Source organism: Amborella trichopoda, chromosome 3 (assembly GCF_054954075.1).
Source record: "Amborella trichopoda isolate Santa Cruz 75 chromosome 3, AtrichopodaSantaCruz75HAP2 v2.0, whole genome shotgun sequence".
Taxonomy (NCBI): Eukaryota; Viridiplantae; Streptophyta; class Magnoliopsida; order Amborellales; family Amborellaceae; genus Amborella; species Amborella trichopoda.
Genome location: NC_142338.1, coordinates 14,438,881 through 14,510,969, shown reverse-complemented (window position 1 = coordinate 14,510,969; position 72,089 = coordinate 14,438,881). Strand labels below are relative to the sequence as shown.

Here is a 72,089-nt window from a genome sequence, read left to right as displayed (position 1 = left end):
AAAAGAATTTATTGTACACATTTATCTTGAGAGATTAATAAATTTCAGGAAAAAAAAGAGATGGGACAAAAATTGTAAGAGATTAATATGGGGGGAAGAGAGAAGATAGAGAGAAGAACGTAGGTTGCTAGGAGTTACATGAGAGAGGAGGTGGGAGAGAGAGAGAGAGAGAGAGAGAGAGAGAAAGAGAGAGAATTAATAAATAATTATGCAGTTTTGGATATGAGTTATATTTTATAGTTGTTTTCTTTTTTTGCTGGAAGTAAATGTGAGAAATTAATATGAGGGAGGAGAGAGAAGAGAGAAGAGAGAGAGAGAAATGTGAGGGGGAGACAATATGGGGGAGGAGAGAGAGAGAGAAACATGGGGGCTAGGAGTTATATGAGAGAGAGAAAAATGATTAATAAATAATTAAGCGATTTTATATACGAGTTATCTGTTATATTGTTTTTTTGCTAGGAGTTAATCTGAGAGATTAACATGGAGGAGGAGAGAGAAGCGAGAGAGAGAGAGAGACATGGGGAGCTTGGAATTAGGTGAATATAACATGGAAGAGAGAGATAGAGAGAGAAAGAGGAGAGAGAAACATGGGGTAAAGAGGAGTTACTTGAATGGGGATAGAGAAAAAGAGAGAAAGGTAGATAAGAAAATAAATGATATGAACTATCTTATAGATTAATAAATAAGTGAGCAGTTAAGATATGAGTTATCTTGAGAGATTAATAAATAAGTGAGCCGTTTCGAAGAAAAAAAAGATGTGGCAAAAATAGAGAGAGAGAGAGAGAGAGAAAGAGACGGAGATTTAATAGGAAAGGACACGTGTCACGATAATAAGGTCGGTGCGTTTCTCACTTTATATATATTAGATAGACTAGAAGAGTGGAAGCTCTATATATATGTGCATATAGCCTCGTGGAAGAATTTGCCCAAGCTAGGGAGTGCCCTAAACGGTGTAAGCTCGGAAATTTTGGGATTAGGATTTAGGACAACTTAATATCCACCTTCTTTTCTGAAAATATTAAAACTAGTTATATGCATGTGTGTTGCACATGATATTTAATACTAATCGTCGAAATATACTTATCATTGACAAACATTTTCTATAAAATACAGTTTTAGAGAGTTACTTGAATGTGGAGAGAAAGATAGATAAGAAAACAAAGGATATGAGTTATCTTATAGATTAATAAATAAGTGGACAATTAAAATATGATTTGTATTGATAAAGTAATAAATAAGTGGGCAGTTTTGGAGAAAAGAGAGAGAGAGATAGAAAGATAGATTTAATTGAAAAGGACATGTAATAGGGCAGTGCTTCTCTCGCTTTATATAATACTAGAAGAGAGGAAGCTCCACATATACGTGCATGCAGCGTTGTAGAAGAGTTTACCCAAGCTAGGGAGTGCCATAAAAAGGTACAACTTTGGTAATTTTGGGATTAGGATTTAGAACGATTTACTATCTGCCTTCTTTTCCCGAAATAGCAAACTTAGTAATATGCACGTGACATTTAATACTAATCACCGAAATATACTTATCATTGAGAAACAATTTCTATAAAACATAGTCGTAGAGGGAGATAATTCAATGAACATATCTTCACAATTGAATATTTTGTTAAATAACTATAAATTTGATATCAAATATTACCTTAATATAATATTAATTAACATGGATCTATTTGACATACAATTAAAATAAAAAAGATTATTTAAATAAATAATTTAAATTATATAACAAGAATAGTTATAGGAATTTATGTAGGGTCTTACTAATGCTAATATCTAATATATTAGTTCACAACATGTGGTTTTACTGATGTTGATATCCAATATATTAGTACATTAAGGCATACTTCACATGCAATACCCTTAACTGTACATCACAGCAGGTTAATTTTCTTTATCATCCTGTTGATATACTTCAATTGGATTTGGATGAAATAATGCAGGTATGAAGTAACTATAACTACAATGAGCAATGATCCAAAGCAACAGTTGTATTATAGTATAATGCAACGACACTTCTAGAAAACCATGTTTGTGGGATTTATATGACCCAAATTTTGCACACACATTCTCTTCAGCTCAATAATCAATCGCAAAAAAAAAATATTTCAATTTGAACCCTAGATATGTTCAAAATGAGTCCTTTCCAAAAACGAATCTAGACCATTCATTTTGTGAATTTCAAGATCTTAGCCTTTATAAACTCAAATCATTTTTTGTCTTCTTTAATATTGTTTATCTAATGATAATAAATCCATCTAAAAAAAGTGGAAATGAAAAAATTCTTCTAAGGCTTAGATCTAAGCATCTCACCAAAATGAACGGCCTATGTTAATTGGGCTAAAAAAATACTTTCTAGGTTGTGTTTTCAATTTTTTCTTTGTTTTGTAATTTTTCATTAGAAGGAAAAGAGTGTATATTTGAACAACATTTGAATCAAACAAACGGCCATAAGATGGTTTTTTAAGGTTATTGCATCATATTACTATACAACGGTTGCTGAAATCATTGCCCAACTATAATTATATCAATCATACAATATTAATCATAGTATATTATCGTATAATGTAAAATATATGATGTTTGTTAAAATGTTATACGTAAAATGAGATGTCGATTCGAATATTACTATGAGAAATAATACACTGATGCGTTTGTTTTTCTAAAAGATATCTTTTGGAAAGTTGAGTGTTTTGTTCTGGAAAGCTTAAAAAAGTTTTGGGTATTGTGTTTGATAATCTGTTGGAATGTTAAGAAAGTTTTAGGCACTGTGTTTGATAACATATGCATATTAACCATATAAATATAAATATATAGCATATATAACATAATATAATATATAATATTACATATGTATATTTGCATCATATATAACATATAATATAATATTTATTATAATATAATATAAGATATTTATATATTATATATAAATATATATTATATAATCTTATAATATACAATATTATATATAATCTATATCTATTATATAATATAAATTATATTAATAAAATAAATATAAATATATAATATAATATAGTATAATATTATAATTTATAATATTATACTATGTAATATTATGTTATAGTAATATTACAATATTTATATCGTTATTTTGGACTGAAAATTATGAGTGTTCTACTTATTTTCTTAAATTAATGTGTATGCCGTTATTTTGGCTTGGAAATTCTGAATATTATATTTATAACGTATGGCTTCCCAATCCTCTCGTAGGAGAAAGAATAACTACTCCATTTGTATGTTCTACATTTCTCAAAATAGAGACAACATTGGTAAGAACAATTACATGCGATTTGTGTCACAAATGAAATACTTTTTGGGATATGTATCTCAATAGCTTACAATATTGAAACACAACTGCCGGATTTTTGTGGCCATTAAAGACATTATGAGAGCTTGTAACTAATATTATAGTATAGTAGAACATAAACTCAGTGGGATGTGTGGTCCTTTGTGGACCATGATAGGCAAATGATGTTTGTCGACATTCCAAAATTTGCTTGATTTGCTAGGTCAATCGGGTTGGAAAACCCATGTTACCTAAGCATAAAATTAAACCGATGAGGGTTTGATAGGTCATTCTTTGATGAGGCCAGAGTTGCTCAGATGAGTGAGCCGAGGTATTATGTGACTCTTGTGTGTGATAGTTGACTATTAGAGATGATGGCCAAAGCCTCATCATTGAATCATCATACGACATATAGATATGATAGCCGTATCAGGAAACGAACCACTTTTCAGGGTGAAACGTGTACATACGAGAGATTACCTCTATACATCATAGCAATATGGTTGCATTAGGTTAGTGGTTCGTCACTAGGGGAGAACCTCTCATCCATAAACTGGGATTATGTCCTCTTACCTATTGTCCGACTTTGGTGGCTCAATCATGAACCCTTGTAGTGGTCTGTGGGTCATGGGAAACGCTGGGTCCATTTGAGAAAGCAAGTGTGGATCATAGTTCGCAATAGAAGATGGAGTGCTCTAGCATTTTTATAATTCTTATGCCTCGTTGGATCTGATTCCCATCAAAATTATTTAGTTCCAATTATTTTAATGATATATGATTTTAGATTGATTATTTGAATTTTTGTGAATCTCTTAATATTTCACATTTATTAATTGGATTATGAATTCAGATATATTCATTTTTCAGTATTTAAATATTCAAAAAGTATATAAAGTTTTTTCTTGTGTCTTTCTTATTCCCATAGCATTGTGTTGATTTTATTTATTGAATAAAAAAGTTCTAATCAGTGGTAGTACGTGAGAACCGGTTTTATTTGTTTATTTTTAAAGAACTTTATTGTACTTTGACCATTGGAAGTGCCCTAGTCGATGAGAAAAAAAAACTTAAAAACTATATTTACCGTGCTAGATCACCTTGTCCAACTATCAACAACAATATTACAACCATCGAACAATCAATATTGATTAAGATGTTAGAAGTTCAACCAAGACTAATTGCACAAGGGGAGTGTGTTCTCTTTTATTGCTGATGTGGAAATGTCACTCGAGAAACAGAGATTTTTGTGAGTGACTATTATATTTGTGCACTAACTTTTTACATCATGAATATGACACCGAGGCAAAGCCCAGATCTATGGATTATAAAGCTAAAAAACAGATTGACCTGGTGAACAATAGTCAAAGCCCAGATCTACGTTCTCTTGTCAAGGTCTTCTTGTTCCTGCAACGCATTGTTATTCCACAATCCAAGCTAGTGCAACTACAATGTCATCTCCAAGAAACACAAATAAACTTCATATAAGTTGCAATGATATTTAATTTGAGACAAACATATCCGACTTATATGACTAAAAATGCATAGAAATATGTACAAACCCAGTGTATATACTGTTATAGCATTGTATCCACATGGTTAATAGTGGGCAGCAATGACTACTAATGCCATTCCAATATTATATGCGTCAGGGTTTACATTCTCCTATACTACTTTGGGTATGAATAGTCTCGTGACTATATAAGAGCCATAATTATAAAGAAAAATTTACATCCGTGTGAGGCTCTAAATAATCAAATTAGGGCACACCTCAAAAATTTCACTAGAAACGATTGTTTTGATGTCCAAATATCCTCATATCGATCATCTTGACCTCAAGATGAATGGATATGAGGAAAAAATGGATTTTTTTTTTTGATAAGTAAAAAAACAAATAGATTTCAAGTTTTAAAAATAGTGCATCTTGTAATGTATGTTTTAACTGTCAATTTTTAAGATTTTCAAGTTTTCATAAATCTGCTCGATCAACAATATTTTTTATGCTTTAAATTTATATTTAGAGATGTTTTAAAGTTATCTCAAAGATTTTCAATATTGAAACCACATTTCTCAACGCTATTTGAACGTGCACTCAACCCTATTTAATTTCATCTAGATTGATAGATATGGATATCATACTTCACATGCACTCATATGTTGCATATCAAGTGTAGTCACTAAAACGAATCAAATGCATGCTCATTTTGGTAAGCAAAGTTTTTCAAGTTTCTCCAAATGTGCAGCCTCAATTTAGAAAGGAAAAAGTACAACATCTATATGATGTGAATGGTGAAATGGTGCACAAAAACCTCTTAACAGTTAACAGTCGATATTAGAAACAAATAAATGAATAAACACAAATTCATTTATTTTTTTACATATTGTACTAAATTAAAATTTGAAGTATTTACACTTCTCAATTAGGTCGGTCTATTAAAAAACATACTATTGAAGATGCTAGAAGGAAAACTAGTACATATACATTGTTAATACTATTATACAACATTCTATATACACTGTGAACAATGTATATGCACGGGTTACACTATTAATATACACTGTGAACAATGTATATGCACGGGTTACACTATTAATAGTATTTCTTGGTATGTTAGCACTTGTATTGGAGCTGTAAAAAAGAAAGCCCATATACATACACTGTTAATAGTGTTACACAATGAGCAAGCTTTTTATGCTTCCCCTACAGCATAAAACTTACATGCTTCCCCTTACCCAACCCTCCATTCTCAATGGAGGGCTAAGATTGCCCAATCACAATGTCATGTCTCTACACTATTTTATTTTTATTTTTTGTTCTATAAACTAGTTTGACACCAAATTTTAGACTTCCAATCCTTTGATAAACTTGCACTAGTGAAAAAAAAAAAAAAAAAATATTTTCAATAAAATAAAATGACCAAAATACCCTTGGAAAGTTCAAGCGGTATTTTGGTCATTATATTTTATCGAAAGCTTATTTTTAATATTTTTTATAGGTGCGCCCCAATGAGAAGATGGCACGTATCAAATTTCATATCCATACAATTTGTATAAAAAAAGAAACTAAAAATAAAATACTTTGAGACGTCGAATCTAAGATCAAACGGTGAGTGGCTCTCTTGATCAAAATTGGATGGCTGGATCGTAGGGGAAGCATAGGTCTTCTATGTTGTAGAGGAAGTATAGAAATATTTCCCTTATAACAATAGTCTATATACATCGTTAACAATGTAACACACTGCTAACAATGTTTCTTGTTATGTTAAAACAAGTATCGATCCAAGTTAGACTATCTATCCACCCTGACTCCTACATAAAACCTGGGGTAACTTAGACATTCGCGAAACAATGTCATGTGCTTTCCCTAATCTAATATAAGTGTCAAAATATCTCCACTAATGCAATAGGTACAAGGCCTAGATGCTTAATATTTGCTTCATAACTAAACACAAAATTAGACAAGGTGCAATTCCATAACAGAGTTGAAACTACAAAAAGTTTACTTAATGTCATCTAGCAATAGATTCAAAACATAGATATTCTCCAATGCACCAAAAATATATACTAATTTTATTCCCACAATTCACATCAAAGTAAACCAAAACTCATGTTTCCACATAATTTGTGCAGAGAGAGAGAGGGTTTTCAGAAATTAGTTATCATAAATTAGCAAAAATAAAATAAAAATAAAATTGCATGAGTATCTTTCTTTGATTAATTCAATCACAAAAATTTCGTTTAATATGACTTTTGCATAGATCTTACACAAAAACTAAGTTAACAACGCCCATCATGCATCCACCATTTCCTACTAAAGAAGTTGAACATGTATAGAGAGAGAGATAGAGAAAGAGAGAGAATTGATGATTGTTGTATGTTCAAATCTAAAAAGTAAGTAGAACCCAAATTTCAGAAAGCCATGTAAAAATATTTTAAAAAATAGTATAAAATGGATAAGTGTTATCTACTTAAAAAACCAATAGAGACGGTTAGAGAAACCCAATTATAAAAAGCCCTAAATACCTGGTGGGTTTAGCAGTCATGCAAGAGAGAGAGAGAGGGTTTTTTAATAGAGAGAGAGAGAGAGAGTGATGGTTATCTTGCTAGTAGTTCAAGAACGAGAGAGAGAGAGCTTAGTTGCGAGCTTGATCTTTATTGATCTAATGTCGGTACATAATAAAGGAAAAATCCAAAGTCTTGCCTAAATCCCCATATGACATATTTCATGTGAGAATGATGTCATTATTCATAATTCTATTCTTTTTCCAAATATACCCGTTGTTAATTTTCAAAAATATTATCGTTCTTAAAATTCCCAAATAATTATGGGCAAAATTGGATTTTTATTGTTTTCTTAACATTATTAATGTATTTGTTTATTTATTTATTTCTTAACAATATTGACAATATCCATATATTTATTTATGGAAAAAGTTTATTTAAGGTTGCAATCTTATACTATAGAAGTAAGATGCACCTAAAAAACTCAATAAAAAAGAGTGTTATGAAGTTAGAAAATCTTCCAATTGATCATCTTGACTTTAAGCTATATATAAAGAAAAATAGAATTTCAAGTATTAAAAATAATGCATCTTAGAACAAGTTATCTGAATTGTCTATTTTCAAGATTTCCAAGTGTTTATATTTTTATACCAAACCTATAGTATTGTATTCTTTGTTATTTCTATTATTTATTTTCTTGGGTGTGGTTTGTGTACGGTTGCGATCTTAAACCGTCAAATTAAGGTGTTCTTTCATATTTTCTCGTAAGATGCAATTTTTGAGTAAAAAATTATTAGGATGACGTGAAAATGTGTTTTCATCTCTACTTATAGAATTTTAAACTCCAAAATTGGTTCAAATCAAGCATATCAATAAATGCATGAAAATCTTGAAAATGCATGGTCCAGATAATATGTTGCAAGATGCACTATTTTTTGGATCTTTCTGTTCTCCAAATCAATACATCTCGATGTCAAGATGATCAATTAGATATGTTTCCAACATCAAAACAACCGTTTTTTAGCGATTCTTTAGGTGCACCTCAATTCTACATTTAAGGTGTTAGCCTTCTATAAACTTTTTCAATTTGTCTTTTTGCCTTCTTCACATTTCAAATATTTTATAAGAAATGAAATATTTGTATAGAAGGGCGTACAATACGCTTTTGCTGGAGCAACTTTACATTAGAAAAAAGTTTATGTAAAGGCAAGGCTCAAATTAGAGCCTACCTCAAAACTTTCACTATGAGAAGTTGTTTTGATGCTCATATATCCTCAAAATTATCGTCTCGACATCAAGATGTATAGACATGAGGAAAAAATGGATTTCAAATTTTGGAAATAGTGCATCTTGTAACATATTTTTAGACCGTCAATTTTAAGATTTTCAAGTTATCATAGATCTGATAGATCTACACTATATTTTAAGCTTTAAATTTTATAATTAAAGATGAAAATTTATTTTAAGGCTATTACAAAGATTTCCAATATTGTAACCACATTTCTCGACACTATTTCAAGGTACGATTTACTTTGATTGTTTAATATATAAACCACACTCTTACATTTATTATCTCAAGCAAATGGAAATTTTTTATTTATTTGTTTCTTATCTTCTTTAGAATAATCATACTATTGTTTTTTAAAAAAGGAAAAAAACAGATTTTGAGTAGCTAAACATTGAAATTTTGACAGCCCATAAATGTTTTTTGATAAAAGTTATAAATTTTATTAAAGGACACTAAAATGAAATTACATAATTAGAGACAATTGCCTCAGATGAAACATTGTCTTCCGATAGACATGCACAAAAGAAAAGGAGAAAGGATTAGATAAATCCAAGATCTACACAGTTCTAAACTCCCTAGGCTGCTTCCGTTACCCTTTGCACCATGTTATGGCATTGAGGGAATCACCTTCAATAACACAAAAATGACCTAAATTTCTTGCCACCAAAATTTGTAAACCATAAGTAAACCCAGAAGTTCCGCCTGTTTTATGCCCAAGGCTATCATAAGTAAAAAGAATATTACCACACCACCTAAACAAACTAACCCAGGGTTTCTTTGAGAACAATTAGTATATAAACATAGGGCTTTTATTGGGTAATTTAGTGCGAAAGACAGGCCCTAACCATTTTTTCATGTAATGAAGAGTTAGCCTCTTGAAAGGGAAAATTGTTACATACGGGCTGGACCGCATTTCTCCATATGCAGTCCAAAAAGTGTAAAGCATCCATCTTTAAGATGGATGCAAGTAGGTGTTTCATCTAAAAACAATAAAAATTAACTATCCAAATGTTTTCTTACTAGAATTATTATATTTAGTTTTTAAAATTTATTTATTTTTTTATATTCATAATCTCATTATATGTCCTTAAAAATTCAGTTGTGCTCGCATTTCTACATATGCGGGCTTGGTCGCATAAAATCGGGCATGAAATAAAGTATTAGTGAGTGGTGTTAGTGGTGGAAATAACAATGGGCAGTTTTGGTCATTTAAAAAAGGGAAAAAGTTTATATAGAGTGGAGGCTCTAAACAATCAAATTTGAGCTTACCTCAAAATTTTTTTTAGAAGAGGTTATTTTGATGCTCAAATATCCTCATCTGCATATCAAGATGCATTGACATGAGAAAAAAATAGATTTCAAATTTTTAAAATCGTGTATTTTGTAACGTATTTTTGGACCGTCAATTTTTAAAATTTTTAAGTTTTCATAGATCTCTCGATTTACATTTTTTCTGAAGCTTTAAATCATATAAATAAAAATAAAAATATATTTTAACGCTATCAAAAATATTTCCGGTATAAAATCATATTTGTAGATACTATTTGAAGTTAGGCTCTAATTTGATTGTTTAGAGCCTAGGCTTTAGACAAACCGCACCCTTTAAGAAACGGTGGACATGTCAACCTTTTCCACTGGCTTGTGGATTCCACATGTCGTGGGTTGTGTTGTTTTCTGGTTTTCCTTTGCTCGCTCTTTTCCTTGGTTTTCAACATCGCTTCTCTCTCCTTTTGTTCTTGTTCGTTAAGAGCAAGCTCCATTTGATTTTTCTTCTTTGTTTTGGTTTTTGGGTTTTGGGTATCTTATTTTAAAACAGAAAGGTGAAGATGGGTGACAGAAATATTGGGGTGGCCATTGATTTCTCGGCATGCAGCAAGAGTGCAATCAGGTGGGCTTCTGAGAATCTAGTGAGAGAAGGAGACCATCTCATACTCATCAATGTTCAAGGGAGCGTTTACTACGAGCAAGGAGAGATGCAGCTGTGGGAGACCACTGGCTCTCGTATGAAAATCTCATCTATAAATGAATCACTGCATTTAATTTGTTTAATCTTTAGTTTTTGGCTTTAAATATTGATTTGTGTTCCAACTATGGTTCCTTATTCTCTGACCTTGATGAGTCTGTATATTTGCCCATCTTTAAATATTGATTTGAGTTCCAATTAGTTGTGGTGGTGGTGGTGTTGTTGATGATGCGATATTGTTAGTTTCATAATCATCATCATAATTGCCATCACTTGGAAATAAAGGGGTTAAATACCAATGAGTTCCTTTTGATGAAATCAATTTTAAAAAGTGACAGTCAGAATGGCCTTTACGCTTAGGTGGTCACTATTAGGGCTTGGTCTGGTTGGCCAACTGGGTCTAAGGTAGACATAGACTCGGGTCCAACTCAGTTGGACCCAGACCTGACCTGGGTCTATATATAAAAAATATAAAAATTTATTTTATATGGCGAAATATATGGAATGTAAGGGCCGTAACCCGGTGCTGGTCCTGCCTACATAGGGTCCCAGGAGGGATGAGCTGGAAACGATCCTAACCTTTGGCTTTTTATGCACAAAGTGGCCGCTCTCAGGACTCGAGCCGCGCCCCGCGGCCTTGCGCAGGCTACCTGAGCCTTTTACCGTCACATCAAGTGACAACCCTTAATATATAGAATGTAAGTTTAGTAATAACAGGAGTAGAAACGAGAAAGTAGTTAAAATTGGTGGTCAAGAATTATCTAAAAAAGAGTAGTTTTTATATATTGGGCTGATAATCCATGAAAATAGAGAGATTGAGAAAGATGTCGCACATAGAATTAAAGCTGAGTGGGCAAAATGGAGATGCACATCCCAAGTTTAATGTGATCTTCCCATACCAATGAAAGCTGAAGGGGAGGTTTCAATGGATAACGGTGAGACCAACTTTGCTTTATGGGATGAAATGTTGGGCGGTCAAGAAACAACATACCTATAGGATAGTGAGTGTAGCTGAGATGAGGATATTGAGATGGATGAGAGGCAACACAGAAAAGGATAGATTTCAAAATGAATATATTTGAGGGAACTTAAATGTAGCTTCAATAGGCGATAAGATGAAAGAAAGTAGACTTAGGTGGGCTGACCATGTGTAGCGTAAACCTAATACAACACTGGTTTGGAGGTGCAACTTGATTCAAATGGAATGCTCTAAAAGGGCAATGGGTAGGCTCAAAAGGACATGGATGGTAGTAGTGAGAACTGAGAAAAGATACAAGGAGTTGTAGTCTTACTGAAGGTGTGGCCCTTGATAGAGCAGAATGTCGGAACAAGGTTTGTGGAGCCGACCCCAAATGGTTGGGATAAGGCTCTGATGATATGATGTTTTGTATATTTTATATTAAATAGTTAATTTATTTATATTATTTGTACATTTTATACTATATAGTTAATTAATTAATAGCATTTTATACTAATAATATACAAATTAAAGGGTTGGGTGGGGTTGACCTAGGCTCAATCGACTCGGATCCAACATGAACATGAACTCAGACCCAGACCCAGACCCGCATGGTCTATGGGTCGACCAAAGTTATATCCCACCCCTGGTGAGGGACTTAGGCTATGACATCTTGAGTTCCAACCCCTGGGTTTCAAGTTAATGTTTAAAAAAAAAAAAAAAGGCTAAAAGGTGAGTGGCCAATTTTTTTTTTTAAAAAAATTGAATTGGTTTTGTTTTATCTATCACATGTCCCCTCATTAGGGATGTGTTGTAACTGCAAAGATGTGAACAAGATAAAAAAAGTAGAATGATGATTACATCTACTGAGGAAATATATTCAATGCTATCAACAATTGATTGTTTGGTTTGTTCTCTTCAAAGCCAACTGCAAAGAACTTCTAGGATTAGTTGGAGGAAGTATTGCAATAGAGAAATCCAGGCATACGAAATTCTTAGTTAATCACTTTATTGAATTTGATATGACTAATGAGAAGCCGGCTCTCAAGGAAATTCATGAGCCACTTGTCATTGAAGTTAAATAGTTTCCAATGACATTAATTTTTAGATGAAACGTTCCTAATTTATGTTATTATGGGCAAACTCCCACCTTGAAAGGAATCGATGATTCAAAAAGCGGACCGCCCAGCGCCTAGATGGTCCGAAAGGCTTGGGCGCATCGCCTAGGCCTAGGCGGCCAATCTAGACGGTCGATCCTTGGGCAGCCACCTAGGTGGTGCGGAACTTGACTAGGCGGGCGCCCAACGCCTAGCCCTGAGCGGCCGCCTAGGGGTGGAAATTGATTTTGGTAGGGGCAATTTTGGTCTTTTGTTTTTTGTTTTTAAAGGCAAACAATTAAGGTTTTAGATTCATTTGAACCCTAAAACTTGTTGGAGCCAATTTTAGAGAGAGAAAGGCCCTAAAAATCTAGTTTTTGGTGAATTTTTTAGGATCGAAGGGTTTCTCAAAGTTATTAAAAATTGATCAAAACATCACCCATTGATATTAGATTTACTTTTTGATGTTTTGCAAAGTTATTAGGGTTTTTTTTTTAAGATTTTGAGTATTTAGAAGCATCTTTGAGGTGGAAGTTTGAAGATTGCGCAATCGAACTCAAAGTAAGTGATTTTTTTTATTGCTTTAGTAATTTGCATTATTTTTGAGATGTCGTCTTTGGGATCTAATAGGAGTGGTGATCCCGGTTGGAAATATGGCTATAACCCATATCCTAATGATAAAAATTGTATAAGATGCAAGTTTTGTGAAAAGGATACAAAAGGGGGCATAAATCGGTTCAAGGAACATCTTGTCGGTATCAGGGGGATGTTGCCCCCATGTAAAAAGACTCTTGATGCTGTTAAAGAGGAAATAAGCAATTTTTTGAACATGGTGAGAATGAAAAAAGATGAGAGATTTTCCAAGATGAGAGATTTGCCTCTATAGCAGAGATTAGGTTTGGGGTTCGGGTCAATTTTGATGATGATAATAGTGATGAGGAAAGGGAGGGGTGTCAAGAGGTTGAGCAATCCATTATTAAAGGAAAGGGGAAGGGAGTTGTAATTGCTTCTGGCTCTGGAACTAAGAAGCCTCGGGTTAGAGGCCCTATGGATAGTTTTTTACCTCGGCCTGACCCTGAGATTGTAGGAGAGAAAACAAAAAAGCAAACCACCATTGAAAATAGAATCAAGAAGGAAGAGAGAGATAGAGTTGCGTATTATCTTGATACATGCTTTTGTGAGGCGGGCATTCCTTTCAATACCGCTCACTTAAGCAGCTTCTATGTTGCGATAGAGGCAGTTGGTCAATTTTGCCCTGGGATGAAACCCCCAACCCCATATGAGCTTTTAGAGCCTCTTTTAAAAAAAACAATGAGTGCCACGAAGGAAGCTGTAGAACTTAAGAAGGATGCATGGGCTCAGTATGGGGTTTCTATTATGACTAATGCTTGGAGTGATAGAAAGAGAAGAAGTCAGATAAATTTGCTTGTGAATTATCCTGCAGGGACTGTCTTTTTGAGGTCTATTGAGGCCTCTGATCATATCCATGATGCCCATTACATATTTCAAGTGATAGATAAGGGAATCAAGGATGTTGGGGAGCATCTTGTTCTACAAGCTATCACAGACAATGTTGTTCCTAATGTTGCTGCATCTAATTTGTTGCGTATAGCTTATCCTAGAATCTTTTGGACACCATGTGCAGAACATTGTATAGACCTTATGCTTGAAGCTCTTGGCGGTTTAACCGAGATATCAGGTGCGGTGAAGAAGGCCAACTTAGTTACAAATTTCATTTATAGCCACCATCTCACCCTCAGCATGATGCGTACCTTTACAAAGAAGAAAGAGATTGTGAGTCCTAGGGTCACGAGATTTGCGACCTGGGGTCACGAGATTTGCGACTTGGTACTTATGCCTAGATAGCATACATTCGAGGAGAGTGCAGTGGAGGCAAATGTTTATCTCATATGAGTGGAGAGCATGCAAGTGGTCTAAGGATCAAGTTGGGAAGAAGGTGAGAGATATTATACTTTTTAAGGCTTTTTGGAGAGGGGTGAAGGGCGCTCTTAAGGTATTTTTTCCTCTTGTCAAAGTCCTTCGCATGGTTGATAGTGACAAGCCTTTTATGGGCTACATATATGATGCTATGGAGAAATGCAAAAGAGAAAGAGCCCAAAATTTCAATGATGAAGAAACCCGCTATAAGCCTGTTTAGGAGATTATTGATGAGAAGTGGGATAGGCAACTACATCGGCCATTGCATACAGCTGGTTGTTATTTGAACCCAACTTTTTTCTATATTGACAAGGATATACAAATAAATGACACAATTATGAATGGATTTAATGAGTGTGTAGATGTGCTAGTCCCTGATCCTGGTATGCAGGATATTATATGCACTGATGAGCTGATAAATTACAAGTGCTCATTAAAGTCTTTTGGAAGTCCAATGGCGATGAGGCAAAGGGCCAAAATTGATCCAGGTATTAATAATATTCTTAAGTTTATCAAGTTCAAGTAATCAAGTAATTCTATTATTTATTTATGATTTTATTCTATATATTTGTAGCCCATTGGTGGAGCCAACATGGGTTTAGTTCTCCAAATTGACAATAGTTGGCCATTCGGATCTTTGACCTAACCACTTCTTCATCCGGTTGTGAGTGCATTTGGAGTACTTTAGAAGGGGTAAGGCCGTAAGGGCAATTTGTATAATTTTATAAAGAATACATGAACCATAGATATTAGATTTTAATAAGTTTCATTTGATTTTCTTCGATTCATACAAAGAAAAAGAATAGGCTTGAATCAAAGAGGCTCGTGACCTAGTCTATGTCAAGTACAATCGATTCTTGAAGGACATGTTTGCTAAGAGAGATAAGAGAGACCCCAGATCAAAAAATATGGACCATGTTATGGAGTGGTTAGTTGATGATGATGAGGTCTATGGGCATGAAGGATTGATATGGGACATGGTCATGGATGTTTCAAGGACATCAGCTGAGCCTCCTAAGGCCACTAGATCTTCTATACAGAGAACAAGGATGGAGGAAGAGGAGGAAGAAGAGGCTGATTCAGAAGAGACGAAGGAGGATGGGGACGACCAATATGTCGAGGAGGGTGACGACTCCGTCCAATATGATGCCAATGCAGCTGACCCAAGATTTTCTGATGATGAATGAATGATGAATGTTGATTGTTGAATAAATATTAAACTTTGAAGTTTGAACTTTGATTGAAGTATTATGTATTGAACTATTGAAGATTCTTTTGAGTCTTCAAGTATTACTTTCATAGTTTCATAATTCAATTTTGTTTTCTTCCTCATGGTGGTGTACTGCAGTACCGGTATTTGATAAACTTGGTTTAATAATTTGGTTGGTTGTAAATTTTAAGTTTTAATTGGATATGGAGTATGAACCGACTTATGGATGATGGTTATGTTTATGGAGTGTGTGCTAAATGCTAATATGTAGTATAATTTGAATTATGTACTGCAATACATATAACTGATACTGACATAACTGCAATGCAGAATCCTTATTTGGATTCAACTGGGCCGCCCAGGTTCTGGGCGCCCGCCTAGGCGCTGGGCAGCCTGGACCCCCCATGCCGCCTAGGACTCGCCTAGGCACTGGGCGGCTTGGACCCCCCAAGCCGCCTAGGACTCGCATAGCGCTTTTTGAAACATTGAAAGGAATATTGTGGAAAGTTGATGGATATTTATGAGGAGATGGACCTTAAAAATCTCTTGAAGCCTATTCACATAGAAGAGGAAATCTATATATGGGACATGATAGAAAAAATATGTAATTTCTCTCTAAGGCTCGCTTGGTAGAGAGCAAAAGGCTCACTTGGACTTGAAACATGGAGAAGAAAAGCTGAAGCTAAATGTACCCTTCATCATAACCCAAATTTCTAGAAGAATCCCAATGAAGAAATAGGTGTTGCTGCTTTTGAATGAAACCAGGCCACTATGCAAGAGACCTTAGGAAAAAAAAGTAGCAATCTCAAGCAAAGGTGGCTAATGTTCTCAAGAAGATTGTGGTAACAATATCTGAGTTAAATTTTATTGGGAGCAACACTGAATGGTGGCTTGATTCCGGTGCCACTCAACTTGTCTTTGATAATAGGGACATGTTTAAGACTTATGAACTAGGAGGGGAGAACCATGAGATTTCCACGGAAATTCATGTACAGCCAAAGTTCTAGGCGTGGTTAAGTGTTGAACGTCTATCACCTCCAGGAAAGTCCCTGCCTTCATAGTTGTACTTCATGCACCCAATATGTGTAAAAATCTTGTGTTGGCCTACCTTCTTAATATTAAGCGTACATCAAAATTTAAATTGAATCCAACAAGGTACTTTTGTTAAAGAAAAGGCTGTATTTATAGGCAAAGGGCATGCCTCATGTGATACATTCAAGTTCAGCCTTATGACTGAAATGTTGCTTCTTCTGCGTATATGATATATTGTTTGAATTTTTTGCATGCTAGATCAGGTCATGTTAATTTGAAATGCTTTAAAAGTGTGATTAGTTTGGAGTTACTTCCTAAATGTGATATTTCTCATGATTGTGATAAAAGTGAAGTATTTACCGAATTTAAGGTGAAGTAGAGACCCTTCCCTTTAGTTGAAAAGAACTCCGTGTACGTATGGGTGAGAGAGATTGTCACATTTGTTGATATTTTACTTTATTTTCTTATGTTTACTTACAAGTAAAGATGAAGCATTTGAAAATGTTCTGAGTTAAAGAAAATGAAGCAGAAAATCAATTGGATTTTAAAATCAAAGTTTTGAGAAGTGATAGAGGAGCTGCATGTACAAAATTAATTTTCAAGTGTTGTGGAAATAATGGTATCATACTCCAAGTCACTACAACTTACACACCCTATAGCAAAACAGGTTGTCTGAAAGGTGAAATTACACTCTAGTGGAAATGGTGAATGCATTATTTATATGTTTGGGGTTGCCTCCAAATTTATTGAGGGAAGCACTATCGATCGTACACTAGAATCACTACTGAGCCAATCAAAATTTGGTTGTTCACAGGAGGTAAATTGTCATTTTGACCTGGTAAAACTATTGAGAATAAGTACAACATAATAACTTATCTATCTCTAATCTGGAAAAGGTGTACCTTTCCCTTGTAAGCGTGGACTCACCAAGACATGTCAATTAGGTATGAAAATACACATAGGCTTGAAATATGTGTGAAGGGGGTTAAATTCAGTAGATTATGGCAAGTCCTCAGGTGCGTAGGTTCCTCAAAGAGGTGGGGAGATTATGGAAACGATGCATGGTTTTTTATGAAGATTATGTCCTTGAAAGTAAGGGAGTTGGGCATGGAAAAGAGGCATCAGGTACTCAAAAGCTTTGTTGTTAAAAATAGAGTCAGTATACTAATGATAGAAGAGTGGAAGCTCAAGATGGTGGACTGTCTTGTGATTTGGAGGACTTGGGGCAGGAGTTGGTGGGCCTTTTTGCCATTCATGGGAGCATCAGGAGGCATCGTTGTTAATGGTCGAACCTTCTCTTGAGGAGGGAGTAGCCATCATTGGGGAAGTGTCTCTAAGATTGCATTCCAATAATGATAATTTTACATGTGCTCCTTAATTTTAAATGTGCTCCTTACTTGTATGGCCAAATGCTGGACTTAGAAGGGAGGAATTTTGTGCATAATTGGACTCAATTAGATGATTGAGGCTAGACACTCGGTGCATTGGGGGAGACTTCAATGTGATCAGTTTTTCTTATGAAAAGAAAGGGGACAGCAGACACATTACGAATGTGTGGAGAGATTTTCACACTTTGTGGCAATGCATTCATTGATAGATCTCTTGTTGGGAGGTGCTTTCTTCACTCGATCCAACAACAAAGCACAGTGATGAAAAACCCAGTGAGTTGGGCATGCAAATGCCCGATTCACTCAAAACTGGCTGGCTTCGGACGGTCCCAACTCCAACTCTGTCAAATTGGGACCCTAGAGGCTGGTACATTGTAGCTAATTGGATGATTTTATAGTTGGACTCTGCTGAGTTTCCAGGTCCTGTTTGAGTCGCCAGGTTTCAGTGAGTCCAACTGTTTTTCATTTTGTTTTTATTTGATAGAAAAAAAACAGTTTAAGTTCGATTTTTTCCAACAGGGAGTATTTCCCCCAAATTTCAGCCCTAGGATTGTTTCTTGGTGATCAGTCAGATCCATAAACACTTATTGCAAAAGATACTGCTGATATATTTGTGGATTTGAAAGAATTCAATTTTCAAAATGTGTGTTTGACAGAGCTTTGGTGAGCCTTGTATCTGATCGATTGGAAGCTTAGCCCCAAGAAATCTTTGGGTCTTTGATTTTGGGGATCTTATGGTCGATCTACAGCATGCAATTGCTTTTTGACTGTTTGTTTTCTTGTTTCTCAAAGTTGAATTTTTTTTCACTGTTAAAACTAATTATAGTCACAACATTTTTATGATTTTTCTATTCCTAATATTTTTTAGAATGTTAAAAAAGAGTGTAAGAGTTTTCTTTTCCTAATATTACTCTTTTCTTTTTCTGTTTTTTTTTTTTTTTTTTGCCCCTTTTGGAGTTACTGTTAGGGACTATTTGAAGAGGAGTTCATCTTAGCCTTGTGGGGTGCTTGGACCATGTGAAGATTGAGGATTTGGGTAGGTTATGGGGCAAATTAAAGTTTGTATATAGGGTCCGGTTATGGTGTACTAGGCGACGCACCTACAGTTGTGTGTCCCCTGGATTTTAGCCCATCCATTAAATAGATGGTACAGATTGCACCCACAGATTGAGACGGGGACAACTGGAAACACAAAATCCCAATTGTGCCCATTTTTGGGAATTCCCTGCCACAGTGGTACTTGCCTTTTAGAAGCCCTTTTTTTACCGGACCCCCTCTTTCTTTCTTTGAACCCCTAACCTTCTTTTCCCCTTCGAAACTGAAGACCGACACAAGGCACTCTTTCCCTCTTGCAGTCAAAAACATTCATAGGATGAGTTTTCAAATGTATTGCCAATAGGTTGGAAATGGGGCGGGCTTGGGCTGGGCCTGCCCTGGCCCTATTCCCCCGAGGGCCAGCCCAAGCCCGGCTGGCCCTGGTCGGGTAAAACTGGACAAAAACAACGTAAAAATGATAAAGAAATAAGGGCTTGGCTGGGCCGCTCCTGCCTTGGCCTAGCCCAAGCCCCGCACTCAGGCCACACTTAGTGGCCCAGGCCCTATGTTTTAGGCCCCGGCTGACCGGGTGGCACCGAGCCACCCGGCCCATTGCCACCTCTACCAATATAGGCCTTCCTTCCTTCCAGTGATCCTCAGACTTCTTTTTAGATTGAGGGTATGGTTTCTTTAATTTTTTCACCAGAAACAAAGAAGTAAAAAAAAAACAAAAGAAATCCAAGGAAAAGAGAGACAGAGGGGGTCAGGAATCCAATGTGAGAAACTCAGTGTGGAATCTAGAGAAATGCATTTTATTTCATATAGACATTCAGAATATAATATGGAGCAACTTTGCAAGAACCAAAAAGCCTTTAAAGAAATCAAAGGGAAAAAAAAACAAATCGCGAAATGGGATTAAATAAGTTAAAAAAAGGAAAATGCAGCAAAGAGCATTTCTCATGGAAAGAAATTCTTCTATCCATTCATTGAGAAGCAACAATCTCCAAAGAAAAGGTGAATAATCACGTATGATATTTTAAAAGAATCATAGAGCATGATAATGTTTTGCCATCAAACCCTACTCAAGTGACCAACTATTCGTGTTTTTCATGAATCGAAAAAACCCTGATAGCCCTAGAAGGGGACCAAAAAACATACAAACTCTGATTTGCAGCCCCTACCGGAAACACACTACCCATTCCTCCGGAAAAGTCACGAGAAATCTCCGGGTAGTCGAAGCCACAGACTTGGATCTTGGAAATCTAAGTTGAATAAATTTATTTCTGCATTTTACCTTTTCCTTGCTCTTATTTTTGCATGATGCCCAAAACATACAAAATCTCATTCTAGCTGTAAATCTCTTAATCATCGGATTTTACGTAGAAAAACTATTGCCCACTGGTTTTGGCCAGAAAATTGGAACATGTGCTGAGATTGTGGAGAGTTCATTCTCCATCTGTATGGGTAGAGATGCTGGTAGCTGTTTGATTCAGATGCTTGATTTGGAGAAATGGCATGAATAAATGCCATTGCTTGGATGCTTTTACATCTTAACCTCCTCCATTTTGTCTCCTCTTTCTATACCTCTTATGTACCACTTTCTCTCTCAAGGGGAAGACAGAGAGAGGTAAACCAAACTTGAGAACAGGTGTTGGGTTTGATGAGAGAGAAGGGCAGAAGAGAGAGACAATGGTGTGCTTGAGAGAGACGGTTGATGTGGCAACTAATGGGTGGATTATAGTTGTTGGAAACGATTCCGAATCGTTTCTGGAATCGAAATCGTGTGTATCAGAAGTTTCAGAATCTAGGAATCGTTGTCCGTACGATTCGGATTTGAGAAAAATGATTCTCAGTATTTCGGAATCGCGATTCAAAAAATTTGGAATCGTGCTTCCTGTTTGCAAGAATCGATGTCCCTTCATGTTGGAATCGCATTTCATACCTATATTATGGACTCGGTCTACCGATAACCTTATTATGCCTACAAGGTCTGGAGCTAGTCTACGACATACAAGGAGTGAGAACAAGGGCAAGCTTCCTTTATCTCCTTTCCTTGAATTATAAAATAAGTACATGGCATAGTAATTCTTCTTTGTTAAATGTAGTTTTGAGCCTTTTGACTTTTAAAAATTGAGTTATTCAATTTTTAGTCAATTTCTCTGATATTTAATGATTAATTTAACCTAAAACACCACACAGGGCACTTCGCTCATATCCTTGTTATCTTCTTATTTTACTTAAAGAAAAACATTTTTATCATCTTATTCAACTTGAAGAAATGACGGTGCGATCATATATTAAATATTATTGTATTAATAGTTTAGTACCCACACCATTTACCGAACATTATTAAATTTGAACTAGCATATTTTTTTAGTATTATTTATTCTTGGTAAGAGTTTTAAAAAGTAACATGGAATAAAGGATGAAAATTAGTAAATAAGAAAATAAAAAATTTAACGTATTACTTATATTTGAAATTTTGATTTTATTACCGCATGCAACAACTTCAAATTCTCTCACACTCTTAGACATGTCGTGCTCACTCATGATTGAGCACACATCGAAGGGTTTCTGCTCTCTCTATGCTCACATATTACTCATATTTTAAATTTTGATTTTATTATCGTGTGGAACAACTTCAAATTCTCTCACGCTCTCATACATGTCACGCTCACTCATGATTGAGCACACATCGAAGGGTTTTTGCTCTCCCTATGCTCACATTGCTTCTTGAGAACATGGATTCGCAATTCCTTAGTACTTTGAATCAACGTTTAGCATTAATAGAATCACATTGTTGTGTAGTAAGAAATCACGATATTTGCGATATAGAAAATTGATTCCAAACAACATAGATTCGCATTTCCAAAAAATTTGGAATCAACGTTTCTCACAAGTAGAATCGCATTCTTGTGTAGTTAAGAATCACAAAGTCGTCGATATGGAATCTTGATTCCTGCAATCCAAGAATCGAGATTCCTAAACTAGGTGGAATCACGTTCCGCAAAAAATGGAAACGTGATTCCTTTCTTTTTGAATCGACTTTCGCCTGGGGAAATGCCGAATTGAGATTTCGAAACGAAATCGCTACCCTCATAGGCGATTCGGGTAACTATAGGGTGGATATTGAAGAAAATGGAAACCGGTTCTCCCGGTAGTCCACTCCTCAAAAAATGTGCCTTAATTTGCACCATCCATTCTAATGGATGATGCAGTTCATAGAGCCCGCTACTATTGTGGTGTGTCAGGGGACGCGCCAAGTCATTTTCCTTGTATATATTCCACCTGTGGATGTCAATAAGGAAAGTACGAATTTGGAATAGTCTAGGTTGGTTCTTGGCTAGTTGCTTCTTTACTTTCCTCTTGAGTGGGATGTAGAGAAATCACAAGGCCACCTCATTTGGGGTAACCTACCATTTCATCCTTCGGTTTCTTTTGGTTAATTGCCCGCTATGGATGAGATCCCTTCAGGAGGGTCATATCCAAAACTGTAAATTCCTCTTTAATTGTTCTTCATGTACCTAGAGACAAGTTAGCTGTTAGCCATTGGATAATCTTCTGTTTCATTGCTCTTAAAAGGAAACTTTGACAGTCCATTTGCCTTCTAGGCATGTAAAGGGGCATGGCAGTTCATATGGTTCGCTGTATCTGCTACTTTCCTTCAAATAGGCCTTTTGGTCGGAAAGTTTTCTCCAATTGGCTAAGCCGCTTAGATTTTGGGGAATAAGCTCCTCGTCAGTGAGATACTGGCACTAGGGGCAATGAGGAGTCTGAATCGATTGCCAAAACGAGAGTGGTTGGAGAGTCTTTCTCATTGGAGATCATGAATATCTCACTTCCTTGCCAACTTCTTCAATATGTTTTGTCGGTTGCAATTTTTTGGTGCAATTCAATGTACGTGTTAATGAAAGTCAATTCTTGGAAAAGAAAAATCATGCATTTAGTCGTTGTAAGTGGAGGCCAGATTTTCTTCTTAGCTCAAAAGGTCTAGAAGTTCTGCTTGTATTGTCTTGAAATATTCAGAAAGAAATAAATAAATAGAAGTAGTCTTGTGGCAGGGAAACACAATATGGCTTTGGCAATGTGCAGCTCTTTTATTCTTAGGTTATACGAATATCTTTCCTCAAATACAATGTAACATATGGATAGCTTATATGTAAGCATTGAAAAAAAAGTCCAAAGAGATCCATAAGTTTCACATAATTTACCACGAAATTATGGGTAGCACTCCTGGTTAATAGTATCGAACCTCTGATGAAGGCATAAATTTCTCAAGCACAGAATTTTGTGGTATAACCATGTCATGGAATGTTTTGTTGATGTATTAGGTTCCTTGATCCCTTTTTAAACAGAAAAATGTTAATTCCAATGAAATTAACTGAAATATTTATTTTTCTCAGTTTTAAACTTTTTGGGAATGGTTTCTTGGTAATAGTTTTCTCTTTGTTGTGCAGCCTTTATTCCACTGAGTGAATTCAGTGATCCAAACATAATGAAGAAATATGGTGTGCAACCTGACATAGAAACTTTGGATTTGCTTAATTGCATTGCTAGACAAAAGAAGGGGGTACTCTCTCTCTCGCTCTCTCACTCTCACACACACACACACATTGTGTGTTTAATGTAAATATGCCTGTATGTGTGTTAATATGCATGAATGCATGCGTCTAATATCAATGTCTTCAGCATTTCAGATCTTTGCATGTGATGCATGAATGTACATGTTTGTATATACACATATTGTACATGTTTGTATATACACATATAGGTTCAGCTTGTGTTTTGTGCACATTTAATTGATTTGCTAATATGTATTTGCAGCTTGCAATGCATGCTTGCCTGTGAAGGCCTCGTATGCATGTCCATGTGCATCCTGATTATGGCACCTTTGACATTAAAGTATTACCCATTGCAGATAACAGTTGTATCAAAGATATACTGGGGAGATGCTCGCGAAAAGATTTGTGAGGCTGTTGAGGATATCCCATTGCATAGTCTTGTTATAGGGAACAGAGGACTTGGTAAACTTAAAAGGTCAGTATTCTTCCCTATTCCTTAGATTTATGCTAGATTGCCCTGTTTCAGAGCAAATAAAATTGAGATTGCGGAAGTAATCAAAATGAAGAAGAAAAAGAGCTTGTGTTTCATAGATCCTTGTGTTAAAGTCGGTGTTTTGTTGCAGGGCTCTTCTGGGAAGTGTCAGCAATTATGTCGTCAACAATGCATCTTGCCCTGTGACTGTTGTGAAACATTTAGAACCTGAAACCGAAAAGTCAATTTAGCACTTCAGAATAGCTTGCCCAATGTCATTTTCTGGTCAATCACCCTATGAAAATCCACCCATTAAGTTCTTATGTTTGCTTTGTGTTTGTAAATGGTATATGAAATTGTACTCTACTCTGGCCTAGAAGACAGATTTCTCAGTGTATGAAATTTCGGTAACTATCTGCTGTATATGCTGTATTTGTAGAACATTGCCACCATGGCGTCTGGTATCTGTAAAGTTCATGAAACGAATAAATTGAGAATAATTTGATTTGTTTCTAACTATTAATTTTAGTTTAGAGAAATATAATTTAGCATGCAACAATTGATTTTGTTTGGCATGTTGATTATAGTTCTTTATGATCATTGACAGCTATAATCGGTACACATAAGTTTTGGAATTTTTTGCGGTTTATATATGGAAGTACTGAATTGGATGTGGTGCTCGTCTTACTTTGGTATCCTGGCCGCTATTGTTGTCTCTGTGTTGTGACGTGCAAAGTGGACAGACTGACGAGTGTAATTCTTGTGTATATTTGGAGGATGTGAACCCTAGGAGGGCTACCAAAAAAAAGAAAAATAGTGAGCATTGTTTGGGATAATTTGTAGTTATTTCAGGGTAGCTGCCAATCATTTTTTAATTTTTAGTTATTTTATGTATGGTTAGTGTTATTTATTTTAAAAATCATTTAAGTTAGGGCAATTTATTATATGGACAATTATTGTCTTTTGAACATTAAAAAAATATATAAAAGTGTGTTGGGGAGGAGGGGAGGGCGAGGGGGGGGGGGGCGGGGGGGCTTCTTTTAGAAGAAGGCAAGGAAAAAGCCTCAGGCTTTTGAAACCTTAGCTGGGTTACAAAAGAAACCCTTTCTTTTAATTATTACTTGTGTTTGGCTTGAATTATTAATGTTTTTTTGTACTCTTTCAATTCCCTACGTCTATTTGATATCAGAGTTTATGTTTTCTTCAACAGCAAGGCTCGGAAACTACAATTATATGTAGAGTTTGCTGATTTTGGGTTAAGTTTTGCCAAATTCAACTTATATTTTGTTGATTTTAGTGAGTTTTTGTTCATTTTCTGCCTTAGGGCATGTGATTTCAGCAAATTTATGGTAGCGAGGAGGGGCCCTGGAAGGAGGTTTTCACATACCCACTTTGTGATCCCAAAGGCAAGTTCAATAGTTAATGTGGCAGTTTGTGAGTATTTATCATGGGGAAGACGGTGATCTTTCGGTTCAAGAAAATTTCAAATACAATCATTTTCATTGTCGCAATTCGCATGTGGAGTTGAATGATGAGGATATCAATAAAAGCCTTTAACGAAAGGTATCATTCTAGGGTTTTCAGCATGAAGGTGGATATTTCTGACTTTGATGGTATGCTTCAACCGAGGCGTTCAAATTGGTTGAATACTACAAAAATGAGTTCTTATTATAAGGGAGTTCCCAAAAATAAAAATTAAAATGTATTGCCTCATGATGGAAACATCTAGGCTTAGAAGGGAGATAATGAAAAAGTCCAAAATTAATACCTGAAAGATTGAAAAAGAAATTAAAGGAAAAATACCTAATTGAAAATTATCTACAGTCCCGTTATCATAAGATGAATAATCTTGATAAAAGAGAAAAAAGTGAAAAGTGTGGATGAGTACATTGATGAATTTCATCAGCTGATGGCACAAAGAATGTGGTTGAAAGAGAAAAAAAGTCACTAGCTCGTCTTGTGGGTGGGCTAAGAACAATTATATAAGGTACATTTGTTTACAAGGTACATTTGTTTACAACATTATTGGACCTTGGAAGAAGCTTACAACCTAGTAGCTGAGGTTGAAGCTCAGTAAAAGCGTCCATCATCGCGGTGGGGTGCAGTCTTAGGGTGATACAAGTGGCCATAGAAGTGATTTTAGAAGAAAAAGTGGAATTTGGTGGCTAGACAGTCCTTACAACCGGCTGGTTCCCTCAAACAGCAAGATATTATGAGTATTGGGGGCAGTTCTAATCACCTGAATCGCTCAAATAGCAATGTTATTAAGTGCTTTAAGTGTTTAAAAATCGGACACGTCTTTTCTCTACACCCAAATAGAAAATTTGTAAGCCTTTCTATGGAAATTTTCGAAGAGGACAGCAAGCAATCATTTTGATGGAGACCTTATTTACAATGAGGTACCTGAAGGAGATGATCTTGAAGTGACATTTAATAACCACGGGGAAGCTTTGGTGATCTGGCGCATCATGATTATACCCTAAGTAGAAGACGAGGAGTTGCGAAGGGACTTTCTTCCCCAAATCCTTGATGGCCAGTGTGATTTATGGGTGGTCAATCGTTGACGAGGAAACAATTGATGGCGATGGTTATCTTGCTCCGTCTTTGATGAGGTTCCTATATTTGATGATGATATTTTGGGGTGATATAATCTATAGAGAACATCAAGGTGAAGGCATTGAGGATCAAGGAGAGGAAGATGGAAATAAGGACATTGGTTCTCTTGACGTCTCGTACATGGGGTACCATGTGATGTGTGCCCCAAGGGTTTCGAGATATTTTCCTATGAGCTTTTAGTCAGTGAGTTTAATGTAGAAGGTGCCCATCTAATGCTTGATTATATGATTCATGATGTTGGAGTTCAATTGCAGCTATTGTTTTGTTTTGAGTGGAAAACTTATATCTAATCACTATGTGCAAGCGGAAGGAAATCACGGGTGTAGCACATCACTAAACTTGAGTCGCTTCAAAATTCGGGTTAAAGTATTCTCCGATGTGTTTAGGATCAAGTATGTTGTGCTTATGTAATACAAGTATGGTATATCCCAATGTAGCCCAAATGCGGTTGATTTAATGTCTATGGGGGGTGCAGTAACATGGCACAACTTGATCTCAAGTCTTGTTAGTATGGAGATTGGGTGATGGTGTACAAGGAAAGGCATCCAGCAGGTAAATTCAATAAGTTGAATGATGGCAAGATAAGACGTGATCTTGCCAATGCTTACAATGTCGTTTTGCCTTTTGCTTATGGAGACTTCCGATATCTTCAATGTTGTTGATTTGTCGAAGTATCATGAGCCAAAGATGGATGAAGATAAAGGTTATAACTCGAGGGCAAGTTCTTCTCAACCCTTGGAGAATGATGACGTACAATATGCATCAAATGGACAACGTGACGAGTATCTTATGTAACAGCAGCAGATTCCTCTTAATTCTTGCATATATTAAGAGGATGTAAAATCAAGAAGTGCAAACATTTTTTGGGATGATTTTCCAGTTATTATAGGGTTATATTTTCAATTGATAGACCAATTGGGACTTTTTAGTCATTTTATTTCTATTTAATGTCGTTTATTTTAACATGGGTCAATTTATTACTGTATGGTAATTATTATCTTTTGAATATTAAAAATGATATAAAAAAGTGGTGCATGAGGGGGGGGGGGGGGGGGGGGCAGGTGAGCTGTAGGCTCGTACATGTGACTCTTTTAGAAAAAACGAAGGAAAAGCCCCTGGCTTTTGAAAGCCTAGCTGGGTTGTGAAGAAACCATGGGTTTTTCTTTAATTATTATTTTTAGGTAATTCAGTGGGGAAGACCTGCCCCTACCCGTTTCTAGCTGGACAAGGAGAAACAATACAGTGGGGAAGACATGCCCCTACCCTTCTAGCTGGGCTGGGAAGAAACTGGGTTTTTTCTATATATATATTTTTTTTGGTGATTTATTGGGAAAAAGAGGCTTCTATACATTTTTTCAAAGGTGGCCCAGCTTTAAATTATTGCTATTTTTCTATTCTCTTTCAATTTTCAATTATTGCTATTTCTGTCTCTCTCCTTTGAGCCCTTGGTATGTTTGTCACAATGCTGTTGTATCTTTCTCTGGATTCATGGGACTCTGGTAAATAAATATTCATTTCTTTATTATTACGAATATTGCTATCACTATTATTAATGTTATGGTTTGGACAAGTGATTGCTAGATTGTGTTTGTCGATACCGAACAAAGCTAGAACTAAAGTCTTGTATCTGAGATTTTAATTGGGAAATAACATGATTGAACAAAACTGATCAAAATGACTCTAGAATTATATTCATGTACTACATGATCCATTTAGTTTTGAGGGAAGAGAAGTTACTCGTCCAGTAAACTGTGTAATGCTGAAACTCTGAATAGTGAATACTACACTGAAAAACTTTTATGTTTTTGCTTTGTGGTTTGATTTGTTTTTAGTGTTTGTACTAAATGGTCTTTGTCTACTGCAATTTCAAAAGCCAAAAGGTATTCTACTCCCTCAGGAGTGGAATGTGCATTTACTCCCAGGGTAAAACTTCACCAATAATTAATTTTAGGAATCCAATATTTGGGGATATAACCTCTTCAATTGATCTCAACAATTTAAAAAAAAAAAATCAAATTGTACCATCTATGCATTTGAAAAAATAATGTCTCGAGATTGAGTAGAGGCCATCAATATTTAGATGGTGAGATCCCAATCAAGCCTTTTGACCAAGGAAGTAGAAATATACTATGCTCCTTCGGGAGAATAGTATACGTGCCCATTCCAAAAGGATGAGGTTTTCATTAGAATGTGATCTAAATTATTTAATGAAAATTGTATAAATCAGCCATATACTTTTAGGGATTGTATACTATGAGATAATTTATTTTTTGTATATGGAAGTCACAATTATTTTTGGTCATTTCATATAAAATCCAATAGATTGAAGTGTGTCACAACCTTCAAGAAATTTTCTTTTGGATTGTGTACCTAATCAATGACACATCGATCACTCAATTTCATATCCAAAAGTCAATAATGATTGCAACCTCTTTTAATAAAAAATAAATGGTCTCATTGTATATATTTTTTTATGTTTAATACAAGAAGGTCGCAATCACTATTGTCCTTCAGATTTCAAATCAAATAGTTGTGAGTGTATCATTTATTAGATTTAAAGTTCAAAAAAAAAAATTCTCGAACTTTGTGACATACCTCAAGCTATCAAATTTGACATCTAGTAACTAGTACTAATTATTATTTATAACAAAGATAAATGGTCTCATTGTATACAATCCCAACATTTTAAGTTTAATCTGGACCTCCTTTATCCCATATTTTTGTATTGTTATCTTTTGGTTTCGGGTAGTAAACTAGTGCAAGTAGGGGATTCAATACTTTGTTCAAAATCTAGACCCAAAGCTTAAGTAATTTCATAGTTAATATTGTAATTTATTACCCATTGCATGCATATTTGTCACCGAGGACCGGAAAGCTATCCGACAACTGTAGATCTCAAAAACTTACGATTTACAAGTCCTAGACCTTATGGTTCAAGCCACTTCCTATAGTGCGGAAATACTTTCACTTCCCCTATATTTATCCTCAATTTATAATACTATCGAAGTGAAACAAGATATTTAAGAAAGAAGACAGGTGAGACTGTATTAGTGACGAGTAAATCTTTCATATATAAGAAGATTCGAGATATTGTAGAGATAAAGATCAATCCCAAGCATGAAATGATCCAAAAAGCTCCAAAAAGCGCTCTCATTGTTTTAGGGAGGCTAACATAAAAGCTGATGCTTTAGTAACGGGTGGTGTGTACAAACATTTATTGGTAGTCACATCCTTTTCTTTTTGACCCTCATTGTAATTCTTCATGGGTGAATAAAATTCATAGTAATTGATTTCAAAAAAAAAAAAAGATGATCCAAAAAACGCTTGGTCCTCATCAACATGTGGGTTGTGTATGTGTGTGAGGTGTATATGTGGGATGTGGCGGGTAGGTGTGTGTGAGAGAGAGAGAAAAAGCGAGTGAGAGAGAGAGGTGAGATTGCTTCCTTTCATACACAGGAGACACCGCTCCTGAGTTGATTTCTCCCAATCCATCCAAAATATGGAGACAATATGTTTCATGAAGTTAAAAAAAATATTGCCTAAGAATTAAATTGATCCACGATATCCACAAAAACAAGCATTTATTTCACAAAGAAGAGGCCCATTGATATACCCTCAACACTATGGAAAGTACGACTTATTTGAGCTTTAGAATTCAGCTTTGAGCCTTTTCTGCACATAATCTGTACGCTTTATTTTCAGTTTACACAAATTTCAGCAAGCAAAGATTCAAGAATAGAAAATCCATATAACGTAAATCAAGAACTAAGACAACCTTTGTAAAAATCCAAGAAAAAAAAAGAAGCAAGACAACATTTGTAGAATTGTCTCAAAGCCTAAACATGAACAGGCGTTCTATCCGTTGGAGGCGTGGGGGCCGAGTCCACTCTCTTACCTCTTTCACTCTTGCTGTTATCTGCAAACTTCAAACTTGCTTCATGATACCCCTTCTCTTTCTCTTTGCTATTCCACTCACCCATGTAGTAACCTTCCTCTGTGGCACCTTCTTTCGGGGATGGGCTGCGTGCCATGCCTCCCCACTGTGGGAAGTAAATCAACCAGATTGGCAGTGTACATGCAAGAATCATCACCCCCATCAGAGTAATCCCTCTCTCTTTCGAGTAGGATGAATTTGTGAAGAATATTAGGGTTGTTAGAACTGCCCCAACATTACCACCTCCTCCTGTCATCCCGGAGATTATTCCTAATGACCTGCAAAATCATAAAATCTAAGTATCTTCTTACAGACGTTTTTTTTGTATGATGTATCTTATTGACTCTGTTGTAAGGGGTATTGCACTCATGTTTGTATGCTTTGTAGCTTATGAGATGTTAAGAACTTATTCTACTTATGGTATGATTAGTGTTGAATAAATGCGATTTTGTAATCCGTTCCTTGTGGTTGATTTCTTTGTGAAAGCGCTTCATTTCACAGAAACCTACCTCATCTTCCCTTGAAAGTTGAAACAAACAGACAATTTCCCCATTTTATGAAGTACATAGACATCCATTAAGTAAAATTCTTTCCAGTCATTCTACAATCAGGTAGGACCTTCTCGCTTGAACTAAAACCAGAGAATTGAGTTGGAGATCCCCTTGAAAATGAAGGCAGTGGTATTTTCTTTTTTGGGTTGATTAAAATTCATTTCAAAATGTGAAGGGCCATGTACTCATATGAGGGATACCAGGAAAAGGACCATAACCAGAAAATAAAACAGTAAATTCAGAAACAGTTGAGAAAATGAAAGAATTTATTTACTTGGTTTATTTCGACATCCCTATGAAGACAGGGAGACAGTAACTGCCACAAAAAAAACAAAGGGAAAGAAAAGAAGAAGAAATAAAATTAAGAAAAAAGAAAACATACCTGGCTTTTAAACCCCGATCAGGGCATCGGGTTGTTCACCCACAAAAATTATTAAAATAAATAAAAAATAGGGTTTTATGTGGTGGCGATTTAAGAGGACATAAGAAAACATTAGACAAAGCTTAGACAGAGAAATATATAGATTTTAGGGGACACCCAGGCCAGACCCATACTCCCCTGAAACCAGCTTGGTAAAACCAATTCCCATCCTGATCGGCAATTCGGCGATCCGGATCAGAAATACCCAGGCTTTAAATCACTAAAACAGACAACTGCTTTTCCTTTTTGGGTTGAGCAAGAAAATAACTCACAAATAAAAATTTCCTTTTTTTTTTTTTAAGAACAAGTGAAAAGAACACAAAATCTGAAGAACCCATTTTCTGCATAATTGTAATGGCAAGAAACCAATAACCCCAACAATAATAATTAAACAATAGATCGAGATGAACACAACACCTCCATATGAACAAAAGCCAGTGAAGAACCAATCAGGACAGTGATAAACAGAGAATAACTTAGGAACAGAATCAGAACAACATACCTTCTTGATATGAAAGGAACAATTCCGAAAGTCAATCCACAGGCGGCTTGAACAAAAAAAGAGAATACAACCATGACCGTGATAGATGAACCCAAAGAACTCACCCTCCCCAACAAAACACATAGCAGCCCTCCAATAGTCTGAACCGCCCACAGACCCCAAAGCCTCCCTCTCATCCCATACCTCTTTGCTAACATATCTGATAGAACCCCACCAAATGGCCTCGACACGATATTCGCGAGCCCAAACGTGGCTGCAATGATCCCCGCAGTGTGAAGCTGCAAATCAAACCTGTCATAGAAATACTCTGCAACTATGTTGTCTACTGTGAGCTCCACCCCAAAGCAATAGCCATAGGTCAATGCCAAGATCCAGGCCCTATAGTTTGTAACTGCATGATAGAACACCTTAGAGAAGTCATCCTTGACTTTGTCACCCTTCTTCTTTAAGGCAGCATAGTTCCCATCAGGGAGATCTTGGCCAAGTAGCAGGACACTTAGGCCCATCAAGGTTTGAATTGTTCCAGGCACAAAGAAGGCCAAGCGCCAGGCGGTGAACGGGGTGGCTCCGATGCCTTTGTGAATAAGATCATAGACCAAAGGCATGATTAATTGAGTAGCTCCACCACCAAGGTTACCCCAACCACCTGCTAAGCCATTAGCAAGGCCCACAATTCTAGTTGTAAACATTGAGCTCATCCAAAACTGACAGGATACAAAGGTGGCAAGAGAGAAGCCGATGAAGAAGCGAACGATAATGAAGCCATGGGCGCTTGTCACAATTGACATGAAAAAAACAGCAGGAGCAGTTAACATGGTTAGGCAAGCGCACCCGTAGCGCGGGCCAACCAGGTCACAGATGGCTCCCATTGCTATCCTAGAGAAGATGGCACCTGACACTGAGGCAATACTTGCATTGCCTATGTCATGTTTGGTTAGCCCCAGATTGTCGCGAATTATAGGGATCAGAGGAGGGGCGGCAAAGGTGGAGATAAAACAAGAGAAGAAGGAGAACCAGGAGAGGTGGAAGGAGCGCATATGGGGTTGAGAGACAGAGAAGAGTTTGAAGACCTTGGCCTTGTGTTCGGAGTCAACAGGGAGAGAGAAAGGTGAAGGAGGGGAGCTCTGGTTTGGTGACGACATGGCATAGACCGGCTCTTTTCCTGTGAGGCCATGCACAGATGTGCCGAGCTGTCCGACTGTTTCGTTTTCCATGTCCTTGTAATGGAGGTTTTGAGGCTCCTTTTACAAGTGCCAGAAAGGAAATTCTCCTGAATGGACTTACTCCTTTAATTCCTAAGTTGGTTTCAAACCCACAGTGACAAGGTTGCAGTGACCTGCGTTCCAGTTGAGCTATGGCCTTGAACCAAACCGATTTGTGCTTCACCTACAAAGAAGGAAAGATCTTGGTTACTTGTCCATGAACCATGAAAATTTGATGAGTCAGTATTTTTTCTAATGAGGAGAGATGATTTTCTAAATTGGCTCTTGGTTTTCTCTTGGCTACTGGGTTCCTAGATAACAAAGAGAAGAGCTCAATTGTTAGGTGTATATAAGAAAGAGCAAGTTTTTGTTTCCTCCTATAAATTAGAAGTTGGCTTAGTTTTGGTATTTGATCTTCAACTGCTCAATGGATTCTGGTCTACTAGTTTGTGTCCTAAATCAGAGAAGAAAGAGAAAGGTCTCAACTATTTGAAGGGAAGGTGTGGAAAGAAACAGCTACCAATTGTTTTGGTTAGTACAATACTCAATTAGCTGCGAGAGGAAACCATGAGCATCACTAATCAGGGAGCAACCATGAAGAACTCCCACAAAATGCTATAAACAAACATGGTAATGGTGCACTCTGTTTTGAGACTCTGTTATCAGCTTGAATGCCTAGGCATCAGCAGCCTGATCAGAATGAGCAAACATTATATATATCTATATATATAGAGAGAGAGAGAAGAGTAAATCTAAGCAATTGCTCTCCTGTCAGCTTTATGTGTAACTGTTGAGCATGCACCAGCAAGAGGAGTTAAAGAACGGTCAAGTATAAATGACAAGGAATATATATGAAATAACTTTCATAAGTTTTATGGAAAGTGGAGAAAAAGGAAAAAAGAACAAGAAGCAAAAGACTGTAACGAGGAAGTAGAGAAAGCTTTGGAAAATCCACCATGGAAGAATCAAACAAAGTGGGGCTTAAAAAGGCCTGTTGGAACTGGGGTGGTTTTGTCACCTTATGCTTTCACACAAGTCCGTAAGTAAATATCATTAAATAAAACTATTATTTTAGCATTTACGTCCACAGAAAACTGTTGTTTTAGTCGAAAAATGAGCTTATTTCACATTTTCCACTTGACCAAGTGGAGGGGTCAGAGTTACACTTCGGGTGTGTAGGTTTTAGCTGGTAAAATATGATATAAAATGTTAGGGTTTTTGGGGGTCATTATTGTTTGGACTTTTGGGAAATGGATAAGGGATTAAAAAAATTTAATATTCAAAAAATTTAATGGAAGTTGGGGGCTATTTTGAAATTTAAAATTAAGGGAAAAAAAAAAAAAGTTGGAGGTCCTTTTGAAGTTGTGAAATGATTTCATGCTCCTGTAGGAGCATACCATCATATTCTCCCTCAGGTAAAAGTTTTTAGGACCCTAGTTTTTGACCTAGAAACCGACCTCTAAAAAAAAAATCTATTTTATTTTCAAAATTTAAAAATAATTTCATATATTTCATATTTTACACTTAAGTCCCATTTTTTTAAAGTATATAAAGTATTTTAATTTTATCTTATGCTATATATTAAATTAAATTAAAAATTTTGATCTGTTCAAATTTATCACTATCATATACCTATATAAAAATTTAAAAATAATTAAAATAAATAAAATTATCAAAATGTCTCTGAATGTCATTTAATTATTTTTCATAGGTATGTGTTGGTGAAAGTATAACAAATGTGAGCTTAATCTGATATATAAAAAAGAAAACAAAACTAACATACACTTCATGCTCTCAAAAAGTAGGGTTTGAGCATAAAATATGAGATTATTTTTAAATTTGAAATAAAACAAGACGTTTTATAAATTTCCCAAAAACGAAATATCTATGTCCCTAAAAATATGATGTCTCAAGATGGAATAAGGAGAATTTTTTGATAGTAAAAGCTTAGTGTTTACTAACTCAATTTTTTTAAAAAAAATACATATGGTGATTTTTAGGTGGATCTTAAATTTAAAATAAATAAAAAATTCCTTTCCAGAAACTCAAAGGAGTAAGTGTATGGTGTGTTCTACGTTTTTTGGGCAGTTAAAGAGAACTTATTAGGGCGAGGAAACAAGTTGGATCGGGTACTTCAAAATATTTCCATGTTTTATAACGGCCGTTATAACGGAGCACGATCTGCCTGCTACGTAATTTAAGGGGCACATCTTGCAACTCATGTGTTATGAATAAATCATCAGCGTTCCTTTAAATATAATTGCTAATATATAACAATGTAATGGCCATCAGAAAAATGGATCAAAGTCGAAACAAAACGCCGTTATCTCTAAGAATGCCCGTTATGTTTACCATTTTTAGAGTAATTAAGGAAAAAATATTTAACGCTTATATCGCTTTAAATTATTTTTGTTGAAAAAGATAAATGACATTATGAGACTCTACCACACCCATGTGAGTAGGACCTCAAAAGATTACCATCAAATTTGAAACAGATCTTTAGAAAAATTATTACATGAGTGGGGGACTTGACTTTTTTAGAGATCTGTGTTAAATTTGATAGTGAGCATTTGAGGTCCTACTCATATGGATATGGGAGGGTCTCATAAGATCATTACTCGTTAAAAAAACCTTCCCAAAAACTTGAATATTACGTTCATACACATGTTTATGTTTTTTTTTTTTCCTTTAATAGCTTTACTTTGTATTCTCAAAATTCAAAATTCTTTATGGAAGTTCTCTATGGCCGTCGACAAGCTTGAAGACTTGTTGTAAGCATATAAAACTTTGGAATTTTATGATCCGAAGTTTTAATAACTTTAGATTTTCAAGATCAAAGTATTTTTAATGCTTTTAACCACCTAAGAAGATGTTCAAATGTTTTATTTACAAACGTTAAACTTGGGATATTCAAATTCGTAGTAGGGATAAAAAATGGGCATGAATGTAATAACCTAAAAATTGATGATTTCTTGAATAAAGGAACTTTAGGAGGATATGTCTGTAAATTACTATTTTTTAAATAAATAGTTTATCATATACCACATGCCATTATTTTCTCAGAGTTGAATCAGTGCTTGAGAAGTAGAAGAGATAACACCTACTGCAGCCATCTGATGTCGTTATATCAAATGTTTTAGAAATATATCCCATCTAAAATGTTACATTAAACAAACTATCGGTCTGTTTTTCTTGTTTCTATGGAAGAGGTTTTTTATAACGGCCAAAGACAATGCCTAGCATGGTGTTATAACGGATTTTTTAACCTTGTTTTTTTGACAAGAATTTTTTTAATTTTGTTTTACCTTGTTTGGTACCGAAGGAAAATGAAAGGCTTGACTTCAAGAAAGAGAGGGGTAGCAAGTTGGGTGTTTGGATTCTTCAGTTTTCGTTGTCATTGCACATTTCCAAAGGAAGGGGAAACGCTTCATTGACCTTTTCGGATCGATGCAATTATTAGGGTTTGGGTTGCGTGTGTGGTACTAGTTAAAGAATTTAATAATTTTGTTTTCGATATTTGAATTGTGAAAAGAGATAATGACCTGTATATCTTATAGAATTATTGTATTTAGTAAAAAAATTAATTTTTAAATATTACATGTGCATCTCTTCTTTAGTCTTAATTTTTTTTATTCCTATTTTTTTTTATTTTGGATATTGAAAATTTAAAGCTATAAAGTTACTTTATGACTCTGTATTTCTTCCGCCTTCGGACCTGTTCGAAGTCGCAAGGTATCGAGGAGGCCTTGTGATTTCTGAATTTAGGAATCCAAAATTATATAACCTTGTGATTTTGGATATTGAAAAATCTAAAAGTAGTAATTTTAGATTTTCAACATTCAAAACAAAGACAAAAATTTTTTTTAAAAAAAAAAAATCTAAAAAAATTACATGTATATAATATTTTAAAAATTAAACAATTAATAATTTTAATAGTTATATAAGATGTAGGAGTGGTTTTCTCTTGTCAAATAAATGAGTTTGAAAGTAGGCGCTCCAACCAAAGACATCCATTAGTTTGAAAAGGGGCGATGGATGTAATGAATATTCAAAGTCCACTTTAGAATCCCATTTATTTTTTATACCAAGAATCTCCACTCAAAAGTGTGGCACTTCCTCCATATGCGCTGCCTTCAATTAATAAAATAATTAATGAGCTCACCCTTTTTTTTTTTTTCTTTAATTTTACCGACCCAACTCTCTCTCTCTATAGAATTAAGAAAATAACTGATGAGCTCAGGGAGAGCTAAAAGTTTTACACTCTTTAACTATTATATAATTAATGGACCCCATTTATGTTAGATCTTCAACAATATTCTGAAGATTCTTAGATATTCTCTCTTAACATTCTCTCTCCCCTTATTAAGTCCGGTGCGGTTTTGTATAGAGCGTACGCTCTAAGCAAACCAATTAGAGACTACCTTCAAATAGTATAGAGAAATATGATTTTAAAGATGAAAATATTTGTGATAACTTTAAAATATATTTTTATTTTTATTTATAAATTTTAAATTTTTAAAAATACTGTAGATCGATAGATCTATAAAAACTTAAAAATCTTAAAAATTAACGGTTTAAAAATACATTACAAAATATACTATTTTCAAAACCTGAAATCCATTTTTTTTATCATGTCCATACATCTTAATGTCGAGATGATCAATTTAAGAATATTTGGGCATCAAAACAACACCTTCTAGTTAAATTTTTGAGGTAGGCTCAAATTCAAGAAATGGGAAGATCGTAATGATTACCAATTTGCCATTTTATATCGATTTTTGGCTGATAAATGTGTACAAACTCTTTCTCTCACAAATGATATATTAGTAGGGATTATATACTATAAGATAATTTATTTTTGTTGCAAAGAAGTTACAAATATTCTTAGCCATTGGATGCTAAATTGGTTGGTGTGTTATGAAGTTTGCAATTTTTTTTTTTTAACTATGAGTCTAGTCAATAACACACTCTTCTTCTTCTTCTTTTGACAAGGTTATAAGCTTTCATGAATAAGGTAACTTCGAAATACAATCATATGGGCAACAAATTGTTAATTACGAACTCAGAAGCGCTAACACCTATGGCAAAGAATCAGCCATATCATTCACCTCCCTATAGACATGTCAAAATTTAATTCTAATCCATAAGATTCATCCATTACATGTAACCACATAGACCTTAAATGCCATTGGGGTTTCTAAATCTTCTTACACCAATTATTGATATTAAGGGAGTCACCCTCAACAACGCACTTATAACCACCCGATTTGAAATCAAATGGACAAGAGTATTTGCGACCTACTTATACTAAATGTGAATGGTCTCCTTATATGCGTGTCCATATTAGTATGATGTTCCAGTTTGCTCCTTACATGGATACGTGCCATAATTATAAGCAGGATTTCAAACCCAGCTTGGGCATTTGGATCGGCCCTCTACTGTATTGATTTATTCTCCGGGATAAAAAATCAAATCAAATCAAATAAACAAAACTAAGAAAACATAAAATTTAATCATCAATTCCATTGAAAGAATTGCTCGGTTCACCGACAAAACCTATCGATTACCAAACAAGATAGCTGTGTAATTTTTGAGATATAAATCAAGACACCTTTTCCATGCTGACTACAATTAATGTGTTTATAAGGAATAATATGTTCCCCACAAGATCTCGCTCTCAAGGATTTCGGTAATTTCAATCAAAAGGGGGATAGAAGATGCACAAGCATATTTTACTAGTTCAAACTAAATCAGCCTCATTTAAGGGCTAAAAATAAATATTATTTTTATTTTTATTTTGTTTAAAATTGATATAAAATTTGGGCTTTAGCTTCATTTTTATTGAATAAAAATAATAATAAAAAATATTATGAATACAAATATTAATCAAAATAAACTTACGAGTATTTTTGTCATTTTTCTATTTGAAATATTTTTTAATATTAATTCTTTGTAAAAAATAAACCCATACCTAATATTCATATAAGTATATTATTTAAATAAAAATAAAAAATAAAATGTGACATAAATTTTTCGTCAACGGATATGGCCTTGTGAAATCTCAACCATTGAAAGGGTGCTTGTGCACATGACGTGCGGACAATGCTTTTCCTATTCTACATCACCCAATCCCCTTAACTAAAAAATAGGCACATATGTTATGTTTCTGCCGGAGCATATTATATGTGGAAATTATAGAAATGTGAATTTATTTTTTGGTACAATAATTTTCTTTCTTTTGTGTGTATCCATATTATGAAGGTGATTCATTGTAAATGTTATTTTATTTAGTAGTATACAGTTTGTAACCCTATAAATTGAAGCTCTTGCTTACATCTTCTATAAGCGCTGAAATACATATTCCATTGGGGGCTTCAGACCCAAATATATAGGTTTTCACACTATACACGTACTTCATTAGGTAGAAACTAATTTAGGAAGAGTTTTTTTATCCAAAATTTTGGGAACCACCTTAAAATCACTAGATGATTATATCTAAAAAGAATGATTTTGGATTTTTTGACATGTACCTCAAGAAAATTGGACAATTTTTATTCAATCTTGAAGTATTATTTTTCCAAACCTACATATTAGGCAATTTGGATTTTTTTTAATATATATAAGCATAAGGGTCGAAGGGGTTATATCCCCAAAACTTGGGGTCATAAAAATCCTACTAAATTTGGGTTTTCCTGAAGGAGTAAATGAACAGTATGCTTCCTTGGGAGCATGAAATCCCTTGGGTTGAAACATTATATTTGAGTGCACAGTGTCATATCCCCAGCCAGCCAGTACTTGTATTTTCTGGTAGCAAACGGCCCCATAGGAAACTATTGGTAAATGTTGGATGACAAATGTACCCCTTATTTTTATCCTTTTCTTTTCTTTTCCTAGAGCAATGTAACGGTAACGGGTTAATACATTGCCACCTCAGCTTTATAAAGAGATAAATGTGGAAATTTTCCTTACAAAATAATAACACCATTTCGATTTTTATCACCATATAAATATAAGGATTTAAAAAAGAAAAAGTTTATATAAGGTTGCAACCCTATATTGTAGAAAAAAATAATTTTTGTAGAAAATTTTTACAAATGGTGTGGTGTGCATAAAGTTGCAACCTTAAACAATCGAGTGCAGCTCCAAATTTTGTCATAACATACAATTTTGAGGTCGAAAATTCTTAGGATGGTGCAAGGATCTATTTTTATCTTTAATTATTCAATTTGAAATTTCAAAAATAGTTCAAATCAAACATATCTAAAAGCACATGAAAATTTTGAAAATGGACGGTTTAAATAATGTATTGTAAGACGTACTATTTTTAGAACTTGAAAAATCTTTTTTTTCCTCCTCATCTATACATCTCGATGGCGAAATGATTAATTTGATTTTTTTTCTACATCAAAACAACCTTTTTCGAAGGATTTTGGAGATACACCTTAATTCTATACTAATTATATATTTTAAGGTGTCAATCTTATACTAACTATTTCCTTCAAAATATCCTAACCTTGTTTCTTATATGAGAGGGACACATGTTTTATTTATTCACAGTGAAATGGATTCCTAGCCGGTCACCTTTTTGACGTACGGAGAGGACGTTATATTTGATCTATAATTACAATAAGAAAAATATTCCCCTTATTCTTCTCCTTGTCAGTTTTCTTGTGTGATTTGTTTATGGATGATACAGTGTGTGCTCACATTAAAAAATAGAGAATAAAAAAATTCTCTAGAATGCTCCCTAACCCCTTGTGCAGAGTCTATAGAGTGCTTGTCCTTTCCTAATTTTAGAAGGGAAATTTATATAAAGATATGTATATAAGGAGACCGTTACTACTGATATAAAGAGGTCGCAATCATTGCTGATCGCTAAATTTTAAATCGGCAAGTCATTGTGTAAGCATAAAGTCCAAAATAGAATTTTTCGAATATGTTATGAAACACTTCCCTTTATTAGATTTTTATTAGATTTTTCTGATTGCTAAAAGTGATTGTTACTTTTTTTGTACAAAAAAATACAATCCCTTTTTATATAAGGAATGCTTGGACCACCTCCCTATTTGTAGCAGGTGCATAAGGAATTACAAACTTTATTTCATTAAAAATTAAAATAATAATTGCAAGCTCTATAAAAAAATGTCTAAGTAGCACCTAAAACCCACTTTTTGTCGTGACTCTTCTCGCTTCATGACATGCTCTCTACAAAAAAATTTAAGGGGCAGTAAACTCTGTAATTTATATCTGATATGAATATACAGGGTTATTGAACCTTCAATCTCAACAAAATAAGGTTGGGGGACATTGTTCATCCACTCGCTTTGGTCGTAAACTTATCTATACAGATTCGGGCGCCTAGGCGGTTTGGGTGCCTAGGCAGTCCGGCAGATAGATGCCCAAAGACAGGGTGCTTTTACCAAAATCAACCCCCCGCCCCAGAAAAAAACTTTGTCCAAGTGAGAAAAAATTTCAATTAATCACCAAAAAAATCAATCTTTTAATTACAAACATGCAAAAAAATATATTGTAAAAGGAAAAAAAAAAAAAAAAAGTAAAAAGAAAAACATGATTCATAACATAATATGTTGTAGCAAAATAAAATCGAAACCCTCTTTCAAATATGATAATATTTTAAAAATATCAAAATCAAATCGATGTCGTTGTAAACTTTGTCTATTGGATCGCCAAAAGTTCTCAAAATCAACTACTAGAAGTTCCAAATCCACCCACAAACTATTGCCTTCATTTTGGAAAGAAATTAAAAAAATAAAAAATTTATTGATCTTTCGATAAATCACAAAAGAGTGGTTTTTTTTTGGGAAAAGGAGGAGGGGATTTCTCATCCTAAAGGCCACGGATTTGCTATTAGGGGTTTAGAATATCCCCTAAAACCCTTTTTTCCCCTTTTTAGAGGTAAAAAATTAAATTTTTTATCCTCACCGAGGGGTTTTTTTTTTTCCGCCCGCTCGCAAGTTGTCACAGGGTGGCACCTAGGCGGGCACCAAGACAATAGTACCTAGGCGGCGCCTTGACCGCCTAGGCAGGTGCCCAGAAGTAGGGTGCATAATGACCCCGCCAAAATTGCGCCTAGGCGTTTTTAAAATTCTTTCGCCTAGGTGGTCGGGCGGCCGAATTTTCAAACATTGCTATGGACTTTGAGCAGACACTCACCAACCGTCCCTTGTTAACATCAAACGATTCAGGGTCCCTGTTTATAAGAATCGAAGTATAAGCCGGTGGTACTGTATTCTTTTGCAAAATATTTATTACTTTGCCCTACCTTGTCCATTGCTTCAAACACAGAGATTTATGATGACAGATCTGCCGCTCACAAGAAAGAAAAGAACGAGTTTCTGCCATTCAAATATCTGATGCACCTGCCTCATATAGCCACGAAGCACTTGGTATTAAAAAAATTTTCAAGATTTTTTTCATTGCCTTAAAACCTTTCAATTTTGGACCAGAGGTTTGAGCAGCAACACAATCGTACATATATAAGGTTCATATACAATGACTGCATGTGAAGGTTCTTACGATACTCCGTGCCATCCGAGCCATCAAATATCAATAGGTGGCAGCTGTAGTGTGTACTTCCTCCACACAAAAGTTTGTCAAAAAAATTGAGATCTTAAGCAGCAAACGGCACAACTGAGCTGTGCTCCTTGTTGACATTTGACAGCCAGGATGATGTGCTCATTGAATACATTTCCACATGCATATACGAGCAGTAATTGATAACTCTCTCTATACGTGTGCGGGCACACGCAGGTGTTTGGGTCCCAGCCAAAACTTGCCATCATGTTAACACCTACGAAGATGTCTTGAAAAGGGACATTCATGTCCGTGAGATCAGCAATATGTCCAACAAACTCCATTGTCTTCTCTCTACAAATCTAGGAAACTCCAAGAATTTTCCATGCGCTTTCCGTTTTAGAAGAGCAATATTATGTATTCATGTTTAAAGTGAGATAAAAATGGTAAGTAAACCCAAAATCAATAAACGCATGGAGTACTCCAAACGCACCCATGCCATTCACCGTTCACTCCTGGCCATGATACTGAAGATAGACCTTAGTGGGGCCCACCAAGACATTCATGCAGTTACAGTGAATCTCCAATGTCCATGTTTCTCCTGTGCCATATGGGGAGTGGCTTGGTAACTTTTCTAGAATGCCTTGTGCAGGGCATTCCAAACCCCTCATGCTTTTTAGTGTACGAAAACCCCCCTTTAGGACTACAGGACCTGTTGTGTTGTGTACAGAGGCTCAAGAGACTGTCTCATGTCGTCGTCGTCGTCATCACCACCATCAGGGCTTTTTCTCAACTATTTGGGATCAGCTATATGAATTTTGGTTTGCCATTATATTCTATCAATGACCATACCCTCAACGAGGCCAAAAGTCCCTATATCTTTTTTTCACTCGGGAGATTATTTCATGTCCTTTGCCAAGAAAAGAAAGTAAGAACATTGAGAGTCTCCTCATTCACTGTGAGTATCTAATATGGGTAAAATATTAATTCGCTAGTTTCTTGGCGACATGGCCAATGACTACCCACTTAGGCCGACATTCATCAGGCATTTTACTCATAAGAAATTCATGGGTAGTGAAATAGCTGAATTTTTCACAAAATTCTAGCCATGAATGCCTAAAATCATTAATACAGCTCCCATCATAGAAAGACCTATGCAGCATGGGTGTGGATGAACTGCTTTGTGAACGAGGAACAGTCTCTTGATGGAATGCTATGATTCTAATTATAAACACATCTTCGTGGCGTAAATAACCAAAAAGGACACTAAAGTTAAAATATTTGGTGGTCATACCACGGTCGTGAGCTCAGGATGCAATTATTGAAATGACAAAAGCCTATTGCTGAAGGCTTTGGTAGCCCGTGGGGAATCTAACCTAATCTTATCAGATTCCTCCTGACCACTCTTTGTTTTGGACAGAAAAGGGTAGCACATCGGTGCTTCAGAAGATTTGGGGGAAGTCTTCAGGTGTATTTTCAAAACTTAAAAAAAGAAAGCATATGTACAACTTGGAACTTTTAAATTTATGATATTTAAGATTATTTTTTTTTTTTAAATGTTGTAAAGTCCTTCTAACCAGAGTGAGGAGGGCGTTCTTTGCACAGTTGTTGAGACCCCTATTAGTAAGTTAGTTATGCCTCGAGGATAGCAGATGTATACAAAGGAACTAGTTGATGTTAGACAATAGTTAAAAGTGTCTTCACATCATATCCTTACAGAAGCCAGTGAGATTGTCGATTTTTGGTTAGTGGCTAATTACAGATGGTTACATCCCTATCCCTAAGAATTGTACTGCCCGTACATGGCATGCTACCTTGCATGTTGTTGAACTTTTTGCAAATTAACAAATATCAATATTAGAAAAGGAAAGAAAAATAAGGAAAGAGGAAGACAACAAAGGCAGGCAGAGAACAAGGGAGGCATGGAACATTAAAGAATCTAAGAGCATATATTTAGGGAGGGGCAAAGGAGGGTAAATCCCCATATATTGATTGCATTCTACCCCTCCATTGAGCAGATTCATAGTAGAATAAAACCTTTCATTTGTCCCCATGATGATGATGTGTCCCATTTTTATGAAAACCTAACAACCCTTGGACTGTCCCAAGCATTTGAGTCAAACAACTCTTTCAATGCACTTCAATATTCTCAGTTCAAGAAACCTCCGTAAATTAATTTCTCCTAGAAACAAACAAGTTAATTTTTCAAAAACTGGTTGGATATATGTCAAGACTATGCTAGGATCATCAACCAATGGTTAGACTACAATAGCTTTGAAATGCCTTTTGCTTAATGCTAGGGGCTTACTCAGAGAAAAAAGCCCCCTGAAGAGTAGTTAGTTTCAAGCTGTCACCCAGAAATATAGCTTTGGCAGCAATTCCACCTTTGGAAACAGGAAAACATGCCAATCTTTTCATCTTATTAGGAGAACTTATTGTTTATAACAAAACTAGAATGACCTAGCTTTGAAGGCAATTTGAGTTTTGGTACCTTCCAAAGAAATACATTAATGACTCAAAAATCTGTTTGAAAAACATTTCACTTAATTTTGCATTTGTAATATTAGTAAGATTTACAATTTCAACTTGGGTTTTCTCAAATTTGGGTCATGGAAGCATGCCTTAAATTCAAACATGACTAAAAGGCTACACTACGCGAACAGCCCGAGATTTCGGAATACTTGAAATTAGCATAAAATTTCTTTCAAGGGGATACATCTCACGTTCAGCACACAATAAACACTAAAATTCCATAGGAATAGATGATGTAATTTGTGAACTGTTAATAAAAATTCAATCATCTATAGAAATCAATGGTGTCTCAATTCATGGAACTAAGTATCCAGAAATTGTTTAATATTTTCAGTTACCAAGAAAGACAGGCATATAGAAAACAATCATAAATATTTTATATCATGTAAATAATCATAACTTATAAAATTGAATAGACGAATAAAATAATAAAAGTACTGGACTTCTAAAAAAAAACGAAAAAAAAAACAACTAAATGAAAGTTTCTCATCAGCTCACCTGGCTGAAGAAATCTCTAATTTACACCTGCAATTTGTTATAGCTAAACAATGGCAATAACTCTAAAATTGCATCTTTACCACGCATATTTTTCCCAACTGAGGGCTTAAAGAAATGCTGCAAAAATCCAGTGACACACTTAATCTGCCCATGGACAATAAATATTAGACTTGACAATCCCATAACCGCAAAAATGGCTGAAGAGATAACCTGCAAATTTCCAAAGTTTGCTATTCCAAAAGCAGCAAATTTATTATTTCTAATTGCCCATAATAATTCATCTCCAACTAAGGCAGCACCCAGGGTCCATGAAACCTCTGCTGGCCCAAAACTTATTTGTCCATCTTCCAAACACAACTCATCCTTGAGAAGTGAGATCACATAAGGTAATCGAAAGCAATACTGATCAACATTCTTTTGATGAGACAATTTTTTCCGGATATCATCCCATGAGCTTAAGCATAATTGCTTGCCTCTTGCCAAAAGCTCAGTAAAGTTAGCTTTTGAATCTGAACTCAATGTCTTATGTACAGCAAAAAATCCTGATAATGCATGAAAATGAGTAGTTTGATAGTGAGACGTGGAGTTCGGTGTACCGTTAGCTGCATCACGATGAAGATAAACCACGTAAATTACAAAAGAAAACACAAATATTCAAAATAACTTAGATACATAGAGGAATGTATTGGAATGACCTTCGAGCTTCGAAAATTGAATAAATTATCATCCAATCATGGAAAGAAATACGCATAAATAGACGCATTCTACCAACCAATGTTTTCAAATCCACGGGGAGAATTCCTTGATTTGGCCCAAAAAGCGAAGCAGCTCAGCTCTTCCACCGAATCTACGGAAGTCCTCGAGTGTATCTTTAAGAATAAAGCTTCAACAAATATATATATATATATATATATATATAAAAGAAGAGACTTCGCAACGTCTATGGGCGAAATGAACAGTATTTTCGCCCATAGGCTTGGCGCCGTCCGATTTTTTCGGACGATGTGGATTAAAAGACAGCCACGAACATAGCATGTACGCTGCAGCTCTTTTTCACCCAAAAAACAAGGCATTCCGCCACGGACATAGCATGTCCGTTGCAGTTTTAAGGCAAAACCGCAACGAGAGCCGTTGCGGGGCGAAAAACTATTCAAATTCGCTCATAAGCGTTTTTAAGACTTTTCTATATATAAATGGAAAACGTTTATATAAAGTTGCAAGCTTAAATTGTAGAAATAAGGTGCATCTCAAAAATCCATTAAAAAAGGTTGTGTTAGTGTTTGAAAAATCCTCTAATGAATCATCTCAACATTGAGATCTGCAAAAATGAAAAAAGAAAAGATTTTGAGTCTAAAAAATAATACATTTTGCAACACATTAACTTGACCATCCATTTTAAGATTTTCAAGTATTTACAGATCTATTTGATTTGAACCATTTTTTAATATCAAAATTTTATAGTTAGAGATGAAAATAAATATTTAGGCCACCCTAAGAATTTTTAATACGAAAATCTTTAGACAAAATTTGGAGAAGCGCCTTACTTTGATTGTTTAAGGTTGCAACCTTATGCAAACCACACACTATTGTGTGTGTGTGTGTGTGTTAGAGAAAATGTGTTTCCAAATATTTGCAAAATTAAGGCCCAATTTTATTTTCTTTTTCTTTCTTCTACCCCACTTAAAATTTATTTTAAAAGTGTAGAGAAAAATAAAGAGTCACGTGAAGAGTGGAACAAGTAGCCAGTGAGAGGCAACACTTGGCCATCCTCTCTCTACATGTATCTCTCCTATTTTTTCTTTGTTGCTGTAAATGAGGAATGGTTTTGGGAGGGCAAGGCACCTTTGCACGAGCTCCCTCTCTCTCTCTAAAACCTCTTTCACTCTCTTAAGCTTCATTGTGAGTTGGTACAAGGGATATGCCTCTCATCTCTGTGAGAGCCCTCCAGTGTCACAAGATAAATCCCAGTACTGCGTTGCATTTCGAAAAAGTTTCTCTCCCTAGATTATTTGCTAACCATTGTCGTGTAGTAAGACTATCTTCCCTTCTGTATAATTTATTGCTGGAAAACTCATTCTCAACAAGATTCACTCTTTAGAAAAGCTACAAAACTGTGCCTGCAAATCCATACGAATTTGGTGAGTTTGTTCCAACTTTTTCTTCATATTTTGCAACTGAAAATAGTACTTGAAGGTTGAAAAAGGTTGTATGAGCAAGGGAAAAATTATTGAGCATCATTTTATTTTGTTGGAATGATTAGAAGAGGTTTACAATAGTTGCAATTGATTTTGGGCTTTGATTCTTTAATGGATAATAAAGTTAGTGACCTTTGTCCACCTTCTTGAGTCCCAAAGAAATTTACAACTTTTTGTGGTTGTTTTGATAAGAGTTGCATCCCATATTTTTGTTAATATTTCTGATTGAGGTCAAAACCCAACTTGTATGTTATTTTAACTCTATTTATTTCTGAAAACCAAAAATATTCATTGTATTTGGGCCAACAATTGGTATCAGAGCATAGCGGTTTTCAATTTGTATAAAAAATGGATAATCCTAGAGCGATATTGACTGATTTAGTAGAGATTGATAAACATGATCGCTACAATTTCTCACTTTGGAAGAGTAAAAGTATCTTATTTGCTGCATACTATGAATTTGTTATATGTAATTGAAGAAGAAATCATACCTAAAGCGAATGATGATTCTACACTTAGAGAGAGACAAAGATACACAAAATGGAAAAATAATAATTTTACATGTAAGGGTGCTATCTTGAATTGCCTTAGTGATAGATTGCATAAGGTCTTTGAACCTTACACCAAGCTAAAGAGTTATGGGAGGCTATTGAGAAAAAGCACACTGCGGACAATTATATGGCAAAACATGAACTCTATGAAAGATATAACCGACATAAAATGAGAGAAAACCAATTGATGCTAGAATTTTTTATGAAAGGATTATAATGGCTAACTAACTTGCTAGTTATGGAGAACCCATATCCGAGCGTCATCAAATCATGAAGATAATAGAAAACCTCCCTAATTCATGGAAAGACATTAAGAAAAACTCGTGCCACAATGGTACCATCCACACCCTTGATGATTTAAGAAGACATCTTAGGATGGAAGAGAATGATAGGGCCAAAGAGAGAAATTAAAGAGCCCAACAGAAGGCTTTTTTGGCACTCAAAAGGGTATCCATGAACCAAACTTAAGAAGAGAAAGGAGAATAAAAAAAAATGAGGAGGAAACAAAGCAAGATGACAAGAAACAAGGAAAATTCTTTAAAAAATTAAGATGTTTTAATTGTAACAAACTTGGTCATATTGTCAAATTTTGTAGGGCCCCACTGAAAAAGATAGAGAGAGGAGAACGCAATCACCGTAAGGATGTTGCATTTGTGGTAGAAGAGTCTCTCACGGTCACCCCATCCGATGGTTGGTGGATTGACTCGGGTGTAACAAAGCATATCACCACAAGCAAGGAACATGTGGTGGACTTTAGAGAGAAGAAGGTTGGTGATTGGAAGCTCTATATGGTAAACTCCTCTTGGGTCCACATTCTTGGCGTGGCTACCGTGAAGCTTCCTCTTCTTAGTGGGGGTACTCTTACCCTTAATGATGTCCTTTATGCCCCCGACATGAGGTGTAACCTCATTTCCCTACCTAAGCTAGACTAGAATGGGGTTGAAGTGAATGTAAAAGGGGGGAAAATGACTTTTCTTAAGGAAGGTGTAGAAGTGGCTAAGGCGTCACTTTGTATCAGTTTGTACAAACTTGAGAATAATGAAATACAATCACCTTCCTCTTATATTGTTGATTCTTCTTTCCAAGAAAGCTTCAATGTATGGCATAGAAGATTAGGACACATTGGTTATGAAATATTGTCTAGAATGATGAAAGAAAATTTAATTCCTTATGACGAAAAAGATAAATTTAAATGTGAAAACTATAAATTTAAATGTGAAAACTGTTTAAAAGGAAAGATGCATAGAAAACCATGCCCAAAGGGTTTAAGGGCTGAAAGTGTTCTGCACATAGTCCATACTGATATTTGTGGAAGATTAAATGCTAAAACCTTTAAAGGACACGAATATTTTACTACTTTCATTGATGATTATTCACAATATACATATACATATTTGATTTCTCATAAATGTGAAGCTTTAGAAAAATTTAAAGAAAGTAAGATGGAGATAGAAAATCAACTAGATAAGAAGATTAAAATTTTGAAAGTGATATAGGTGGAGAATATACTTTACTTGAGTTTGAAAATTTTTGTAAGGAACATGGAATTATTAAACAATACACGCTTCCTTATACACCTCCACAGAATGGTATGGCTGAAAGAAAAAATAGAACTTGAACTAGAGATGGTTAATTGTATGATACAAGAAAGTATTGTATCTTGCCAATTTTGGGGAGAAGTTTTGCTAGCCTCATCTTATATATTAAATAAAGTTCCGAACAAATCTACAAGTAGAAACCCTTTTGAATTATGGTTTAATAGGAAACCTAATTTAGATCACATTAGAGTAGGGGGTTGTCTAGCTCATGTCCTCAACCCAAATAAAGAAAAACTAGGACCTAAATTAATTAAATGCACTTTCGTTGGGTACTCTAGTCACTCTAAAGGTTATAGGGTTATAGATTCCATGATCATGAAACTAAGACTATCATAGAAAGTAGAGATGCTCATTTATTTGAGGATGAAGAAATGCCGAAGGGAAAACAACCTAAAATTATAAAAATAGGAGAAGAAGAAATGGGGCAACCTAGAAATTCCTATGAGAACCCTAGTAGTATTATGATAGAGCCTAGGAGAAGTAGTAGGGAAACAAAGAGACCTAGTTACTAGGATGAATACTATGGGTATAATGCAGAACTTGATGATGAGTCCGTAAGCTTTAAAGAGGCCATAAGTTCATCTGACGCCATAAGTTCAACTAGAAGCATGTAGGTGAAGTTTATGATATGGTTGATGATTACGCAATACGTCACAACAATTCATGAGCGTGGGAATGTGTGGTTGATGCCATTGAGTGGATGAATCATATGTGTGGATGGATTTGTTGTTTGAGGATGCTCGAGCAACATCTATATAGCTACTAAAAGTTTGTATAATGGTTTTACAAATATTTTGAAACAAGTGGGGGAATGTTAGAGAAAATATGTTTCTAAATATTTACAAAATTATGGCCCAATTTTTATTTTATTTCTTTTCTTTTTTCTACCCCACTTAAAATGTATTTTAAAAGAGGATAGTGCTTTGTGTAGAGAACAACAAAGAGACTCGTGAACAAAGGGACAAGAGGCCATTGAGAGGCAACACTTGGCCATTCTCTCTCGACATGTGTCTCTCTCATTTTCTCTTTGTGGCTATATATGGGAAATGGCTTTGGGAAGCCAAGGCACCTTTGCACGAGCTCCCTCTCTCTCTAAAACCTCTTTCTCTCTCTTAAACTTCCTTGTGAGCTGAGTACAAGGGACGTGCCTCTCATCTCTGTGAAAGTCCTCCAGTGTCACTGGATAAATCCCAGCACTGTGTTGCATATCGTAAAAGTTTCTCCTTAGATTATTTACTGACCATTGTTTTACAGCAAGTTTGTCTTCCCTTTTGTGTAATATATTGCTGAAAAATTCATTCTCAACAAGATTCTCTCTAGAAAAACCTACAAAACTGTGACTGCAAATCCATATGAATTTGGTCAGTTTGTTCCAATTTTTTCTTCATATTTTGCATCTGACAATAGTATGAGCAAGGGAAAAATTATTATGCATTATTTTATTTTGTTGGAATATTTAGATGGGTTTTTTATGGGTACATTATTGCCGAAAATTATATTGGGGTGGTTTGCTTAGAAAATGTTTACAATAGTTGCAATTGATTTTGGACTTTGATTCTTTTGTGGTTAACAACGTTTTTGTACACCCTCTTGAGTCCCAAAAAAATTTGCAGCAACTTTTTGTGGGTGCTTTGATAAGAGTTGCATGTCATATGGCTGTTAATATTTTTGGTTGAGTTCAAAAACTTGCATCTTATTTTAGCTCTATTTATGTCTGAAAACCAAAAAGATCCACTGTATTTGGGCCAGCAGTGTGTGTGTGTGTATAAGAAAATGTTTATATAGAGCCAAGGCTCTAAACAATCAAATTATAGCCCACCTCAAAATTTTCACTAGAAGAGGTTGTTTTGATGCCCAAATATTCTCAAATTGATCACCTCGACATCAAGATGCATGGACATGAGAAAAAAAACGGATTTCAAGGTTTTGAAATAGTGCATCTTGTAACGCATTTTTGGACTGTTAATTTTCAAGATTTTCAAGTTTTCATAGATCTGCTCGATTTACACTATTTTTTAAGCTTTAAATTTTATAATTAAAGATGAGAATATATTTTAAGGCTATCACAAAGATTTCCAGTATTAAAACTACATTTCTCGATATTATTTGAAGGTGCGCTTTACTTTGATTGTTTAGAGCCTCGGCTCTATACAAACCGCGCCCATATACATACACACACACACACACACACACACACACACACACACATATATATATATATATATATATATATAGGGTTTTGTTAGGCTACACCACTTGGTGGTGTATACCTTAAAGTCCTCAACATTTTTGGACACTTAGATACCCTTATCCTATACTATAGTAACTTTTTGTCTAGGGGTATTTTAAGTAATTAATCAAGGGTAAAGTAGAAATTCCTAATAGAAACAAAAGCATTTATTAACAATAGTGGACAATGACATCACCGACATGGTGTGTGACCTCACCCATAAGATGCATTAATTATTTTTCAATTACTAATAGAATGCCACTATTTTCTTATAGAAATATCCATTCTACCCTTCTAAATGACCAAAAATGCCCCTACTTTAAAAAATTTGTATTACAATTCAAGGGTATCTACACATCCAAAAATGTTGAGGACTTTAAAGCTATATGCCACTTGGTTGTGTAGCGTAATAAAACCCATATATATACATACATACATACATATATATATATGGAAAACTCTTAAAAACACCTATAAGCGAAATTGAATAGTATTTCGCCCTGCCACGGAAATAGCATGTCCGTGGCGGTTTTACCTTAAAAATCGTTATGAATCTACAGGAGCCGTAGCCGTTGCCCGTGTTTTTTTTGCATGAAAAATACCGCAACAGACCTACTATATCCGTTGCGGTCTTTGAATCCACGCTGTTGAAAAAAATCAGATGTCACTGAGCCTATGGGCGAAAACACTGTTCATTTTTGCCCATAGGTGTTGCATAGTGGCTTCCTATATATACATAATGAGGCATATTATTTTTATTAGAGCACTTAAGTTATATAATTATAGTATTGTAGTTACAAAACGACATTGAAGTTGTAGGCATACAAAAAGGCATCTCACAAGTCGGGTTCTCAAAGATACATAGACTGTAAACAAAACTAGGAAGAACACCATGAGACCGCCATTGGCAAAGTTGACCTCTTCTCCAAGTGTGATGAAAAATAATTTGAAGAGGCCTGCAAATTGTGGAAAATATGGTAAAAAATGGTATGAGCCTCCATAGACATGGAGCAATTGGACACCCAAAATCAACTTGATTTCTTGTCACGTTCGGTTCTATAAGAACCCAATAAAACCACTTTTTAGGATGGGAGGGGGGGGAATAGTTCAGGACTACGACTACAAACTTGATTCTGTAAGGGGAAAAAAAACAATATCTAAAGTAGTGACAGTGCCGAGCTGGTTTCTGTTAGAAAAAAGGTACATCTTTGTAAACTTCAAATTTTTAGGGACATTTTTTAAATATCCCTAAAAATAAGGGATATATATGTTAATTTTCCATTATAGAATATATATTTATATACTTTTACACAAACCTAGATCCGACCTAACCCAACAGGTTGGGTCTGAGTCCATTGCATGCAAATGGTCTAGGTCGGGTCAAGGTTCAACAAGGACCTAGTAGGATTAAGCCCTGGCCGGAGTTGACATGGTCCGGATTGGACCCGACCCACCCAAGCTGTTTACAATGCAATTTGTCACATTCAAAGCCATAGTCTATGGGCTTTGGAATGGAAAACTTTTGAAAGGTGTAATAATGAGCTCAAAACAGGTCGGAGCTTTAGATATGGCCTCAAGAAGGCCCTATAAGCCTACACTCCAAATTCATAAACTTTGGAGATGAATTGAGGGATGTTCAGAGTTCACTGCAGCCAGTTTATGTATGTAAGGTTTGATTGTGGTGAACTTTCGAATTAGGTCAAATGTTTGTCCATTTTATATCAAATTTGGTAGGATGCTGGAGGGAAGTGATAAAAACTTGTTCAAATGTATAGAGTTTGGAAATGTTTTTGCTCACCCCTCAAACTTCGCCACAGTTACCATGCTTTTAAAATGCTTGAGTGCAGTGAAGATTCGAATTTGAAATTTTGAGATCCAGATTGATGAAGATTTATTCCAAGACATTAAGGGAACCTTTTTGGGATAAAAAGGATGCTTTCTTGGCAAGTTTTAAATAGATTTTAAGTCTCAAATTGATAAGAATTAGGGGAAGAAAGATATTTTTGGAATCCAAGATTCTTTGCATGATTTCAAAAGATTACAAATGGTATGATTCCCAGAAAATCAGGAAGATGTGTGAGAGATACGATTTCCTGGAGAATAATCTCAATCTTGAGAGAATAAACTGAAAATTATATTTGAAATCATCAGGTTTCCATTACGCACAAATATGTTTGCAGCGGAAATTTAAAATACAAACTTCTCTTAATTTACAACATCATTTTGATGAATTTTGTGCCACATTGATCCTCTTTGGATGCTCAACCAAGAACATTGGTTAATGGGATTTAAAAACCTTGAATTTGAATACGATTTGACCATGAAATAGACTTTTCGAGCCTAGCCACCTGAGTGCTGCGAACTCTGGGCCAATATATTGTCCAACTATTTTGCTCTTGATTTTCTAGTATTGTGTTTAAATAAGCATGAGATATTTTGAAGAATATTCTCTCCTATCTCTGGAAAGAGAAAAACTCTTTAAGATGTGAATTTGAAGAAGGAAAGTTTCCAAATTAAATGTAAGTCCATCTCACCCAAGACCAAAGCCCTCTATATAAAGGGGTCTTTGCCTTTGGTTTTGAGGCTACTAACTCCAAAATCTTTGTTCAAGAGAGAATACACTGCTGAATTGAAGCCAAGACATGTTAAGAACTTTTCCATATCATAGATTTGCATAAACTTCTAGCAAGAGAGAGAAACAAACATCTGTGATCCAGAGTGTGAAGAAGTTGAAGAAGAATTCAGCTTAGCACACCTTCACATTATGCATAAGGTATCCGGAAATTTTATGAATTCCAGTACTTATGTCTGTAATTTTTTCTTGAGTCTATGTAATGCTTTTTAACGACATGGATTAAACGTATTTCTTTTTGTACACTAATAGGATGTAAACGAAACGAGTTGCTTATGACCGCTTGGAACTCCATACCAAGAAAAAAAAGAAAAAAAGATAAATGTTCGCACTTTATATGATCGAGGTGAATTTGAGCATGTTTTGTGTATTTCTTTGGTTTTCTCTTGTTTGGAGTCATTTTTTCTTTAATTTGCATGGAGTACACTTTAGGTTCCATCAGGGACATAAGCTATAAATAGCATGAGTCACTGATAGGGCTGTAAAGAGGAACAGGCCGGGTTCAAGCAGCATGTTAAGGCCCTTGGACAGGCCAGGGCCGGGCCTGGTAGGCACAAAATACTTTTGCGCCGGGCCCACATCAATGCTGGCACATCAGGTGTATTTAATATCCTCTTTTCCCATATTTATATAGGGTCCAGCCCAGACATGCCCTATGTTCCCGGTTCAGGCCGGGCTCAGGCCTTGTTATCACGAATTTGGGCTAGGCCAGAAACTAAATTTTTGGGCACATGGAGAGACAACACTATTTACAACTCGGCTTGGGCTTGGGCTAGCCTGGCTAGTTATCAAACCTAGGCACTAGACATGAATCCTATAAACCATAAGTCACGAGAAATAAGTTATAAACAGCATCAGTCACTGGCCATGAAGGACATAAGCTAAAAGCAGCATTCACTGGAGATGTAGGGCATAAGCTGTAAACAGCAAGAGTCACAGGAAAGCATAAGTCATGGGACATAAGCTACAAACACCATAAGCCATAGGACGAGCTATAGATGGCATAAATCACATTGGACATGAGCTATAAATGGCATAATCCTCATGAGTCATAAGAAAAAACAAGCATGCTGTGTAACACTTTTCCTGCTGACAGCCTACTCGATTTATAGGAGCCACAACCACCACAACACAATTTTCTTTCAAGAATAATACATGCATATATGACCCTCGATCGCGAACAGCGATGAAATGATCGTGGTCGATCTTAAATTAAGACACTGAGATCATCTCTTAGTTTACAAGGAATACTAGATCTTGTAATTTTAGAGTGAAGAACCATGTCTAAAATGATTCTGTAGCATGTCAAGGAAGAAGATTTGAATATATGTCCTCGTCAATCCTTCAGTTACATCACTGTGATAGAGCTCTTAAGGCATTTCACCAAACAATTCCATTTCTGCTTTGAGTGCAAAGACCCAGGTCAAGACATAATTGCATTTATCAGATTCCACTAAAAAATCACCCTTAATGGAAGCAACAGTTTCGCTTGTGACCTTAAATAGTAGTCATTCTGACACACTAGTGCCTATCAAATTATTAGAAGGCATTGAATATCCCTTTTAGGGACAACAAACGCTCGTGCATGGTATGCCAAACTCAGCTGAGCTTTTACGAGTGTCGGGTGTTTTAGAAGTTCAATTGATTCTTCAGTGTTCATAAAAAGGGGAACTTCAAGTACAACAGCTGTACTAATTTATGTTGATGATATTATCATTACTTGATAAAAAAAGAATCATGGAGCTTAAAAATTATATTCACAAGAAATTTGACATCAAGGACCTTGGTCAACTAAAGTATTTTCTCGGCATTAAAGTACCACATTAAAAAAAAGGACTCTTCATTTCTCAAAGGAAATATATCTTAGAATTGTTGAAAGAAACTTGAAGCCAAACCTTTTGACAGCCCTGTTGATATTAATTGCAAGCTTAATTCAACAAATGAAAAACCTCTTGAAGATGTGGGTCGCTTTTAAAGAATTGTGAGCAAATTGATTTATTTGACAATGACACAACCAGATATAATGTATGTAGTTAAACTTGTGAGCCAATTTATGCATGCTCCTAAATCATGTCATATGGAAGCTGTCAATAGGATTCTCAGATATCTTAAGTCACCCCGCATCGATGAAACCTATGGTCAGACTAATATTATTGGTTATTCTGATGCTAACTGAGCAGGTAGTCCAATTGACAGGAGGTCCAGTACTAGCTATTGTACATTGGTCGGAGGAAACTTAGTTACTTGAAAAAGCAAAAAACAATATGTAGTTGCTTGATCCAATGCAGAGGGTGAATAAAGAGCTATGGCTTCAACTACAAGTGAATTGATATGGCTAAAATCACTACTTCGAGATATGGGGTTCCCAACGGTCAATACAATGGAAATGTTATGTGATCATCAAGCAGCTATGCATATAGCCTTCAATCCAGTTTTTCATGAAAGAACCAAGTATGTAGAAGTTGATTGTCACTTTGTAAGAGAAAAGGTTCAGTCACTCCTTATGTTTGAAGTGAAGACCAACTTTCGACATGTTTACTAAAGCTATTTCTAAGTTGGGCTCTGTGGATATCTACAGACCAACTTGAGGGGCAGTGTTGATGGTTATGGCAGCAAGATATTAAGTTTCCTATATTATGGATTACAAGATATTGAATTTCTTATTTTGTGGGATTACTGTTGTGATGAGATTTGTTTTCTAAAAGACAGGAGAATTGTAACTCTATAAATCTCTGGTAAACCAAAGTAATCCCTATGAATGAAATAATGGTTTACCCTCCGTGGATGTAGACACCATTGCCGAACCACGTATATGTTGTGTTAATCGATTTTCTCTTTTCTCTTCTCTATTTTGTTTATTGTAACTTCAACAGGAAGGCTTTAGGACCAGATGGTATCCCGATAGAAGTTTGGAAGTGCATGGGAGATATTGACATATCCTGGCTGACTAAGTTGTTCAACTTCAACAAGATGTTGACAGCAAAAAAAATGCCTTACGAATGGAAAAAAAGTATTGTGGTACCTATTTACAAGAACAAATTAGACAAACAGAACTATACGAACTATCAGGGGATCAAAATTATGAGCCACATTATGAAGTTGTGGAAGAGAGCAATTGAGCAACGACTAAGATATGAAACGAGTATTTTTTTAAAGAAGTTCGATTTTATACTAGGGAAGCCAACAATTGAAACTATTTCCCTACTTAGCCAACTGATTGAGAAGTTTACGGAGAAAGAAAGAGACCTCTACATGGTCTTTATTGATTTAGAGAAAGCATAAGATAGGATACCTAGAGAGTCAAGTGGGTGTTTCAAAAAGAAGGGAGTCTCTAGAGGATGCATTAACGTGGTGAGAAATATGTACGAGGGAGAGCTAACTAGTGTGGAGATAACTACTTGAGAGACAAATGAGTCTTTATAGGCTTACATCAGGGCTCATCATTGAGCCCATATATCTTTCTTTTGGTTATGAACGAGTTCACTAAGCATCTACAGGATGAGGTACCGTGGTGTATGTTGTTTGCGGCTGACATAGTTTTGAATGATAAGACTAGAGGCAACGTCAATGCAAAGTTAGAATTTGGAGGGATGCTCTAGAATTTAAAGGTTTTAAAATTATCCAGACTAAGAAAGAATATATGAAAGGCAAGCTTAGTTATTAAGAGTAGAAACGAGGAAAAATTAAGATTGATGGCCATGAAATACCTAAAAGATATTGTTTTTGATATCTTAGGTCAATAATCCAGGAGAATGGAGAGATTGGGGAAGATGTCATGCATGGGCGAAGTAGAGATGTGCATACGGAGTTTTATGTGGGCACCGCATTACCAATAAAACTAAGGGGAAGTTTTATAAGATGATTCTAAGACCAACCATACTTTATGGGACTTATGCTTTATAAAATGAGTGCAGCTGAGAATTGGATGTTGAGGTGAGATGGATGAGTAGCAAGACAAGAAATGATAGAATTCATAATGAATACATACAAGAGATCTTAGAGGTGGCTCCAATAGGCAATAAGAGGGGGGAAAGTAGACTTAGGTGGACTGGCCATGTGCAGCATAGACCTAAACAACACCGGTTAGGAGGGGTGATATGGTTCAAATAGAAGGCTCTAAAAAGGTAAGGGGAAGGCCCCAAAGGACATGGATTGAAGTTGTGAGAAGAGACATGGTGACTTATGGTCTGACTAAGGGTATGGCCTTAGATAGAGCAGTATGACGGAACAAGATTCGTGTAGCCAACACCAAATAGTTGGGATAAGGCTTGGATGTAAATTGTATGTTTTAATAGCTTTGCCTTTGACGCTGTACAGGCATCAATCCTTAACACAGGAATCTTCAGTATAGCTTCGATCCACCAATCCCACCCCCAATGCCAGAACTGTTCCCATCGCCATAACCAACAACTATGCTTCGGGGCAATGTTGAGTGCAAGAAAAGCCACCAAAGGTATTAAGGAATCCAATACTTAAAAAAATCTAGGAGGAAGTAGCCTCCATGGATTGAAACCCTATAATTGTTGTCACCTTGCAAACAGTCATATCAGTGTTATACAAATATTATTCTTTTAAATATCATCATAACAAGTCTGGCATTAATCAAAGTGATGGTTAATATTTACAAAACAAATAGAACTTACTGATATTCACTACTTAAGCACTAATGGAGTAACTTAAATCACTACAATAATGTACACGAGGTAGGCCTTTTTTTTTCTTTTTTTGGTTGTCGCATAACTTAAATCACTACAATAATGTACACGAGGTAGGCCTTTTTTTTTCTTTTTTTGGTTGTTGCATTTGGCAGTTTGTGCCAAAAGTCAAAGCCAATAGAAGGTAAAATGTTGCAAAGAAGTAACCCTCTTTGCAATCATAGGCATCATATAAGAAAAGCTAGAAATATGGACTACTTTGGTCACTTATACAAGTTCAATGGCAATTTCTAAATGCTTAAAAGATCACTCCAATAATTTCACAAAAGAAAACAAAATATTTAATAATTCTTTGAACAAATTAAAAAAAGGAAAACAAAAGCAGATGGATCGACCAAACTTACAAATCAAAGCATGAGATTGCATTTTGCAGTTCATATCTACAGAGAGTTGCCATGCATCAAAACGATTTGATTGTATTGTTGTAGCTCTTGCAAGCTCCTTACATCGCCTCCAATCTGGATCTCCGACCAAATAAAACAATTCAGACCTCTAAATTTGTGAGCTGCCACTACTATTAAGCTGGGCATTTGCTTTTGGCATCACATTGCAACTATTACAAGTATACTTCTCCATGTATCCTAAATTGAGACATGGGTGTCTGAGCTCTAGCTTCCCACTACTACTCTTCTTGAGGCTTTGTTCTTTGCTAAGTAATACAAGGGACCTCTCAAATGCCTCATTCAATCCATATGATGGTAACGAATATGCCAATAGATTATGTCCAACCAAACCAATTTGTGATCTCAAGAAGTGCTGGTTTTCTTCCACTTCTCCTTTTTCTAGAACAACCTCCAAGGAAGAACCCCCCAAGTCAAGGGCTCCAAAAGTGGGCTTATCTAAAGAGCTCCCCAATCGACCCATTTTATAATTGACAGCAAGCCAACCATAATAAGCCTCTTCTCTTCCATCGAGAATTCTTATCCAACTTCTTTGATGCATAAACCCATAGCGATTTATGATATACTCAACATTCTCCAGAACCCAACTTCCATCCTCACTAGGCAACCTCCTAAGTCCAGCTGTAGCTAGTACAAAAATGGGTGTAGTTTTGTGCTTTTTGGAGGGTACTATATTCCCTGCCCAATGAAGAAGGGGCTCCAATGCAGCAGCTAATCCCGATACATTGGACACATACTTGTCCAGACCAGGCTCAGTTTGCATGCAATGGTATTCACATGCAACGGATTGTTGAGAACGTCCTTTGGTATAGTCAGGAAATGAATGCAATAAAATTGGAAGACCTTCATAATGAGCGCTGTTGTTAGACCATTCATAGACATGGACTCGTGTTCCAGTGCTTCCACAGTCCAAGACTACAGTAAAAGAAGATGGTGGTAATATGTTACGAGCTTTTCCACATATGAATAAATGGTAAAAACTGATGGCTATCAGTATGGAAGCAACAAAAAACGTGCTGATCTGGAGGCAGCATCTGTTTGTTCTCAAATGCATGACTAAGGATCCCATATTACCAACATCTAGGCTTGGAACCCAATGATTTTTGGTAACCACCAACTTCTATCATGGGTTCCAAGCATACTCAGTGCCCCCTTGACAAAAATCCCATTTTGAGGCTCCTTTACATCAGAAGAGAACCTCGGAGGACAGATCAGAGTAATAAACTGATCAAAAGCTGCCGCATGTTCATTACCCAATAAATAGTCAAATTTCTCAACATGTTTTTGTGAAACAGTGTGCTCTCTTATGTTGCACAAGGATCTTGATTACAAACTCTAGGTAGCCACTAGATCTGTAAGGAAACATAGGTATTGATAAATAAACCTAAACTCATGAAATAATGAATGATCAAACTACATGTATTTCACACCATCCGCACTAAACAACAAAAATGATTTCAACCTAATAACACACCATGAAACATAGAAAATTTACACCTAAGTACATAATTACGCACCATGAAATATGCACTATTATGGCACACAAATTCATAGGTGTCCACCTTGGATAAGTATTAGATAGGCATGACACTGCTCCCAAACAGGCTACAAAATGAACGAAAGATGAATGAGGAATATAACCAATTGGACTGATACATAATCAAATATGTGATGGTGTGCACATGCAACAAAAAACTGAAATGCCTTTGTCATTAGAAATGGAAGAAAGAAAGCATGCTAACGTAAAAATTCCATTGATGGAAACATAGGCAACAGTAATAAAGAATGCTCACTAATCCAGGTAGAAGATTCACATTGCCATGACACAAATTTCCAGTAAGCTCAAGAAATTCACTCAATAATATCAAGAAAGTAGTTATTCGAATCTCTCACCAAAGGTCACGATTTCGATTTGGATCCCCGATTCGGTGATTGCGACTAGGAATCTTCACATAACCCATTTCCGTGAAGTTTGGAATCTTGATTCCTTATTTTAGGAATCTAGACTCCAAGACTTATATAATCTCATTTCCACAATTTATGGATTCTCGATTCTGCAATTATTGAATCTAGATTCTACCTAGTTGAAACCGGTTTCCACATTTACCAGAATTCTACCACTTCCCCCCCTTTTTTCTTGTTGCTTTTTTTAGAGAAGTGATATCTAGACGTTTTCAACGCATCAAACTACTTGAGTTCAAGACACAATCTCAAGTTATAAGGAATAGTAATCTTTTTTGGCATGAAATGACCAATAGAAACCAAAGTGGCAATCCACGTTCTCTATTTAATTCCTTAAATATGCATTGTATTGATCCAATTGAGAGATTGCAACTCCAAGATGTTAGAATAATATAATACAAATAATTGTAAACATGCATGTATGCCATGTAGGTCAATGACTGGCATTGAGACATGTATCATTATTTCCCTCTTGGTTCCCTCTCAATTTCGAAGATGTCAAAATCTCAATTCTATAAATGAAGAAATCTGGATTCCATATTGGTCGATTCCAACTAGGTTGGAAACTCGATTCCGAAGAGCTAGGAATCTTAATTCTATCCAGTCGAATCTCGATTCCTAAAAATAGGAATCTCATCCCCCACAATTCCTCTTGTATAGACGTCGATTTTAAAAACAGGAATCTTTCAAACGGTGGTGATTTCATGCTTCCGATTCCTAAATCAATTTGGTTCTAAATCGCTTCAAGTAGCTATGATCAAGAGTTCCATCTATCACTACATGGTAGATTTCATTACATTTCATTAGATTCTTTCTCATAATTACTTTATCAGATAATTGCGGCAAAGCCAAAATTACGAACCCAATATAGCTCATACACCAATTAACAAGCATTTCAATAACTAAAGCATTTACAATTGCAACAATAACAGAAATGCATGTGTTTCCAGCACGATACATGTTTTTTACAACTTCCAATTTAGAATAGGGAAATGCATTGTTTTTAGTTTTGTGAACTGAGTGATACATCACAGTCCCTTAATCATTTATCATAGTAATTCTTCTCTTGGTATTACTTTGTTTTTTCCACCTTTCTAGATACTTTTCTCTGCATTTATCAAAAGCTTTTCTTAGTGTTTCAGGACTCAGACGAGTCCACCTGGACTCAACCAAGTTTCAGGGGCCAACTCTCGACCCCTATTTAAAATGATTAAAAATGCCAATTTTTTATTAAAATCTTAATTAAATGATTTAAAATTACATTATTGGATCATTTATATGGTTTCTATGATGATTTTGGAAGTTCTCTCCCAACATGCTTATTTTTTATTTTTATTTTTATTTAATATTTCAAAGTATAAATCAAAATTTTCAACAATCCATATTTATTGTACTTTTTGGAATTTTATAGGTATCGAATGAATTCTATTACTCGTTTTATTATTCCCTATTTTTAACAAATTGCTTACTTTGTTTTTAACCTTTATTGTCTTGTACATTAGTCAGCCAAATCCACTTCGACTCAGCTGGGTTACTTGGTTCGGGCCATGGCTAAGTCCAAGGCCAGAGACGAGTTTAAAGACCTTGGCTTCTTTTGATGTTTATTTTTATGCGTCTTCCAAGAACCTGGTATCGGTCTATCCATCAGGAAAAACAGATATTATTAACATAGCCCCTGGAAAGATAATACTTATTAGGCTAAATTTCCACATTATACATGGATTCCTACACAAAGAAACCATACACTATCGAAAACAAAACAAAGAGAGAACAAAAGAACGGAATCACATATATGAATCAAAAGTTCCAAATAATGCAAACACTTGGATCGATGTAATCAACAATTTGCAGAGAATTTCCTGAGCAGCGAAGGTCAATGAAAAGCCCCCGCCATTTGACCATGGTATTCATAAAAGAATAAGCAATTACAGAGAGAGAACCTAAAATTATTCATAACGAACAGAACACGAAAGAAGAGACACCATAATCGAAGAAACGTCAAAAGAACTATAAAAGCAAAATCACTGTAGAGAGAGAAATGAATGAAGTTACAAATTGAAACCTATCTGGCACCAAAGCTTGAAATGCAATATACCTTCCGAAAATGAAAGGAAAGCTGCTGACTACAAACATACGTCAACTCGCAGAGGAAACCCTAGAACTAGAGGTAGAGTGTCCTCCCATCCGGAAGAGAATTTAGAGAGGAGGCTTCCGGATGGAGAAGAGCACAAAATGGCTCCCTGCTTCGAGAAGTTCCTCGCGTATTGGCGCTTTTCTTCTGCTTTCATAGACAGGTGAAAACTGAAAACTACACAAAAGCTAACGCGGAATCGGTAGTTAGTCCGGTAGCGTGGCCGTCGACATCGCTCCATCGGTCGAGACCGGGCGGTTTCACGATCCCAGGCGCGGCCGGCCGTTGTACCCGGCACCTTATTTTAGCTGGACCCGGACAAAAATAAATGAAAAAATAAGGAAAAAAAGTCGGGCCGGGTCGGTCTGGCTGAACCGTAATGGTATTAGCCCTAGCCAGGGCGTGATGCCATAGATTGTAGTCCAAACCCTAATTTTAGAGCTGACCAGGCTGGCCTTTTGCCAACCCTAGATTCGACAATGGGGAATATGAAAAACCTTGAGACTTTGGGTTTGGGCTGCTTAAGATCCCAAGTCCGAAGATGCAGGCTGGTGACCTTGTCATGTAGTATATGACACGTTAGTATGAATTATTGGCGCTAGCGAAATTTTGGTGTTTGATTGAATTTGGATTTCTAGTATCTTGGATATATCTTGTGTTTTTTATTTTGTAAAATTTTGGATATTAGTTAGTATTAACCTTAGTTATCAAGACTAAACGGGATAGTTGGTCCTACTGGTCAGACCATTGATTGATACGTTGGTTGGTCAGGTTCTAAGTAAAAATTGATTTTGATCAAAGTCAGTATTAAAACAGTTTTGGCTGGTCTGATCTGCCGATTCAACTGGCCAAACAAAATAGGAAACTTTTTCTTTATATAATACATACTTTTAAACTAAGTTCATATTATTTTTAAAATTCGGCTATCCCATTTTGCCTGGCAGCCAAGTAGTTTTGGCTAAATAAGGCTTGTCATTAGTTCGTTACCTGATATAGTCTTGATAGCATTAGTTTTAGCCATTCATTTAACACTTAATTAATGAGGTTAATATTTGTTAAATAATATTAAAAAAATTTAATTCATAGCCCATCCATAGGACTATTAACAAGATAGATGGTCAAAATTACCAAAATTTGAGTTTTAAAAAACACTAATCCAGATTGGAAATGCCCAATCTACATAAAAAATGAGTGGGACCAGTCCAGTTCTCACATTTATTGAGAACCAACCGATTCCCTCTCAAAAGTGGCTAGTCCTGACCGGTCCTCTGACATAACCAACCAATACTATTTAGGACAAAACTAAGCGACCCGCCCGTTTCCCACATATTACTTTTTTTTGTTTAATAATTTATTATCCTTAAATTTTAAAAATAAAATTAATAATACATCTTTTAAATTAAATAACCAAGCCCTACCCCGGTGCCATTCCTCTTAGGCTTGACAAAAGTATTGGGGTTCCTTTTATAGAATTTGCCCATAAACTTCTCATGTAGATCCCTAACATGGGACCAAATACTATGACCAAATATATATGCCTCTATGTATCACATCTCAATAAGGCCTCATGCTCGACCGTGCGGCAGTTGTGCACTCAACCCTTTGAGGACCAGTCAGCCTACCGCACTGGTGTGTACTACTTAAGCACAAGCACCACCAACTAGGCACATTAGCAACCAACACAGAAGTGTGCACTTCTCATATACAAAAGCGAATAGGAACAACTTTGTATTTCACTAGAATGTTCAAATGCTTACAACTTTCAGACGTGCCTCCTAAATGAGGAGCCCTCCTCCTTATATAGGCTCTTGGTCTTACAATGAACGATCAAGATTATGTACAATTATCAAGTATACAATGGTTAGGAACAATCTAGCGGACAATGTTCTAGACCTTTCTAGCTCTTTCCTTAGGTTGATTCTAGAAGCCCTTCTAGACCTCTCATGAACCACTTAGATCTCTCTAGAACCTTCTCGATCTAAGTGATAAAAAAATTTGACACTATTGTATACATATCGTACAAAGTATCGTATGGACAACTTGGTGTGTCACAATGAGCTATCTTGACAGAAGTTCCTAGTTGAGATAAAGTGCTCTCTCTCTCTCTCATACACAACCCCAATTTAATAAAAGTTAAAACAAACATTATTGCTCAAAGAAATTATATCTTACAACAGTCAAAATACGTAGCCATCAGATCACAAAAACAATCATTTTTAGATACAAAACGTCCTAAATACAATTTCAAAACTTTATTCCCCCTAACAAACGGTTGGCCTACTAGTAGTAACTCCCATCTTCGCTGATGAAATTTTTTTACCTATATACATGAATAATTGACGCACCATATTAACAATTAACATATAAAGAGTTACCTTCTACAATTACCTTCATATTAAACTCCTTGGTTATCGTCACTCTTTGTGAAGTAGGCCTTAACTCCGCCTCATTTGTTGTTACAGTCCCCGCAGGGCCATAATATTTTTACATATATTCCTATTATCTAATAACCCACCAATCCGAGCTTGTCTTGGATTACCATGAGAACTTCTAATTTAATTTGATCAAGCCGTCTAAACGAGTTTTCCACTCACCAATAGTTGTCCTTCCCATATATCTTTCCTCGACTAACTCCTCGATATTCTACATTAGATCGATTTGTTAAACAACCCACGACTCTTTTTGAATTGATAGCCATTCTGTATATGTAACATGTACTTTCTCACATACGTCACCTTTCACCTTAATTACAACTTTTGTTTCTTTAGTTCCATCTTAAAGAATTTTTGGTTCAAAAGGGATAATTTCCAAGCCCGATGTGCTTGCTTGAGATCATATAAAGCTCTTTCTAATTTGCAAACATGATTTGGATATTTTGAGCTCATAAGTCTAAGAGGTTGTTCCATAAAAACATGTTCCTTAAAAAAGCTATGCAGGAAACAAAATATTGTCATTATAGAATGTAATATAAATAGGAAAATGTATATTGCATGTACAAGATAGGAAAGTGCATGTTACATCATTGTATTACCATCATATATACAATGAAAGAACCACTACAAGTTGTTTCTCCCTCTACCTTTGTAGTTCTGGTTACCTCTATTGGATCTAAAAAAAAATTGTCCAACAAAGGCCATATTTTGATTTGGAGACGTGTATGCGTCAAAGACATGGGGGTGATCTTTAATCCCATAACTTTAAAGAAGATATATAATTTCAAAATATGAAGGAATCACAGGTTTAAGCATAGTGATAACAAAACTCTCTTGTTTGAACCAAGTCCATTAAGAAACCAAAATGCCTTATTTCCATCTGGTAAATGTTTTCCAATAGCCACCAAATCATCACAAATACTCTTGAATTTACATATTTATTCCGATAGGGTTGAATTTTCTTTCTTGCAGAGTTGGACATGTTGGGTAAGTTGGAACTCCCTAGCTTGAGAATTACCTACATAGGCATTCTTCAGGCATTTCCAAACTTCTGCAGAAGTATTGAGGCCAACAATAAGGTTAAGATGCTCTTCCGATAATGTCCCTGTGATCCAGATTTTAAGAGGCCAGTTGGACTTTAGCCTTGATTTGTAGTATGGGTTTTTGATTTTGCTCTTACCATCTGTTGGAAAAAATACGGTCCAACGGCTGAAGTGGAAGCAAAATAAAATAACCGAATATCGGGTATCATACTTGAGTGCTCGTACAACAATTTTGGTGAACAAATGTAGAGAGGAATGATCAACTCACGTAGGCACGTTCGACAACTACTAGAGTTGCCGAAATCAATTCCACACCGCGAATCCCGAGCGAGGTAGAAACTCACAAACACTCCAATAGATGTGATAGGAGATGTCCAGACTCGACTCTCACGCACAACTCTTTATCACTCAAGGCCGGATCTCGACTTCGATCTAAAATGGGAGGGGGATTGTACTCTATCTCTCACTTTTTCTCTATATCTCAAAAGGTGCTCTCACACTTTTCTTGTGTGTGTTGTGTTATATATCTACGGAGACCTCCACCCCTCCCCTTTTATAATGAGAGAAAGTGTCATCTCATAAAGAGGTGTAACCCCCTTATGAAGACGTGTAACATTATGACGAAGTGTAACCTCATGAAGAGGTGTAACCCCATGAAGAGGTGTAACATTTTCACACCTCCTTTAATGTTGTAAGTCAAACATGAAGGGAGTGTGGTCCACTTGGGTATCCCCTCACACCAGGGATGCACCCTCATGTCTACATCTCCCACTCATCCTGTATGTAGGAGGGTTATATGCTCAAATAAGAGTTGTCACTCATTATTGCATCATGAGTATTTTTTCATACAAAGGGAAAAATACGGTGTGCAAGCTACTGCAGCAAACATTCTGTTAGAGAGAGCCATACCAAGTTTCCAACCAACTGGCATGGAACACCTCATCTCTCCAATACTTGCAAAACAAAAACTGCTCCACTTGCCCTAGACTCGACCATACCGAACTAAGTTCTCAACTAATCCCTAATGAGCCCAGCTCAAAAGATTACTTAGCCCATTCATACATAATCATTGTCAATGCGCGCATAATATGCATTGTTTTCTTGTGGTATCAAAATAGAATGTGATATCAAATGGTATTCCCTTACAACATACATTATTCTACTCTGACCCCGACCATTGTCTCAATAATGTCTCAGACGAGTCTTATACTTGACCTTAAAGAGTACATGCCAAAGTGAATGATCGAAGTAAAGTTTCTTAATGCAATCTAAGGTCCACAAGAGCATCATGGGTCACCTACTTATTAGCCTCGCATAATGGCAAAAAGGAATATGATCTTCTTTTCTATACAAGTAGGTGTTTTGGTCACTTATATTACATATGCGGTATGAATCACACATCATGGTGGATCACATCAAATGTGTGTCGGAATCAACACCATGCAACTGGTCACCACCTAACACCCCACAGTCATATCCATGTGTCAACTTGAACATCCTTGATGTTTATCCCTGGCTACTTACAGGCTACATGATTTTCGGGATGTCAATTTGAATTGATCATGGCAATTCCCTTATAGAATCTCATCTCAAACGCTTGGTTGAGGCGATAAATACATCACGTATATATCTCATCCTCCAATATCCCAAAAATTGCTGGTAGCTGATGCGAGTAGTGAGCTTTGACCTGCAAACAAATTAAATGATAATCTCTACTATGTGTGAATTAAAGTGTACAAACAATTCATTATAACACAAAATAACATTCATATTTCTTATAATAGTGTATCAAGATCCTCTAAACTCAGAGGATCCTGACGCCTATAGTTCTTACATGAGTCTGATGTGTGGCCTTGACAATTATCTTAGTCAAGGGACCCGCCATCATTTTAGTTATAGGAATATGAGTTAACACCACCTGATTATGTGCAATAATGTCTCGAATATAGTAATATCTAACATCAATATGTTTTGACTTTCCATGGTATTTTAGGTCTTTTGCAAAAGCAAGTGCCGCTGTATTATCACAAAATACAGTGACAAGCTCATTACCAGTCGCGTCAACACCTAAATTCCTTAGTAATCTTCTCAACCATACCGCTTCTTGTACTGCTCCATTACAAGCAATGTATTCAGACTCCATAGTGGAGAGAGCAACACATGACTGCTTCTTGCTATAGCATGAGACTGTACCGCCTCCTAACAAGAAGACATAACCTGAAATCGATTTACGTTCATCTAAGTTTGCTGCCCAACTAATGTCACTATATCCCGGTAATCTCAAATCGGTTCCTTGAAAACATAGCACTTCACTCGAGGTTCCTCGAAAATATCGAAAAATCCTCTTCATTGTTTGTCAATGACCTTGTCCTGGATTACTCTAGTGTCGGTTAACAAGACCCACTGCATAGGCAATATCTGGACACGTGTAGAGCATCGCATACATCAAACTACCAACTGCACTTGTATATGGAACATGTGACATTTTGTTCCTCTCAGTTTCTGTCTTACGAACACATGTCAAGACTTATAGTATGCTCTTTCTCAACTAGAGTATCTATGGGTTTCGAGTCTTGCATATGAAATCGTTCAAGAATCCTTTGGACATATGTTTCTTGTGACATAATAAGAAACCTTTGAAAGCGATTTCGATGTATCTTAACACCGACTATGTAACTCGCCTCACCCATGTCCTTCATCTTAAATTTAGAGGACAACTACTCCTTCGTGGCAACAAGTTGCTTCAGGTCATTCCCAGCTAATAGAATATCGTCAACATACAGAGACAATATTTGGATGCTTTTCTTATATTTCTTAATTTATACATAATGGTCTTTTTGAAGCATTTCAAAACCATAAGTCATTATAGCCCTATGAAATTTGATATACCATTCTCTTGATGACTGTTTGCTGTTTGAGACCATATATGGACTTCTTGAGCTTGTACATTTTACGCTCAATGCCAGAGGCTACAAAACCTTTAGGTTGCTCCATATAGATCTCTTCCATCAAGTCACCATTTAGAAAAGCAATCTTTACATTCATTTGGAAAAGTTCTAGGTTCATATGTGTGACGATTGCTAGGATTAAGCGAATCGAGGCTATTCTCACCACCGGGGGGAATGTCTTATCGTAGTCCATTCCTTCAACTTGAGTAAACCCTTGCACCACTAAACGAGCTTTATACTTATCTATAGTTCCATCTACATTCCTCTTGATTTTCAAGACCCATTTGTTTCCAATTGATCTTCTATTAGGCGGCAGATCCACAAGTTCTCAGACTTGATTCTGCTTCATAAAACTAAGCCCATCTTTCATAACAGACATCCAGTGGTCTACAGTAGGAGAATTTAAGGCCTCTTGGAATGAGCTAAGTTCATCAACATCAAGTGAAATGCATGTGAGACCCTCTACTTCGAAGTGCCTACGAGGAACTTTCTCACGTTGAATTTTTCAAAGTTCAACCTGCCATCTACTCTCAATAGGTGTCTCTAGCACGGTCGGTGAATCAATATGCGTCATATGCTCATTCTCAACCAGTAGTTCACTCCCACTATCATTGACAATCATGGGAAGACTCCCACTATTACCCTCAAGTGAAGGAACTATCTCAATGTCTGTATGATATTCAGGCTCTTCATAAAGCTCTCCAGACATACGAGACCGCTTCTTGTTAGGGAATTTTTATCTCTATAAAATCTACATCGCGAGATTCTATTACTTTCATCCCACCACCATCATGTTCTTGACAGAACACATATCCCTTCGAGTTCTCAGAATATCTAATAAAAATGCATTTTAGAGACCGCCTGTCTAGTTTTTCTATCAATTGAGAAGGGATGTGAACATGTGCAGCTGACCCTCAAGGACGTAAATGAGAAAGATCTGGCTTTCTACCTATCCATAACTCATAAAGAGTATCGAGAACGAATTTTGATGGCACTCGGTTTAAGATATTTATCGCAGTGAGTAGTGCATCTCCTCAAAATGATATTGGGAGGTTGGTGTGAGTCATCATAGACCTCATCATGTCCAACATAGTAGGATTCCTTCTTTCTGCAATACTATTTTGTTGTGGAGTGTAGGACATCATCTCTTGTCTTCGGATTCCCTTTTTAAATTGATCAACTAAGTATTCTTGCCCTCGATCGGTAT

The 72,089-nt window shown here is 35.8% G+C and overlaps 3 protein-coding genes across 4 annotated transcripts; 1 reads left to right on the top strand and 2 right to left on the bottom strand.

Annotated features, from left to right (window-relative positions):
- Positions 1–10,232: 10,232 nt before the first annotated feature.
- LOC18430809 (universal stress protein A-like protein) lies at positions 10,233–24,773 on the top strand. 2 transcript variants are annotated; one of them, XM_006840950.4, is made up of 4 exons: positions 10,233–10,600; positions 23,678–23,790; positions 24,139–24,257; positions 24,406–24,773. In XM_006840950.4, exons 1-4 carry the CDS (start codon positions 10,426–10,428, stop codon positions 24,503–24,505), a joined length of 507 nt encoding a protein of 168 aa, XP_006841013.1. In that variant the 5' UTR covers positions 10,233–10,425; the 3' UTR covers positions 24,506–24,773. The 2 variants fall into 2 exon arrangements, with proteins under 2 accessions (XP_006841013.1, XP_088719708.1); XM_088863582.1 differs by lacking the exon at positions 23,678–23,790.
- A 5,765-nt stretch (positions 24,774–30,538) lies between these two features.
- LOC18430808 (high-affinity nitrate transporter 2.1) lies at positions 30,539–34,252 on the bottom strand. The gene is made up of 3 exons (XM_006840949.4): positions 34,001–34,252; positions 32,279–33,664; positions 30,539–31,082 (listed from the first exon to the last, which is right to left on the bottom strand). The coding sequence occupies exons 2-3, from the start codon at positions 33,490–33,492 to the stop codon at positions 30,707–30,709; spliced, it is 1,590 nt and encodes a 529-aa protein (XP_006841012.1). The 5' UTR covers positions 33,493–33,664; positions 34,001–34,252; the 3' UTR covers positions 30,539–30,706.
- An 11,649-nt stretch (positions 34,253–45,901) lies between these two features.
- On the bottom strand, positions 45,902–66,229 carry LOC105420377 (putative apyrase 7). Its single transcript, XM_088863580.1, is given in 4 exon segments — positions 45,902–46,646; positions 60,310–61,718; positions 61,884–61,971; positions 64,424–66,229. Coding segments are annotated over 2 exon segments (1,707 nt in total). The 5' UTR covers positions 61,436–61,718; positions 61,884–61,971; positions 64,424–66,229; the 3' UTR covers positions 45,902–46,065.
- Between the last annotated feature and the right edge of the window lie 5,860 nt (positions 66,230–72,089).

Coding starts and splice junctions, on each gene's coding strand:
- LOC18430809 (XM_006840950.4), top strand. CDS start 10,426: ATGGGTGACAGAAATATTGGGGTGGCCATTGATTTCTCGGCATGCAGC. Junction 10,601..23,677: donor GTGGGAGACCACTGGCTCTC/GTATGAAAATCT, acceptor TTTGTTGTGCAG/CCTTTATTCCACTGAGTGAA. Junction 24,258..24,405: donor GGACTTGGTAAACTTAAAAG/GTCAGTATTCTT, acceptor GTTTTGTTGCAG/GGCTCTTCTGGGAAGTGTCA.
- LOC18430808 (XM_006840949.4), bottom strand. CDS start 33,492: ATGGAAAACGAAACAGTCGGACAGCTCGGCACATCTGTGCATGGCCTC. Junction 31,083..32,278: donor GTTCCTTTCATATCAAGAAG/GTATGTTGTTCT, acceptor ATGATTTTGCAG/GTCATTAGGAATAATCTCCG.